The sequence below is a fragment of the Lithobates pipiens genome, unplaced genomic scaffold (assembly GCF_037356315.1).
Source record: "Lithobates pipiens isolate NorthernLeopardFrog02 unplaced genomic scaffold, aLitPip1_a1.2 Scaffold_19, whole genome shotgun sequence".
In the NCBI taxonomy this organism is placed as follows: domain Eukaryota; kingdom Metazoa; phylum Chordata; class Amphibia; order Anura; family Ranidae; genus Lithobates; species Lithobates pipiens.
Genome location: NW_027507764.1, coordinates 51,212,720 through 51,284,808, shown reverse-complemented (window position 1 = coordinate 51,284,808; position 72,089 = coordinate 51,212,720).

The window sequence follows — 72,089 nt, the reverse complement described above, 5'->3', positions numbered from 1 at the left end:
TCTATCTATATACATACACACACATACACGTATATATATATATTTATATACACACACATACACATATATATATATATTTATATACACACACATATATATACATATACATATATATATATATATATATATATATATATATATATATATATATATATATATATTATATATATTATATATATCTATGTACACACATTTTTTTTATACATATTTCTATTTTATATATTTTTATGTATTGTGTTTTTGTCTGCATTAAAATTTTAAAAAGTGTATTTATTTCGCCAAAAAAATGCGCTTAAAAAAATGCTGCGCAAATACCGTGTGATATAAAAAATTGCAAAACCCACCAATTTATTCTCTAGTTCCTCTGCTTTAAAAAAACATATAGAATATTTGGGGGTACTAAGTAACTTTCCTGCAAAAAAACAAACAAACTGATTGTTACATGTAAATAAAAGTGTCAGGAAAAGCCTGATTCTTAAGTAGTAACAAATTGGATAAAAAAAAAAGAAAAAAAAAAGAAATTCATGTTTAAATAGTAAACTTCAGCTACAGCTAACTGCCGGGGAATTGAGGCCACTGGAGAATCTATAACATTGTTTTAGGAGAGCGGAGGAAAGATATGCGTTATCAGATGACCCAAGAGGCTTGCTGAGAGCCACCATGTGGAACTGTATCAGTGGAGGATGAAGGGACACGTTTCAGTGCCTAGTGAACCGTTGTAAGCTGTTCTGCAGAAAAAAAAATGGCTGTATGCATCTAAATCTATTACATGCAATGTGTTTGTTTTTTATTTTTTATTTTTTTTAAAGAACAATTCTACACTAGAGTGATTTAAACTGTCAGTTGCGAAATGCTGCTGACCCCAGCATCTTCCCTTCGCCATGCTTGTCACGGTGTTCCATCTTTGTCAACAAAGACGGCTCATAGGGGCACTCGGCTACGAGCGTGGAAGCAGAGCTTGCAGGGAACAGAAAAGGTCTTGGCGAACAAAATTGACAAATATTGCTCAAAAACTCCCCCCCCCCCCCAAAATAGTGAAACTTTGTTTCAGCCGAGTTGCAAATGTTATAGCAATATTTAAATAATAATAATAATTAAAAAAAAAACAACAACAGCAAATGCAACCTAAAATTTCAGAAACGTATCTGATTAATATACTCGATATTACCAAAAGTATTGGGACACCTGCCTTTACACGCACATGAACTTTAACCATTTGCCGACCGTCACACACACATATACGTTGGCAGAATGGCACAGGCAGGCAAATGGGCGTACCTGTGTGTCCCTTTGAATTTTCCGCCTATTGGGCGTGCGCTCCCACTGCGCATCGCGGGAGTGTGCCCGTGGGTCTTACGAACTCAATGTTTGTTGGCGGACCGCGATTGCGCTGAGAAGAGGCAGAACGGGGAGATGTCTATGTAAACAAGGCATTTCCCTGTTCTGCCTAGCAACATGACAGGGATCTACTGCTCCCTATCATCGGGAGCAGTGATCTCTGTCACATAGGCGTGCACAAGGGGTGTGCCAGGTGTGCCACGGCACACCCTAATCCTGGGGTCCGCAACCTGTCAATGGTTGGCAGGTGACAGGTAAACCACAATCCTTCCTTGCCAACCCTCAGAACCTGGACAGGAGAGGTGGCGGGTGGAATTTAATGTATCCGATCTGTATTTTCCTCCTGCAGCAGCTGAAAGTAGGCTTCTCCTCCTCTCCCTTTTGTCAACATTCAGCTGACAAAGGAGGAAAATATAAGGGATTGGTACTTATATATGCCACCCCTCCTTTCCCTGTTCCTCTTCCTTCTGTTGCCCGGGTCCCCCATGTGCTCCCTTGCCAGTAAATATGTCAAACGCATATGTTTTTGTAGCTTTGAGGTGCACACCCTAATGCAAGAGGCTGCGCACACCTATGCTCTGTCATGTTATAGTGAGCCCATGCCCCCCACAGTTAGAATCACTCCCTAGGACACACTTAACCCCTTGATCGCCCCCCTAGTATTCAGCCCCTTCCCTGCCAGTGTCATTTATACAATAATGCTGCAAACACATGATTGGAATTTCGGCTAGCAAAAGACCGATGAGAGTTTTTTGTCGGAAAATGCGTCCATCGGTCCTTTGCTGGCGGAATTCCAGCCAGCAAAAGATTGAGAGCATGCTCTCAATTTTTCGGTCTGGAAAAGCTCCTATCTGAAAAGGTGATCATCTGTGGCAATTCCGTCGTGCAAAATTCCTAAAGATGCTCGGAAACAATTGGAAGCATGTTGGGAAGCATTGAACTTAATTTTCTCGGCTCATTGCAGTGTTGTACGTCACCGCGTTCTTGACGATCGTAATTTCAGCAAACTTTTGCATGACCGTGTGTATGAAAGGCATACTTGAGCGGAATCCTGTCCGAAAAGCCGTCATATCTTTTTCCGACGAGAAATCCGATCGTGTGTACGTGGCAATAATCAGTGGCTATTTGTAGCTCTGATCACTGTATAAATGACAATGGTCCCAAAATAGTGTCAAAAGTGTCCGATGTGTCCGCCATAATGAGGCAGTCCCAATAAAAATCGCAGATCGCTGCCATTACTAGTAAAAAAAAAAATAATAATAATAATAAAAATGCCATAAACCTATCCCCTATTATATAGACATTATAACTTTTGCGCCAAGCAATCAATATACACTAATTTTTTTTACCAAAAATATGTATAGAAGAATACATATTGGCCTTAATTGAGAAAGAAATTAGTTTTTTTATATATTTTTTGGGGATATTTATTATAGCAAAAAGAAAAAAATATTGCTTTTTTTTCAAAATTGTCTCTCTTTTTTTGTTTATAGCGTAAAAAATAAAACCCGAAGAGGTGAGCAAATACCATTAAAAGAAAGCTCTATTTGTGGGAATAAAAGGACGTAAATTTTGTTTCGGTACAACGTCGCAAGATTGCGCAATTGTCAGCTAAAGTGACGCAGTGCCGAATCTCAAAAAATGCTCTTGTCAGGAAGGGGGTAAATCCTTCCGGGGCTGAAGGGGTTAATGACATCCCAGTCTTAGTCTGTAGGGTTCAATATTGTCCATGTCTTTATGGACCTTGCTTTGTGCCCTGGTGTGCAGTCATGTTGGATAGGAAGGGGTCATCCCCAAACTCAGGGCTGTCTTTAATATTGACTGAACCCTGGGCAAAAATTTTCTTGGGCCCCCCCTCCCCCATACAATTTCACTCTCTGCCTGCTCTGAGACATACAATAAATGGCAGCTAGACTTAAAATCAGTTTACTGTATTAGATCAGGCAGTGATTGCGATTGGTTGCCAGCAGTTACAGCATATCATTACTGCTTACTGACTGGTTGCTAGAGGTTACAGCACACATTACGGTTCACTGATTAGTTGCTAGAGGTTACAGCACATCATCTCCTCACTGCAGGGGAGCATGATATACATATACTGTAAATGCCGCCTTTATTTACATATCAATGCCGCCACTATTTACATATGAATGCCGGTTATTTACATGTAAACACAGGGTCTGCAGGTGAGTCATCTGTACACAACAATACGGATGAGCTGGGCAGCATTAGTACCAGCATTTCACACTGACATATCGGGACACAGCACAGGACTAAAACTTCAAGGGATGAGGGGATTTAAATGAGGGGGGATGAGGGGATTGGCAAGTATGAGGCAGCTGCTTTGGGCCCCACAACAATGACAGGGCCCAGGGCAGCTGCCCCTTTTGCCCTGCCTTAAAGACGGCCCTGCCCAAACTGTTTCCACAAAGTTGGGAGCATGAAATTGTCCAAAATGTCTTGGTATGATGACGTCTTAAACTGGTTGTAAACCCTTTCAACCAACTTTGACCTACAGGTAAGCCTAGATTAAGACTTACCTGTGGGTCCAAGAAATATCTCCTAAACCTACACGGGTTAGGAGATATTTGCCGAAAGACAGGCATCGCTGTCTATGGTGCATGTGCCGTAGACAGCGGCGAGCAGACGCACTGAGCGCGCTGCAGTTAACGGCGATATGCCGCGAGTGGTGGCTCCCGTGCGCATGAGGGGAGTGACGTCATCGCGGTTCCAACGAATGACTCGCTTGAGCAGCGAGAACTACCAAGAAGATGGATGCTCCGGACTACAGGGGACAGCGGTGACTTCGCTGGCTCCTGTGTCAGATGCATAGTAGTCCATTATGCTTTATCTTTGCCATCAGGGTTTACTTCCTGTTTAAGAGTTCCCTTCACTGGAACTAAGGGGCCAAGCCCTGGGAGCCTTCACTTTGTTCACATGTCTTTGCTGAAGGTCAGGTAAGAGGTTTGTTGTAGCTATTTTTGCACCAACTGATTCCTTTGCAAGCAGGGAAATATATATAAATATTATAATCAGGGCTTTTTTTCTCAGAGAATAGGTGCAGGAACTCACCCACCCCACCCAACTCCCTGCCCCCAACCACGCGCAAACTCCACCCCCAGCCGCACCTTGTTTAGAGGAGAGACGGCACCTACAGCACCTAATAACTGTAATAAGTTAAGGATTAGAACTACATATCACACAAGGCACGTGACTCAGGAATGTGTATTGTGTAGTGGTGAGAAGTGTGTATCACACAAGGCACAGAAAAAAAATCAGCAAAAGGGACAGAACTTACATTCAATCCAAAGCATCCCTTGTGCTCAGGTATATGCAGCATATAGCCCTGTGTACAGAGTGCAGGGGTCAGGAATATGTAACAGAGGGTTTCCCACAGAGTGCAGTGGTAAACGTATGTTATATGCAGACCAGCATACAGAATGCAGTGCTCAGGAGTATGTAACACAAAACCCATTGTACAGAATACAGCATGCAGTAGTACCATACCGAGGCCTTTAAAATGTGATATACAGCCATGCATTACATACTCTTGTTCACTGAACTCTGCATGCATTACTGTCCCCCATCCCTGGTCTTCCCCAAGAAAAAATCCCCCTTCCCTCAAGTATCCTACTGTCAGAAACCATGAATCCGACTGAGACAGAAGTACAATTAAATCACACTTATTAATAAAAATAAGAAGGTAAATGGAAAAAACGTAGTCAAAGCATAGCCAGAGTCCAGTAACCCGGATAGAGTAGTCAGCCAGGCCAGAGTTCAATAACCAGATCGGGTAATCAGCCGGGCCAGAAGTCAAGGATCCAAGTAGAGCAACAGCAAGCAGGATAAGGAGCCAGCAGGGATGTCAGCAAGCCAGTCTTTACACGGAACCGCAGGAGATGGTTTCTTGTGATGTGACCAAGGCGAAGACATAGGTGAAGTGAGCTGGATGGCTTTAAGTAGGCAGGTCAGAAGAGCATCATCAGGAACAGCTGGTAACTGTTGAGAGAGAGGAGAGCTGGCAATTAGCCGACAGCTGAGCAGCCAGCCCAGAGAAGGAAGGGCTAAGCCAGCCCTGACACCTACCTCTGTTTCCCCTCTTCCACAGCTCATATTTGCCCCCCCCCATCAACATCTCACTTCTGCCACCACAGCTTACACCCCCAGTCCACAACTCACCTCTGCACCCCCATCCAGATTTTATCTCAGCACCCCCATCTAAAGCTCACCCTAATCCACAGCTCTCACCTTTTTCACCCCCCCATGTTTCACTTCTGTACCCCCAACTTCCCTCATGGCTCTCACTTTGCACAACCTGCCATCTGCAGCTCTCCCCTCTGCACAGAGCTCCCCCCTCCCCAGTTCTCCTCTACCTCTCTGCACAAATCCACCCCCCATCCACACTTTTCCAGTTCTCCTCTCTGCACAGATCCCCCCAGCTCTCCTCCATGTACAACCCCCCCCCCCAGATCCCTTCTCTGCACACATCCCCCCAGCTCTCCTTCATGTACAAATCCCCCCAGATCCCCTCTCTGCACACATCCCCCCAGCTTTCCTCCATGTATCAATCCCCCCAGATCCCCTCTCTGCACACATCCCCCCAGCTCTCCTACATGTACAAATCCCCCCTGACCCCCTCTCTGCACACATCCCCCCAGCTCTCCTCCATGTACGAATCCCACCCCCCAGATCCCCTGTCTGCACACATCCACCCCAGATCTCCACTCCATGTACAAATCCCCCCAGCTCTCCTCCATGTACGAATCCCCCCTCAGATCCCCTCTCTGCACACATTCCCCCAGCTCTCCTCCATGTACAAATCCCACCAGATTCCCTCTCTGCACACATCCCCCCAGTTCTCCTCCATCTTCTAATCCCCCCCCGATTCCTTCTCTGCACACATGCCCCCAGCTCTCCTCCATGTACAAATCCCCCCAGATCCCCTCTCTGCACATATCCCCTCAGCTCTCCTCCATGTACGAATCCCCCCCCAGATCCCCTCTGTGCACACATCCCCCCAGCTCTCCTCCATGTACAAACCCCCTTTAGATCCCCTCTCTGCACACATCCCCCCAGCTCTCCTCCATGTACAAATCCCACCAGATCCCCTCTCTGCACACATCCCCCCAGCTCTCCTCCATGTACAAATCCCCCCTCCCCCCAGATCTCCTCTCTGCACACATCCCCCCAGCTCTCCTCTCCATGTACAAATCCCCCCAGATCCCCTCTCTGCACACAACCCCATAGCTCTCCTCCATGTACAAATCCCACCAGATCCCCTGTCTTCACACATCCCCCCAGCTCTTCTCCATCTTCAAATCCCCCCTCCCCCCCAGATCCCTTCTCTGCACACATCCCCCCAGCTCTCCTCCATGTACAAATCCCCCCAGATCCCCTCTCTGCACATATCCCCCCAGCTCTCCTCCATGTACAACTCCCCTCAGATCCCCTCTCTGCACACAACCCCCCAGCTCTCCTTCATGTACAAATCCCCCCCCCCCCCCCAGATCCCCTCTCTGCACACATCCCCCCAGCTCTCCTCCATGTACAAATCCCCTCAGATCCCCTCTCTTCACACAACCCCCCAGCTCTCCTCCATGTACGAATCCCCCCTCCCCCAGATCCCCTCTCTGCACACATCCCCCCAGCTCTCCTCCATGTACGAATCCCCCCTCCCCCCAGATCCCCTCTCTGCACACATCCTCCCAGCTCTCCTACATGTACAAATCCCACCAGATCCCCTCTCTGCACACACCCCCCTCAGCTCTCCTCCATGTACGAATCCCCCCTACCCCCAAATCCCCTCTCTGCACACATCCCCCCAGCTCTCCTTTCTCTACAAATCCACCCCAGCTCTCCTCCATGTATGAATCCCCCCTCAGATCCCCTCTCTGCACACATCCACCCAGCTCTCCTCCATCTTCAAATCCCCCCCCCGCCCAGATCCCCTCTCTGCACACGTCCCCCAGCTCTCCTCCATGTAGAAATCCCCCCCAGATCTCCTCTCTTTGGTATGTGCAGGCTTTTTTTTTTTTAAGTTCGTAGTACAGAGAGTTCCGCCTGCTGTAGCACAGAGCCGAGGTGGAGTTTCAGAGCTCCTCGGCTCCGTGCTACAATGTCTGAGTAGCAGCAGCAAGCGGGGACAAGCTGTCTTTGGAATCACCGCAGCTGTGGCTTACAGTGCTGGGAGCAAAAGCATGCTCAAGGGCTCGAGCCTCGAGGGCAGCAGCACTGAGTGCCCAGAGCTAACACAGAAAAGCCACTAGAGCAGTGATGGCGAACCTTGGCACCCCAGATGTTTTGGAACTACATTTCCAATGATGCTCAACTACACTGCAGAGTGCATGAGCATCATGGGAAATGTAGTTCCAAAACATCTGTGGTGCCAAGGTTCACCATCACTGCACTAGAGGAAGTGAGCTGTACAGAAATCTTCCTCTACTGGCTATGTATTACATGACAGGTCGGAGCGGAGTGGGCTGCCAGAGGTTCCAGAATGCAGTTCCGGCAAGTTCCGGCTGAAAAAAAGCCCTGATTATAGTATAAAAAATCCTTAATCATTCGTTATTATACTATCTGGGATTTTTCTTTTACGTCTATTACTGACATCGAGGAGAGCATATAGGAGGCTTTATTCATCACAAGGAACCACTAGTCAGACCTACTGGAGAGGGACCCCTAGAGGACCCTCCGGAGGCTGTCTGACGTATCTGGCTTAGTACAATGCTGTTACCTTACAGCAGTAAGGTGAGAGGCTAGTGCACACTGAGGTGTCATCACATTGGATTGACTAGGCATCACCCTTTTCCTCACAGTTCCTGGTAATGGGATTCATCACTTACCCATCATTCTTCGATTGACTTATCAAATGTTACTTTTCAATTGTTATCTGTGCCTAGGGTGGCACATGGGACCTCACTGCACTGTGTTTACTTACCTGTCTTTTTTTGCACGTCGTGTTTTTCAACCATTTATTAGACATGTGCATTTGTTTTCGTCCGAACACATTTTCGTCTAAATTTCGGTTATTTTCGTTATCATTTTAACAAACGATAACGAACGTGCAGAATCTGAAAACCGAAAGATCTGACAAACAAATGCTTTATTTTTGTTTTCGTTGCGACAACAGTTTGATATAGATAGGAGATTCGACATGACACTGACAATAGCGATCTGTGTCCATCAAACCTGTGCTTGAATGTGCCTAACCTTAGCTCTATTAGCCCAAGATTATTCTACATAGAGAGAAAAGATTCAACATGAAGATTCGACAAAGCAGTCGCCGCAAGCGAACATTTATGGTCAAATGCTCCGCCCATAGGCTATAGAAAAATTCTAATGTTGGTTGACTAGTAATAATAATTAATAAATATAATCATTACTAATGTCATACAACATTAGAATTCTACTATAGCTTGTAGGCAGAACATTCGACCAGAAATGTACGATTGCGGCGTCATACAGTTTAGCTGCTCCGTCGAATCTTCTTAGAACATTCGACAAACACCATAAGCCTTCAATGAGAGATTTGACCTTAATTATTACAGATTTTCGGACGAATGCATTTTTTAACGAAACAAAATAAATAAAAACTAATTTTGGGAGTAAATGTATTTTTCAGGCAAAAACGAAATTCCGAAACAAAATATTTCAGTGTGCACATGTCTATTTATTGCACGTTTCATGTATATTGTATTTGTAATTACTTCATTGTGGGATTATTTACACACCTTTACACATCAATGCTATTTGCACTTGCACTTTAAACCAAAGATTTTTATTTATTAGTCAGTAATTATCACCAGTCATCCAAAAGCGCAGCACCACCATTTTTTTCACATTAAATTGTCCACAATGTCTTGGTATCCTGACGCCTTAAGAGTTCCCTTCACTGGAATCAAGGGCCCAAACCCAACCTCTGAAAAACAACCCCACACCATAACCCCCCCTCCACCAAATGATTTGGACCAAAGCAAAGTCCATAAAGACAAGGATGAGCGAGTGGAGTAACTTGACTGGCTTGCACAGAGTCCTGATCTCAAACTGATACACCTTTGGAATGAATTAGAGTGGAGACTGTGAGCCAGGCCTTCTCACCCAACATCAGTGCCTGACCTCACAAATGCGCTTCTGGAAGAATGGTCAAATAATCCCATAGACACACTCCTAAACCTTGTGGACAGCCTTCCCAGAAGAGTTGAAGCTGTTATAGCTGCAAAGGGTGGGCCAACTCAATATTGAACCCTACGGACTAAGACTGGGATGCCATTAAAGTTTATGTGTGTGTGTAAAGGCAGGAGAGTTCCAATACTTTTAGTAATATAGTGTAGGTTGGATTAGTATTAGGCTCCTTTCACACTAGCAGTAATGCTTACTGCCAACTTGAACTTGAACTTTTCATGCCTTTCTCTCTTTTTTTTATTGCCAAATGGCATTTGTGCATTGCAGGAACATTCTGCAACTGCGAACATGGATTCATTCACTTATATGCAGGGCTGGGACAACAGGAGGGCAGGAGGGATAGGTGCCCTGGGCACAGCAGAGCAAGAGGGCAGAGAATGGACACAGGGCAGTAAAACCCATTGCATAGCTCCCAACTGTCCCTGATTTGGAGGGACTGTCCCTGAATTGGAGCAATGTCCCTCTGTCCCTCATTCCTCCTCATTTGTCCCTCATTTTGGTCTGATCTATATAATTGTATATAAAACTTTTTATCTTTAAAAAAGTGTTTCCCAGTACTAAACTTTTCATCCAATTTCTAAATTGCTGCATTTGTACATTTTAAAAGCCAATATCAAGGAATAGGAGTGGTAAAAAAAAAAGGTCCTTGTGGATTTAATTAACCTTTTTTTTTTGGTTAATTTTCCTTTAAGGGGGTGTGGCAGGGGGCGTGTCCTATGCCTAGATACTTTGTTAGCAGGTGTCCCTCATTTCCATCTCAAAATGACGGGAGGTATGTCATTGTACTGCATGCATTAACAGTGGGGGAGGGGGTGCATTTTCGCATCCTTGCCCTGGTCGATAGACAAACCTATCCTGGTACTGCTTACATGGGAGTGTTTGGCAGGCAGTACCGGGGTTTAGTTTAAAGTAGATGTAAACCTATTGTAAGTGCGTGATATTTAGGCTTCATTCACACGGGTGGCCAGGGGTGGTAAAAACCAGCGGCTGATCCTTATTTTTCTGGCTGCTCATCTACACCTACCTAGTGAGTGCACATTGCTACAGCCATAATGCTTTGGGTGTAGCAGTTTTAACACAACATGCCAAGTCTGACAGGTGGCAGCGCCTGTCAAACTCTCTAATGGAGGTGAATGGGATCGCACTAGAGCTGCAACTAACGATTAATTTGTCTGTCGACTAATCTATCGATTATTTTTTCGATTAGTCAACGACTATCCGATTATTTTTTCTATTTTTATTTTTTAATGAATCTAGTGTTTTTTTTTTTGATGAGCTAATTATTCCTTTGGATAACCTTGAGAGTATTGTATGGGCAGAGTATTGTATGGGCAGAGTATTGGCGGGGCAGAGTATTGGCGGGCAGAGTATGGCATTGGCGGGCAGAGTATGGCATCGGCATTGCAGAGTATAGCATTGGCTTGCAGAGTATTGGCATTGCCGAGTATTGCATTGGCATTGCAGAGTATTGGCATTGCAGAGTATTGGCATTGCAGAGTATTGCATTGGCTGGCAGAGTATTGGCATTGCAGAGTATTGCATTGGCTGGCAGAGTATTTGCATTGCAGAGTATGGCATTGGCTGGCAGAGTATTGGCATTGCAGAGTATTGCATTGGCTGGCAGAGTATTGGCATTGCAGAGTATTGCATTGGCTGGCAGAGTATTGGCATTGCAGAGTATTGGCATTGCAGAGTATTGGCATTGGCTGGCAGAGTATTGGCATTGCAGAGTATTGGCATTGGCTGGCAGAGTATTGGCATTGCAGAGTATTGTATCGGGCTGGGTATGGAGGGATGGCTGCTTCCATCCGACCTCTCCCCTCTACTGCACAGATCAGTACAGAGAGGGGAGAGAGAAACTGGCGTCATGTCATGACGCCGGTTTGTTTACAAGTGATCGCTCCGTCGGAGCGATCACATTGTAAACGCCTGGGTGTAGAAAGATGGCCGCCACTTCGGAGCTAGGCTGAAGCTGCGGCCTCTCCTAAGGCCGAGACCGCGGAGCGCTCCGCGGATCGCGGCATGTGCGCTCCGCGGATCGCGGCATATGCGCTCGGATCACGGATCGGTGACGATCCGTTGCACCCCTAGGGACGGCGGCACGGACGGGGGGGGGGAGAGAGGGGGGACGGCGGCACGGAGGGGGAGAAGAGAGGGGGACGGCGGCACGGACGGGGGGGAAGAGAGGGGGGACGGCGGCACGGAGGGGGAGAAGAGAGGGGGACGGCGGCACGGAGGGCAGCGGTAGATACTAAGCACTGCCACCACTGTGACGCATCGACGCCCTGCACGCAAGTCAACGTATTTTCTTAGTTGACGTAGTCAATTACGTTGACACGTCGTGGCAGCTCTAGATCGCACAGCAACCGAGAGCCAGATATGGACATGCAAAGTCAACAGCACTCCAAATAAATACAATCAACATGTTTATTATGATGACAGATTCACATAAGGCATAAGAAACTGACATTTCAGGGCCTCACAGGGTCCCTTTCTCAAGGCAACATAGTGACCAAATGGTTGGTTTACAACTGCGGCATGGTCCTGCAATGCAAAATCCCCATTTGCCAGTAAAAAAAAAAAAAACACAGACAAAAAAAAAATACAATTATAATCATATAATAATAATAATTATTAGTAGTATTATTAATAATAATAGCATTTCATTATAATAATAATTATTAGAATAATTATTATTATATAATAGTCATAATGTTTACATTTTTTTTTATCGTATTAATCTTTTATTAAGAATTTCAAAAAATAAATTAGATCACTTTTCTATTGAAGAAATGGATTCTGGAGAGCCTCACTCCGGTAAAAGCCTTTATTGTAATGAATAGTCAATATTCATGTGAACAGAAGCAGGAAAAACACTGACGCATTTCACAACATCATTGCTGCTTAGTCATAGCATAGCACACATCACTTTTCTACATAGTCATTTTCCTTTCTGATGCTTTTTCCCAGCCTTGTACCAAATGCCGTTAGCAAAACTCCTCGCGCCCTCACTGTTTCCAACTAAAATATAAAAGTGCGGAAGCTTCTTGAAGACTATATTATATATATATATACTCTATATATATATATATATATATATATATATATATATTCTATATGTTACTATTGTACTGTCACAAAATAGTTACATATAAAATCATGCCTATTGACATTTTGTAATCTCCGTTTTAGACAGCAGGGGGAGTATTAGGCTACTTTTGACATGTTGTGCACGGAGCTAAATAGATCAAGCTGATATTTCCAGCCAGTGGGCTGCAGTGTATGTATATTGGCGCTATATATGGCCTATGAGTTGAAAACCAGGGATGTATAGACGTTACAAGGAGTACTGTGATAATTGGAAAAAGCAAATTGGGGCTTACTTTCTAATACTAAATCTGCAGTCATTTAAAGTGATTTATGTTTGAAGTATAAAATGACGTGCATTAACCAGGGAATAATTGCTCTCTGTAGGTTGCAAATTAAATAATGAAAGATGACAAGACAAATACCTCGCCATTATTAGCTTCATGGTGCCGCAGAGCCGCTCTCGTCTGCTGATATGCGCTGACTTTGTGATTAATCCACGAATGAGCTTAGTGAAGTTCATGAGAGGAGAGCGCCGACACAACTATTCCATATCTAATAATAAAAAATAAAAAATTCTAGCGTCGGGCTCTGTGTCATGTTGTGACATATGCTGTAACAACTGTTACTTCTTATCTGTCACCCAATTACACATTCTATGACTTCTGCCTATTGAAACTATATATACACATACAACTCAACATGAACGTCATTAAAGCAGAGCTGTAGGTCAGTTGCTCTTGCCATAGTTTACATTATGGCAGACTCACCTTCAAAGCTGACAGGCCAGAGCTGTCCCTTTGTCAGGAATCAGCAGCAGGAATGGCCAGATCTGCATGACTACCGAACTATAATATCTCTCTCTCTCTCTCTCTCTCTCTCTCTCTATATATATAGATAAACATAGAGATATATATATAGAGATATATAAAAATTATAAACGCAACACTTTTGTGTTTGCCCCTATTAACCACTTAAGCCCCGGACCAATTTGCAGCCAAAGGACCAAGCCCTTTTTTGCGATTCGGCACTGCGTCGCTTTAACTGACAATTGCGCGGTCGTGCGACGTGGCTCCCAAACAAAATTGGCATCCTTTTTCCCCACAAATAGAGCTTTCTTTTGGTGGTATTTGATCACCTCTGCGGTTTTTATTTTTTGCGCTATAAACAAAAATAGAGCAACAATTTTGAAAAAAATTCTATATTTTTTTACTTTTTGCTATAATAAATATCCCCAAAAAATATATAAAAAAAAATTTTTTTCTTCAGTTTAGGCCGATACGTATTCTTCTACATATTTTTGATTAAAAAAAATTGCAATTCGTGATTATTGATTGGTTTGCGCAAAAGTTATAGTGTTTACAAAATATGGGATAGTTTTATAGGATTTTTATTAATATTTTCTTTTTTACTAGTAATGGCGGCGATCAGCAATTTTTGTTGGGTCTACGACAATATGGCGGACACGTCGGACATTTTTGACACATTTTTGGGACCATTGTCATTTATACAGCAGTCAGTGCTATTTAAATGCACTGATTCCTGTGTAAATGACACTGGCAGTGAAGGATTTAACCACTAGGAGGCAGTGTAGTGTTATGTATGACGTTATGTGTTTTTTTTTAATCGTAGGGGGGCATGGCCTGGCATGTGACGTCACTGATCATCCTTCCCTATAAAAGGGAACAGGCGATCGGTGACAGCCACACAGGGAAGCACGGGGAGAGGTTTGTTTACACAGACCTCTCCTCGTTCTTCAGCTCTGTGACCCGATCGCGGGACACCAGCGGCGATCGGATCCGCTGGTCCCGCGGCCACGGTCATGGAGCTCAGGACCGGGTCGGGAGTGTGACGCCAGCGGTGCGCTCCTGACCCACGGCTGGGCAATTAAAGAGTCACGTACCGGTACGTGATTGTGCCCAGCCGTGCCATTCTGCCGAAGTATATCGGTGTGAGGTGGTCTTTAAGTGGTTAAATCCCAACTCGGGTTGCAATTTTGAAAAAAAAAACAATAATAAAAAAAAAGTCTTCATCAGTTTAGGCCAATATGTATTCTTCTGCATATTTCTTGGTAAAAAATTTTTTTGCAATGAGCGCATATGTTTTAGTATGCCCAAAAGTTATAGTGTCTACAAAATAGGGAATAGATTTATGGCATTTTTTCTATAATTTTTTTTTTTTCACAATCAATTTTTTTTCACAATTATTCATTTTTTTTTACTAGCAATGGCGGCGATCAGCGATTTTTAGCTGGACTGCAACATTGCGGCAGACAAATTTGACTCTTTTTTGGGACCAGTGACATTTATACAGCCATCAGAGCTAAAAAAATGCACTGATCACTGTATAAATGACACCGGCAGGGAAGGGGATAACACTAGGGGACGATGAAGGGGTTAAATGTGTTCCCTGGGGAGCTGTTTCTAACTGTGGAGGGATGGGACTGACAGGGAGTAGAGAGAGATCGCTGTTCCTGACCACTAGAAACAGCAGATCTCTCTCTACTCTCCTGTCAGAATGGGAGATCTGTTTGTTACGTTGACAGATCCTCGTTCTGGCTCTCTGAGGAGCGACCGCGCATCAGCTCCCCCCCCCCCCGCCGTGCAGGGGGCGTGTGCGCCTGCTATAGCTCTTAAAAGGGACCTCCGTACCGGTACGGCGATTTGCAGGAACGAGCCGACCTGCTGCAGTATAATGAGGGCGGCTGGTCAGCAAGTGGTAAAAACAGTGATGCTGTCCAAAGGAGTCTCTGTTGCTCCTTCATCCAGAGTGGGGGCACGCTAATACAGGATGTGTGTTACTGGCTAGATCACCAGGTGAAAACAGAGGGGGGGAAAAAAAACTTAAAAAAGATAACTAATGCAGTCATCACATCTAATGATTGGTAAGCTGCAATATAATACATTTTTTATTTTGGGTTTAAAACGGCTTTAATTTCTATGCAGACAAAGTAAATCATAATATAACCACTGATCTTTGCTAATGTATTCCTACCCCCCCCTCCCCCCCCATGGGTCTTGTATTACCGGGGAGTTGCCTGGTACACTTGTAATGGCACTTGTTATTCTGCAGTTTATGTTCCTTCAGTTTTTGTTGGTGAGGTGATGAATAGTATGCTAAAAGGGCACGGCTTGGCTTTTTGTGCTGGAAATATCTTCTGCAAAGGGTATAATATTTCCTCAGTCTGTTCTCCTGCAATCCATCACAATTCAACCTAAAAGATAACAGAGAGGGAGACAGAGCAAGGCTGTTCTTTGTAATGAAAGCGGGAACATCGTAAACAAGAATTATTTTCACTGCCAGAAAAAGTCACATCGGAAATGCTTACGACAGCGATAACTGACTTTACATCTAATATAACATGATATCTATCTATCTATCTATCTATCTATCTATCTATCTATCTATCTATCTATCTATCTATCTATCTATCTATCTATCTATCTATCTATCTCTAAGGGCCTTTCTTCAGCATTGAAGGTCCCAATAAGCACAGTGCCTGCCATCATCTGTAAGTAGAAGTTTGGAACCCCCAGGACTCTTCCTAGAGTAGGCCACTCTAGCCAAACTGAGCGATCGGGGGAGAAGGGCCTTAGTCAGGGAGGTGACCAAGAACCCGATGGTCACTCGGACAGAGCTCCAGCATTTCTCTGTGGAGAGAGGAGAACCTTTCAGGAAGAACAACCATCTCTGCACCACTCCACCAATCAGGCCTGTATGGAAAAGTGGCCAGATGGAAGCCACACCTCAGTAAAAGACATGTGACAGCAGACCTGGAGTATGCCAAAAGGTACCTGAAGGACTCTCTCAGACCATGAGAAACGAAATTGTCTCGTCTGATGAAACAAAGATTGAACTCTTTGGCTTGAATAGCAAGCGTTACGTCTGCAGGAAACTAGGTGTCGCTCAGCACCTTGCCAATAACATCCCTACAGTGAAGCATGATGGTGGCAGCATCATGCTGTAGGGAGACAAGTCAGGATCGAGGAAAAAAGGAAAACAGCAATGTACAAAGACATCCTTAATGAAAATCTGCTCCAGAGTGCTCTGGGTCTCAGACTGGGGCGAAGGTTTATCTTCCAACAGGACAACGACCCTAAGCACTCAGCCAAGATACCAAAGGAGTGGCTATAGGACAACTCTGTGAATGTCCTTGAGTGGTCCAGCCAGAGCCCAGACTTGAACCTGATTGAACATCTCTGGAGAGATCTGAAAATGGCTGTGCACCGACGCTCCCCATCCAACCTGATGGAGCTTGAGAGGTCCTGCAGAGAAGAATGGGAGAAACTGCCCAAAAATAGGTCCATCTATCTATCAATCTAGCTATCTATCCATCATCTATTTATCTATCTATCTATCAATCCATCTATCAATCCATCTATCTATCTATCTATCTATCTATCTATCTATCTATCTATCTATCTATCTATCTATCTATCTATCTATCTATCTATCTATCTATCTATCTATCTATCTATCTATCTCTAAGGGCCTTTCTGCAGCATGGAAAGGTCCCAATAACCACAGTGACCTCCATCATCTGTAAGTAGAAGAAGTTTGGAACCACCAGGACTCTTCTTAGAGAGTGCCACTCCAGCCAAACTGAGCGATTGGGGGAGAAGGGCCTTAGTCGGGGAGGTGACCAAGAGCCCGATGATCACTCTGACAGAGCTCCAGAATTTCTCTGTGGAGAGAGGAGAACCTTTCAGGAAGAACAACCATCCCTGCAGCACTCCACCAATTAGGCTTGTATGGTAGAGTGGCCAGATGGAAGTCACTTCTCAGTAAAAGTCACATGACAGCCTGCCTGGAGTTTGCCAAAAGGGTACCTGAAGGACTCTCAGACCATGAGAAACAAAATTTTCTGGTCTGATGAAACAATGATTGAACTCTTTGGCTTGAATAGCAAGCGTCATGTCTGGAGGAAAATAGGTGTCACTCATCACCTTGCCAATACCACCCCTACAGTGAAGCATGATGGTGGCAGCACCATGCTGTAGGGAGACTAGTCAGGATTGAGGGAAAGAGGAAAACAGCAATGTACAAAGACATCTTTATTGAAAACCGTCTCCAGAGCGCTCTGGATCTCAGACTGGGGTGAAGGTTCATCTCCCAACAGGACAATGACCCGTAAGCACACAGCCAAGATACCAAAGGAGTGGCTACAGGACAACTCTATGAATGTCCTTGAGTGGTCCAGCCACAGCCCAGACTTGGATCTATCTATCAATCTAGCTATCTATCCATCATCTATCTATCTATCTATCTATCTATCTATCTATCTATCTATCTATCTATCTATCTATCTATCTATCTATCTATCACAGGAAGTCCCTGACCAAGGACCTCCATGGCAGGATCATTGGTATTATTTGAATGAAAGCCTGAGATTTTCAAGCATTGAAATCTGATTTTGGTGATGGAACCCACATCTATTTGAAATACGTTTTTGGCCAGAATTAAAATACTAGTTTAGCTTCTCTGGTGTCTCATATAAAGTATGTATGTGTCTTTCCTCCAGTCTAGTTCTGTGGATGTGCCATGCAGACCCCCTGCTCAGATCACCCACAGTACACTTTGACTAAACTGTCTGCTTTTCTATTCTAAAAACAAAGTGGTTAAATGAATAAGTGGCGAAGTTCTTGGCTCTGTGGGGCTCCGCGCAGTAATAATACCCCACTGTGCTGAACAGCACTACACCAAAATACAATCTCAGGAATTTCAGCTCTAATAAGAGCATGTTATCTGCTCCATTCCTAGCAGAGAGCCATATGCCAATAGCTAATAGACATGTGCGGTTTGTTTTGGTATCCAAATTAATATTCAAACAAGTTTTTCATTATTCGGAGATTCGGATATATCCGAATACCCAAATTACAATATAAACAAATTTTACTGAATGCTCCGAATGACGTAACGAAAATTCAAATCAAATTTCACATTGAACTCCAGTCGAATTATAACTGCACATATTGCTGAAATCAAAGACTGTGTGTGTTATTAGAGTACCATTTGGCAACAATGCTGTTTTTGTTAAGCCAAAGTTGGTTTAACCGCTTCAGCTCCGGAAGATTTTACCCCCTTCCTGACCAGAGCACCTTTTGAGTTTCGGCACTGCATCGCTTTAACTGACAATTGTGCGGACATGCGACGTTGCACCCAAAACAAAATTGACATCAGGAGAAAATCGCAGGTGCATGTTATATGCCTCCACTGCTTTAAGCCTCTGGGCGGCTCTCAGCCACCTTCGGCCCTTCTCGGCAGCTTTCGGCCGCCTTCGGGCAAAAGCTGACGAGAACGGCCGAAGACAGCCGAAAGCTACCGAGAACGACCGAAGGCGGCCGAGAACTACCGAGCACTGCCGAGATACACAGGACATCCGGCTCTGTATCTCGGCGGCGCCATTTTTAAAAAAAAGCTGCAAATAAAACTGACAAAGCTGCATATGACACTGACAAGGCTGCAATGATGGACAAGGCTGCATATAACACTGACAAGGCTGCAAATGATGGACACTGATAAGGCTGCATTGATGGTCATTTTTAATGTAAACTTTTTTTCCTTAAACTTCCCTCCCAAACTTGGGGTGCGTGTTATACGCCGATAAATATGATATATATATATATATATATATATATGTATTTATTTTTTTAAGCAGAGGCCCTAGAAATAAAATGGTAGGTGTTGTTTATTTTTCTGCCTTGCAATTTTTGTGCAGCGGCTTTGCAAACGCAATTTTTTGAGAAAAAATTACAGACCCCCCCACCGTGGATTTACATTGCTACTTTGACGTTACATTATGTTTTTATGGCAGCAGATAGCTGCCATAACCCTGGTATTTTCTTCAGCGATGTCCGCTTTAAGATAAAAGTGATCCCCGTGGTGGATTTATTCGGTGTGAGATCACTATTAACGGCAGCGGGAAAGGCCTCTCCCGCCGCATCCCAGTGGTCACAGCTGCTTACCGGATCCGTCTTTAATGGCGGGGATAATCCAATGCTTTCCCCTGATGGCCAGGAAGTCGAGTGAGGGAAAGATAGCCCCCACTCCACTCTATGCCCTTGATGGATGGGAGCGACGTCAAACGTTACTTCTGCCCTCCAGCCTTAAAGGGATCATTTAAAAAAAAAAAAGTTTTTTTTCTTAATATTGCTTTTAAAGAGGAAGTAAACCCTGATGAGTTTACTTCCTCTTTCATTCCCTGCAAAGGTAAAGCATAATGGACTACTATGCATGGCATTGTAGTCCATTATGTTTCACTTACCTGACACAGGAGCCAGCGTTGTCACCGCTGTCCCCTGTAGTCCGGAGCATCCATCTTCTCGGTGGGTCTCACCTCTCCGCAGCTGTCATTTGGCGAAGCCGCGATGACGTCACTCCCGCGCATGCGCATGGGAGCCGCCACGCGCGGCATATCACCGTTGTCGGCGGCGCGCTCAGTGCACCTGCGCATGCGCCATAGACAGCGGTGCCTGTCTTTCAGTAAATATCTCCTAAACCGTGTAGGTTTAGGAGATATTTCTTGGACCTACAGGTAAGCCTTAATCTAGGCTTACCTGTAGGTCAAAGTGTGTTGTAAGGGTTTACAATTACTTTAAGTCTAACCATTTTTCTATCGGAAAAACCATCCAAGTTTTTTCCGATGGAAAATCCACTCGTGTGTACAGGACATTAGGGATCTTGGATTGTGAGCTCCTTGAGCGTAGAGACCAATGTCAATGTGAAATGTATATGTAAAGCACTGCATAAATTGACAGCACTATATAAGTATCTTAAATAATCCCAAAGATGTTCTATTGAATTGAGGTGCAGACCCATCAAGTTCCTCCACAACACACTCATCCATGTCTTTATGGACCTTGCTTTGCGTAATCATGTTGGAACAGGAAGGGGCTATCCCCAAAGTGTTCCACAAAATGGGAGCATAAAATTGTCCAAGAAGTCTTGATATGCTGACGCCTTATAATAATAGTATTATATATATCTAAATCTATCTATATCTATATCTATCTATATATATATATATATATATATATATATATATATATATATATATATTTATCTCTCTCTCTCTCTATATCTATATATATATATATATATATATATATATATATATATATATATATATATATATATATATATATATATTTTTTATGTTTGGGGGTTCTAGGTAATTTTCTAGCAAAAAAATACAGATTTTTACTTGTAAACAAAAAGTGCCAGAAATGACACGCACCACCCTTAGTTCTGTGTGTCCAGTGTGTGTGTGTTTTGGTACCACAAGGTTTTACTGAGTGTTACTGCAGCTCATATGTGTGATCTGGCCCTTATACATTTTAGTGTCGTATTTACCTGGATTTCAGCATTAATTAGTCAGCGGCAGGTTCCTGTTAGCCGCGGGTTTGTGGTTGGAAGCAGACCCTAAGAGAGAGAAGAGTCTGGTCTCATCCCATCATCCGGTGATAAAACCTGGAGGCCTCCTTCCCCATGACCTGCGGTGAAAGCCTCCAATCCACTGTAGCAGATGCTGGAGAAGTCTGCTTTATTCCAGCTTGCCCAGAATCTCCTTTAATGGGGAAGGTAAACATACGCTACGAGAGGCTTATTAAACTAATGTGCAGATGCTGGAAAAAAATGTTCACATCATACTGCATTCTTAAAATGTTTATTTTTTCTTAGTGGCCACAATAGGGTTTTTACACCAAAAACAATTAGTCTTTTTTATAAAGGACCGAAAGATCAATTTAGCGGATTTTGCATTAAAGTTTTCCAATGTATATTTAAAAAAAGAAGGTATGTGTTCCTCCATTGTGTTTCAATGTTTTAATTGCTGCAATATTATTAGGTGAATAGGTTTCTCCTTTTTATAACAAGGTAACATTAGAACCCAAGGAGTGGAGAGAGGAAGGGACTGTCCTCCTTCTAAATCATTCAGCAGTTTGTATAATCTGATCTCTCCTGCCATTTAAAGTGTTCCTAAACCCAGGACCCTGCATTCACTATATCTGGTCATAGGACACAGAAGTGTAAATATTTTAGTAAATATAAACTGCTAAATACCTTTTCTCATCAGCAATACATAGCAGTCTTGTGACTTCTATCAGTGTCTGGTTAAAGCTTGTAGAGGGAGTTTTCATTCTATTCTGACTCTTCCTATGAGGCTGCAGGACCCCTGACCCTCTGTCTGGACAGTGCTGATTGGCCCTGTTCCGATCACACGCACTCTCCCAAGAAAAAAAAAGAAGTCTCTCTAGCAATACACACCAAACTGAGCATGTGCAGAGTGCCTCTAAGGCTCTGTCTTATCAGGAGATGGATTGGGGACCGTGAAAGAAGAGAAGGATCAGAGAAGACAGGATCAAACAGCCTTTTTACACAATGTGGAGGATTAACCCCTGGATAACAAGCATGCTTTACGGCATATACAGACTGATTTTACTGTTGTGGGTTTATTAGCACTTTAAAGGGGTTGTAAAGTCTTTTGGCTTTACACCTTAATGCATGCTATGCATTAAGGTGAAAAACCTTCTGCGCTTCTGCTGCCCCCCAGTGCCCCTCTTTTTTTTCTTACCTGAACCCGATTGTTCCAGCGACGAGCATGAGCCGGGCGGCTCCAGCCGCTGTCTCGGGTCCTCACTGGATAGATTGATAGCAATGGGAGCCGTTGGCTCCCGCTGCTATTAATCAAATCCAGTAACATGGGAGACGGGGGGCGGGGCCGAGTTCTGCTATCTATGTCAATGGAAGCAGCAGCGGGACTCATGAGCGCGCCCGCACGGATGCCCCCAAGGAAAGCGGCTCTCCGTGGTTGGCACCCAATGAAGAGAAAGATCGGGGCTGCTCTGTGCAAAACACTTGTACAGAACAGGTAAGTATAACATGTTTGTTATTTAAAAAAAAAAAAAAAAAGAATTAACCTTTACAATCACTTTAAGTCTATGCACTATATAGATGATTCAGGAAAATTCTAACACATCAATAAATCTGCCTCCAGGAAGCAGGCAAAGTTGCTTCTGCCTTCTGCTGACTGCAAGTGGTAAATATGAAATATTAATATACAGTATTTAATCATTTATAACATAATTTTTTAAACTTATATTTTTAAACATTAATTTCCATAGCAAAATAGCATTGACCCAAAACCATGATAATTACCCTCTAAGATATCCAAAACCATTCAAAACTATACACAAAGCAATAACCTTGTCTTTGTCCTTAACCACTTTCAGACCGGACCATTTTGCTGGCTTAAGACCAGACCACTTTTTGCGATTTGGCACTGCATCGCTTTAACTGACAATTGTGCGGTCATGCTATGTGGCTCCCAAACAAAATCGTCCTTTTTTTTCCCACAAATAGAGCTTTCTTTTGGTGGTATTTGATCACCTCTGCGGTTTTTCTTTTTTGCGCTACAAACAGAAAAAGAGCGTCAATTTTGAAAAAAACGCATTATTTTTTACTTTTTGCTATAATAAATATCCCCCAAAAATATATAAAAAAACATTATTTTTCCTCAGTTTAGGCCGATACGTATTCTTCTACATATTTTTGGTAAAGAAAAATCGCAATAACCAATTATTGATTGGTTTGCACAAAATTTATTGTGTTTACAAAACAGGGGACAGTTTTATGCCATTTTTATAAATTTTTTTTTTTTTACTAGTAATGGCGGCGATCAGCGATTTTTATTGTGACTGCGACATTATGGACACATCGAACATTTTTTACACATTTTTGGGACCATTGTCATTTATACAGCAATCAGTGCTATACAAATGCACTAATTCTTGTGTAAATGACACTGGCAGTGAAGGGGTTAAACCAGGGAGTGGCAGTGTAGGGGTTAAGTGTATCTTAGGGGCGTGTTACTAACTGTGGGGGGGGGGCTGGGCTGTGTGTTAGTGAACACTGATCTCTGCTCCAATCGCAGGGAGCAGAGATTAGTGTCACTTGTTGCTAGGCAGAACGGGGAGATGCTGTTTACATCGGCATCTCCCCGTTCAGCCTCCCCATGAGACGATCACGGGTATCCCCGTGGCGATTGAGTCCGCGGGTCCGGCAACCAGACTCACGGGGTTCCCGACCGTACCTGTACGCCAGTTTGCCTGCCCGTGCCATTCTGCCGACGTACATCGTCGTGTGCCGGTCGGGAACTGGTTAAACTATGTCTTAGACCCCTGTCACACTGAGCCGCCCCGGGCGTCAGCGGTAAAGCGCCGCTTTACCGTAATTTTAGCGCGCTATTTGGCCACTAGCAGGACAGTTTTAACCCCCCCAGTGGCTGAAAAGGGGTTAAATCTGGCCGCTTTGCAGGTGGTATGACGGCGCAGCCCCATTGTTTTCAATGGGCAGGAGTGAGCGGTGGAGGAGTGGTAGAGGAACCGTGTATTCACAGCTCCGCCACCGCTGCAAAGAAGCTGCTGGCAGGACTTTTTTCGATGCCCTGCCAGCGCAGCGCCCCAGTGTGTAAGCACTTGGGCTTTCACACTGGGTTTGCAGCTGAAGTTTTTTCATGTGCTATACAGGCACTATTTTTAGCGCTGTAGTGCCTGAAAAACACCTCCAGTGTGAAAAGGGTCTAAACCCAAGGACAAAAATTTTATATATACAGTACTGTGCAAAAGTTGTGAAGGTGAAGAATGCTGTAAATTAAGAATGCTTTCAGAAATAGAGGTGTTAAAAGTTTATTTTTTTATAAATGAAAAAAATGGAAAGTACATGTAGGAAGAACATGTAGGAAGGTGCAGTCTGCTTTCTCCTCTGCAGGTGGCGCTCACCCGCAGTGGAATTGCAGTTGGAGAGGAAGCCAAGAGGAACACAATTCCTCTATGGTTTCCTGGGTCACTGGGAATCTGATTAGATGCTGCCACCCCATGTGACTTTAGCAGCCATCTTGAGTTAGGTGCCCATTTGCGAGTGGGTAGTGTAAGGACAGGTACCCCATCTGTTAGGGACAGGACTAGCAGCAGGAAAAGGTTCCAGACAAGGATGGAAAGAGTAGGGTTTGCAACTTCTCTGGATATCTCACCGATTGGGCATGAGATGGCCAGGCTGCATTCTTCCCCTTAGGCTGGTTCGGCTGAAACCTGCTCTCTACTAGGGATGGGAGAACGGTTCTTATATGCAAGCTATTGTCAAACTTGCATGATATGGAAATTAAGGGGAACCCTGCACCAAATTTTAAAAATAAAATGGCATAGGGGTCCCCCCAAAATCCATACCAGACCCTTATCTGAGGACACAGGAAAAGACAGTAGGGGCCGCAGAGTGGTCCCCCCCGCCCAAACCGTACAGGCCACATGCCCCTTCCTCCAAAGTACCTTGCTCCCATGTTGATGGGGACAAGAGCCTCATCCCCACAATCCTTGCCCAGTGGTTGTGGGGGTCTGCAGGTGGGGGGGGGCTTATCGGAATCTAGAAGTCCCTATTAACAAGGGGACCCCTAGATCCCACCCCCCCCCCGTGTGAAATGGTAACGGGTACATTGTACCCGTACCTTTTCACAAAAAAAGTGTCAACATGTTAAAAACGACAAGACACAGCATGGGGACAAGTCCCATTAAAAAATAAAAAAATAAAAATGTCTTTACGCTGAAGATAGTTCTTAATGACATTGCCTATATATTTAACCGATTCCCAACTGCCTCACGCAGATATACTGCGGCAGAAAGGCACCTACAGGCAGATTAACGTACCTGTAAGTTGCTCTTTAAGAAGTGGCTTGCAGGCCCGCCACTAGCTCTGTGACCGTGATCGCAGGTCCCGCGGACTCGAAGTCCAAGGGGATACCCGTGATCGTCTCACAGTGAGGAAGAACGGGGAAATGCTAATGTAAACAAGCATCTCCCCTTTCTGCCTAGTGACACTGTCACTGATCTCTGCTCCCTGTAATAGGGAGCGGTGATCAGTGACGTGTCACACACACAGCCCCTCCTCCCCCCACAGTTAGAATCACTCCCTAGGACACACTTAACCACTACAGTGCCACCTAGTGGTTAACTCCCTAACTGCCAGTGACATTTTCACAGTAGTCAATGCAATTTTTTGGCATTGATCGCTGTATTAATGGCAATGGTCCCAAAAAGTGTCAAAATTGTCCGATGTGTCCGCCATAATATCGTAGTCACGATAAAAATCGCTGATCGCTGATCATTACTAGTAAAAAAATGGAAAAGTATTTGGCTGTATTTCTCTGCAGTGAGGACATCACTGATCCTGACCAAATCTCCAACTCCATTTGCAGAAATGAAGCCCCAAACTTAAAGAAAAAATGGTGGTGCTGCGCTTCCAAAAAAAAAAAATGGGACCTTACACGAAAATGTTATAGAGCTAATTATTCAGATGGAGATATGTCAGATGGTATATATTCAAACTAGTATGGTAAAGTAGTAAGGGAGAACTCTTAGGCCGCGTACACACGGGCGGATTGTCCGCCCAACTAAGTTAGTCAGACAATCTGACAGACAGTCCGTTCAACTTTTGAATGAACGGACTTGACCACACACGATGAACAGACAGTCCGCTGAAAACGTGCGCGATGACGTGTACGGCACGTACGACGGGACTAGAAAAACGACGTCCAATACACTGCAATGCAACCTTCGGCCGTGTAAACCCTTTCTGAGCATGCGCCATACTTAGTCCGTCCAACTTACCTACACACGAGCGGACTGTCCGCTGAAACCAAGTTTGGACCGACAAAACCAAGTTTCAGCGGACAAAATTACGTAAATTCCGTAAGACAAAGTCCGTCGGACTGTCCGCTGAAAAAGTCCGCTGAAGCCCACACACGAGCGGATTGTCCGCTGAAACACGGTTCAGCGGACTAAGTTGGACAGACAATCCGCCCGTGTGTACGTGGCCTTATCCTAATGTAGAAATTCTTCTATCAGTAGTGCCTGCAACAGTGTGTACACAATAATAACTCACAATCCCAAGTGCAACTTATATCTCTATGATATAAAAATAGTGCTAAGTGCAAAAACACATACAGTGGTCTAACTATAAATCAGACTTCTATGACCGAAAGTGCTGAGTGCATCATAGCAAAACCAAAGTGACTGAAATATAAACAATTACTGGCTACGTAAGTGCAAACTAGTGACAATAATAAAGTGCAAAAAATGCAAAACTACAGTGCAAAAAATGCAAGCAAGCAAAAATCAAGTGCAAAAAAATGCAAGCAAAGTGCTTAGTGTAACACAAAATATTAATAAAAAACATATAATAATCGAGCTATAGAACAAAACTCCATAAACAGAAAGTGCTGAGTGCAAAACATTGGACTACATCCAGCTGTTAATGACGTGAACACAGTCCCGTGATGATGTCACATAAACATCTAAAGTGATTCTGTGCTGAGAAATGTTTTAGAGGTTCTTCCTCCACATAAGTGATTCCACGCATAAGTGTGCACACTGGGTAATTACCTTCCCGCTATATAAAATATAGCGTATATGCAGCCTTCTCTTGGATATACCAGGAGTCCCAGGAAAGGGGGTGGAAGGAGGGGGCCTCAGGGGGTCACTCTCAGATCTCCGTCACAGTATAGGTGTCCGTTTAGTAAACTGAGATAAGCTGAGATCAGGATGATCTCTGCTCATCTCAGAGCATTGCAGGTTTAATATACTGAGATCAGAAGGTGGAGAACTATTTTTCTCTTCTCATCTCAGTCCACAGAACGGCTGCATTGACTGCAATAGAAACGGCATGTTTAGTATACAGAGATGCCACTTTATCTCTGTGATTCTCTTTCAAGTTCTCCTTTCTGGCTTCTCCAGCCCAGAGGTGGAGATATCAGGAGATCTCTGAGAGAGAATAGATTCTTCCTTCGTCCATCTGCCTGCATGGTCAATACTGAAAGTAAAAAATGTCTCTACTGCAGTGGAACATCCATCAAGAGCAGGTTAGATTTACATTAACTATACAATTACCAATTACACACATATATATATATATATATATATATATACAATTTTTTATATCTGTGTGTGTATATATTTATATCTGTTGTGTCCGTATGTGTATGTATATATATATATATATATATATCCTCCGAGTCCTTCACATTTGTTTATAAGGCTGGGTTCACACTGCTGCGGGGGGAGAACCGGATGCGATTCGCACCGCAAATCACATCCGATCTCCGTAGCGATGCGAGTGCAGCCATACAGATAGTATGGCGGAATTCGCATCGCTCCCGCAGCAAACTCGCACGGGACCCTTTTTTTGGTCCGCAACAGAATCGAATCGTATGGGGGTTCACACCATGCGATCCGATTCCTGTGCGAGTCGGCAGATCGCACTGCGATATGCGGATGGAACTGGGGGTGTCATTAACATATCATTGACACTCCCAGCCGTTCGCATAGGGCAGTGGGAGTAATGCGATGCGGGAAAACGCCGCGGATTCGCGGCGTTCCCGCATCGCAGCGGTGTGAACCCGGCCTAAGGCTGGGCTCACACTGCTGCGGTTACGAGAACCGGATGTGATTCACACCGCACTGTAGTGCAAATCACATCCGATCTCCGTAGCGATGCGAGTGCAGCCATACAGATAGTATGGCGGAATTCGCATCGCTCCCGCAGCAAACTCGCACGGGACCCTTTTTTTGGTCCGCAACAGAATCGGATCGTATGGGGGTTCACACCATGCGATCCGATTCCTGTGCGAGTCGGCAGATCGCACTGCGATATGCGGATGGAACTGGGGGTGTCATTAACATATCATTGACACTCCCAGCCGTTCGCATAGGGCAGTGGGAGTAATGCGATGCGGGAAAACGCCGCGGATTCGCGGCGTTCCCGCATCGCAGCGGTGTGAACCCGGCCTAAGGCTGGGTTCACACTGCTGCGGTTACAAGAACCGGATGTGATTCACACCGCACTGTAGTGCAAATCCCATCCGATCTCTGTGCGATGCGAGTTCAGCCTTAGGCCAGGTTCACACTATAGCGATGCGGGAATGCCGCGAATCTGCGGCGTTTTACCGCATCACACACCTCCCGCCGGCAGTTCACACTGCCCTATGCGGACGGCTGGGAGTGTCAATGATATGTTAATGACACCCCCAGTTCCGTCCGCATATCGCAGTGCGATCTGCAGACTCGCACAGGAATCGGATCGCATGGTGTGAACACCCATGCGATCCGATTCTGTTGCGGACCAAAAAAAGGGTCCCGTGCGAGTTTGCTGCGGGAGCGATGCGAATTCCGCCATACTATCTGTATGGCTGAACTCGCATCGCTACGGAGATCGGATGTGATTTGCACTGCAGTGCGGTGCGAATCACATCCGGATCTCCCCCCGCAGCAGTGTGAACCCGGCCTAAATAGTATGGCTGAATTTGCATCGCACCCGCCCCAAACTCGCACAGGACCCTTTTTTTGGTCCGCAGCAGAATCGGATCGCATGGGTGTTCACACCATGCGATCTGATTCCTGTCCGAGTTTGCAGATCGCACTGCAATATGCGAACTGATCTGGGAGTGTCATTAACGTTTCACTGACACTCCCAGCAGTTCGCATAGGGCAGTGACTGTATTTTTATTTTTAATTTATATTTTTTATTTATTTAATTTATTTAATTTATTTAATTTATTTAATATTTAATTTTTAATATTTAATATTTAATTTAATTTATAATTTAACAATATTTTTATTGTTATGCTTTTTAAAATTATTTAGAACTATTTAATATATATATATTTATTGTTTTTATATGAATGGTACATGTCTGCATGATAAATAAAGTACAATCATTTCAGATTACACCATTCACATAAATGTGCACATGTGTTATGCTTATGTATTAATCATTGTAATGTTTTACAGTTATGGGGTGTCTCTTTATTGGTTAGGGAGATTATATCTTTAATATTTTATTAATATGTGCAGTGTATGTGGAATGCTTCGTATTTAACTTTGGGGTTCTGATACTGAAATCTCATGAGCTATCGTGAGATTACAGAAACAGAAGCCGTTCAGGATTCTCAGAGCGTTTGTAGATCACTTCTATTCTCAATGGGAGAAGTGATCTACATGATATATTAAGCTGCCACATGGGGGAGAACAAATATCTCCGAGAACAGCAGAGAACTCGAGAGATACAAAATATCAAAATATACTAAACGGACACCATAGTCCAGCAAGATGTTCCAATATAGCTCAGAGAATAAGTATAAGAGCAACCATAGTGTAGTATGTTTTTTAAAAATCACTACTTTATTAAAAGGTTAAAAGGGTGAAAAAGTATTTAAAAGGTGTGGCTTTTGGGAGGAGCTGAGGCTGTTTCTTATGCCCTGTACACATGGTCGAACATTCCGACGACAAAATCCATCAGATTTTTTTTTAGACGGATTTTGGGCCAAAAGTGTCTTGCATACAGACGGTCGCACAAAGTTGTTGAAAAATCCGATCATTCAGAACGAGGTGACGTTCATTGCGTACAACGGGATTAAATAGAGGCCAGTAGCCAATAGCTTTGGTCTCGTAATTTAATCTGAGCATGCGTGGCACTTTGTCCATCGGAATTCTCTACAAACGATCGGAAAAAGTCTGATCGGATTTTTTTGTGGGAAAATTTTAGATCCAGCTCTCAAATTTTTTCTGTCAGAATTTCCGACAGAAAAAGTCCAATAGAGCCCACACACGATCGGATTTTCCGACAACATAATCTGATCGGACCTTATCCCTTGGAATTTCCGACTGTGTGTACAGGGCATTACTCTCTACACACACGGAGCTGATTTGTGCGCGGCAACCAATCGTTATTTGATTACAAGGCTTTCTGGATGACCATACCCACGCCAGCGCCCTTTCAACAGTGGAATATTTTCAGCAATAGCAGGGCTCTTGGAGCGGCACTCGTTTAAGTCTCTGTATTTCTTTCAGTCTGTTTCCTTTAAAAGCTATTTTTTTGTCTGTCTTTCATATGATGTTTCTGTGTCAAAAAACTCCAGCAGGGTGGCATACCTTACATTTTTAAAAATATCTTATCTCTAAGGTGTAATTATCAAACAGCAGGTTGCAGAGAAAAGTCTAGCTCATGATCTATCGCAGTGTTGATAAATCCTCATTCCTAGGTAGAAGTGTCACCTTCACAAAGCATCTGGTGGGCTGTTAACAAGCCTCTAAGTGGAGTTCCAAAATGCGTTACAAAACATTTCTTTCCTTCCTATGCAATGTAATAATGTAGCTTTATATGACCTGAGCACACTACAAATCCACACAGCAAAAATCAGAGTAAAGCCTCGTACACACGATCGGATTGTTGGCCAACAAAACCATGGACTTTTGTCCAAAGGGCGTTGGCCCAAACTTGTCTTGCATACAAACGGCAAGGAATTGTTGGCCAACAAATACGAACGTAGTGACGTACTACGTTGTTTTTCAGCTCTTTAGCGCCACCCTTTGGGCTCCTTCTGCTAATTTCATGTTAGTAGAAGTTTGGTAAGGGTTGATTCGTGCTTTTCGTTTCACACTTTTCACTTTTAATTTTGTGCTTTTCAGTTCGCTTTTGAACGGCCGTTCGTCAACCAGCCATGTTGAGGAATCGGAGGAGATAACGTGTTATTTATTACTGGCCTTGGAGTTATTGCTTTGACATTATTTTTTTGGGTTGAATAATAATGATTTAATTTGTTATATTTTCTATATTTTTGGAGGCATAGAATGCATTTTTTGGTGAAGTTCTATTGGCAGATAGCATGTCTAATTTTATTTGTTTTCTTTTTTTAATGCACAATAAAAAAAAAATTGTAGAGAATAATACTTGGCTATGTGTTTTACTTCAAATGACTGTATGGGAGTAGGCAGTTACATAAAAAAAAAATACAATGTCAAATTGACAAGGGACACCAACATAGTTGTATCTTTGATCTTAAAAATGACGGGATAATGGTGTTGTGGTAACTTGCCCAAAAAAAAAAAAAAAAAAAAAGAAAGCATTATATATATATTATATTATTCTTGATATCACTAGAAAAAAAAAAGCCTTTGAAAATTCATTTGCAATAACTCCATCAGTATCACTAGCAAAGCAGCATCATTACTATCCCATTACAGAAGAAGAGTATGTGCGCTGCATTTGGAGATTTCATAATTTGCCTTGGGTTAGTGTGTCCTACTTTGATGGAATAGGTACATTAACTGTGGAAAGTGTGGAGGACTTCAAACCCAGTGGAGGAGGACAGGAGTACCTATTTAATCAAAGTAGGACACACCAACCCACCCGGTGGACAGGAGTCATCTTTATATACAGGCTCTTTTATCTGCTTTATCTGGTGAGTGGGGACCCAGGAGGGGAGCACAGACAGGCACTGAATTGAGTCACCGAATTCTGTTTACTATTCACTCCAGATTTGATGAACTTTATTTGCACAATATCGGCACATGAAGTCACCAATAACACATGCTATGTGTTATTATATTTTTTACATTTTGATGAACTTTGATGTTTGCACACTTTTTTATTGTTTGTAAATACTGTATGCACTTTAATTTTATTGCTTGTACATATTGTATGCACTTTATTTGCACTAGAGTAGCACTTTAGTTGGTTTCAACAGTATATGATACTATATATGTTTATGTGTGAATATAGTTATAGGCGCAGCGCTGAGTTTTAAATTTCTTTTTCATTTTTTGGGGTACTTACCCTTCACTACAGCAGCAGCATTGAGATATATATATTTCTTTGTTTATTTCCACAGCGTGGATTTGTAATTATATTTTTCACTAGACGACACTAGCTTAGGTGCAAACTGGAACTCACGCTGTTTATTGTAAATTCACACAGTATATATAGCACACAAGATCAAGTGAGCCTGGTCACATTATTATATACAATGCAAACTATAAACAAGAAAATAAGTAACATAGCTAAGGAACAGCCAATGTAAACATGAACATAAATCTAATTAACCACTTGCCTACTGGGCACTGAAACCCACCCTGTGACCAGACCAATTTTTAGCTTTCAGTGCTGTCACATTTTGAATGACAATTAGTCATGTATGAAAAAAAGGACACAAAAATTCATTTGGGTACAGTATTACAAGCAGAGCTTTCTTTTGGTGGTATTTGATCACCTCTGGGGTTCTTTATTTTTTGCCCTATAAATGAAAAAAGACTTTTTGAAAAAAACAAATTTTTCTTTGTTTCTGTGATAAAATTTTGCAAATTATTAATTTTTCTTCATAAATTTTGGCCACAATTTATACTGCTACATATCTTTGGTAAAAAATAAACCAAATTAGTGGATATTATTTGGTCTTTGTGAAAGTTAGAGAGTCTACAAGCTGTGGTCCAAATCATAAAAAATTGATCACATCTGCTACCTGAACAAGCCAGGAAAGTACGAATACCCCCCAAATGACCCCTTTTTTAAAAGTAGACATTCCAATGTATTTAGTAAGATGCATGGTGAGGTTTTTTATGTTGTCCTTTTTTTCTCACAATTCTTTGTAAAATTAAGATTTTTTTTTCCCCACAAAATTGTAATTGTAATAGGTTATTTCTCTCACATAGCATGTGTATACCACAAATGACACCCAAAATACATTTTGCTACTCCTCCTGAGTATTACAATACCAATACCACATGTGTGGGACATTTTCACAGCCTAACCAGATAGAGAGACCCACCATGCAGGGAGCACCATCAGGTGTTCTAGGAGCATAAATTACACATCGAACTTGTTGACTACCTATTACACGTTTGAAGGCCCTGGAGCACCAGGACAATGACATGTGACACTGATGTGGCACTGATGACAGATAGCACTAATACGTGGCACTCATGACACTGATGACAGATGGCACTAATATGTGGCACCTATGACACGTGACACTGATGTGTCACTGATGACAGATGGAACTAATACGTGGCACTGATGACAGCTTGCACTGATGACACATGACACTGACAGGTGGCGCTGGGGACAGAAGGCACTGACAGGTGGCACTGGGGACAGGTGACACTGGGACAGAAGACACTGACAGGTGGCACTGGGGACAGAAGGCACTGACAGGTGGCACTGGGGACAGATGGCACTGACAGGTGGCACTGGCAGGTACTGTGGGCACTGTATTTTTTTTGTGTACACTCACAAGTTGAAGGTGTCTAGGGATGCCCTCCTGGCAATTGGGCACCGCGCTGTAGCCATCTTTCAGCTATAGTGCAGACACCTAGTAGTTAAACAACTAGTCACTTAAACAAACCTACGTGCCCAGACCGTTCGGAGCCAAGCCCACAACCTGGATACTCAAAGTGCATTACACATTATAATATGCATAAACACATAAACAGCCCACAGTGGTTGCATAACAAGGTAAAGTGGACACAATATTAATCACATCTCCAAGAGATGAGCAGACAAACAGAGACATTAGGTGACTCAATTAACAATGGGAATTTACACCTAGGAAGTACATAATGGGGCTATGACACTTAACACATAACACCTTAAACAGACTATAGCAGGGGACCCTAGTATCAGGTTGGTTTGAGCTGATTATATTAACATCTGCTCTGAGTCTTGCAGTCTAAAGCAGTAATTGTTGATTTGGGCATAGAGGCCCCAAATATGTGTCCAGGTCCTGGATTCCCAGAGTCTGTGTGTTTTGGGGAGACATGGAATTTAATCTGAAGCAAGACCACTCCGAGGGTCCCTAGACACACACCTCCCAAGAATAAAGCCCCCCTCAAAAGCCCCTGTCCTGGTTGGGTCTGTCACAGGCAAAAATAAAAATGCTTTCCTGGCATCAATTTGAAGGCAGGCATGTGGTAATATGCATGTGGTAATATGCTGCCATGTATTGGTGCCAAGAAAGGAAAATAATGGTATTTGATACAATTTTCTGTTTTCCTGACTATAACATGCCAGCAAACTACAACATATATGCTGCCACTTATTGGTACTAGGAAAGGAAAATGATGGTAAGTATTTAATATACCTGGTCACTTGAATAACAATAAGTGAACAGCAGTGCTAAAGTATGAAAAACACAATTAACATACTAAATAATGAGATGAACTGATAACAAACATATTAAATATAAAAAAACGTAAAGATGTCAAAAATAAAATCTTATAAATAAACACAATGTAATAGTGTAGAGAATGGGAAAAAAAACAGTTGGTATAAGTCTATAAGAAAAAAAAATCACACAATGAAATGCAAAAGATGCCAAAATGCATAGAAGCAATCCTTCAATGGGGGATACGATGTTCACACAACACCGTGAGTGTATCAAACACCTCTCCCCATCAGTAATAGACTCACCAGAGATAATTGCCCCACACATGCGTGTTTGGCAGCAAAGCAGTTACCCTCATAGGGTTAATAACTTTAAGACTCCACTCTCCACTTGAAACAGTCAAGGTATAGCACGCTCATATGAAAGGGGAGATAAAAGAAAGCTCCACTAGTACAATATGTCTGAAACCATAATCCATGTATTGAATATAATCTTCAAACACTGCACATATAACACGAGCATTGAAAATCATAAACCCAGAGCATTGTGGCAATAGTAATCAGCAAAGCGGCAGGTAATATCTCACCACACTGCAAACCTTGCCAGAGCGTCTTTTCCCGATACCCAAACGTTCTTTCTAGTTGCTGTACTGACGTGTTTCGTCATCACGACTTCGTCCTGGGATTGGCTGTACGGCAGCACGGCAACCTTCCTGATATAATGCGAGGTATGTAAATGATTACCATCCACACGCCAATCTTCTGAACACTACGAGTTACATTACCAAAGTGCCCTGCACAGCACAAATACATGTACTGTACTGCAGATAAAAAAGTGGCATTTGTAATAACATATATAGAATTGAGTCATCCAAGTATTTGATATACTGTATTTATCGACGTATAACAATTACTTTTTCCCCCCTTAAAATCAGGGAAAAATCTTGGGTGTGTGCTATACGCAGATCCCTGCTGTCTCTGAGGGAAGAGGAGCGAGCGGCGCTGATTTACATAGAACTGCGATCTCCTGTGTACCTGACACTCCGTCACTCACAGCCACGTCTCCTGGCCCCGCATTGGGCCACTGTTCTTTCTATCATATGAGCAGGGCCAGGAGGAGTGGCTGTAAGCGACGGAGCGCCGGGTGCACAAGAGATCGAGGCGTGTAATTCAGCGGCACTCGCTCCTCCTCTTTCCTCTGAGACAGCAGGGATAATCCAACACTGGCGAGGCTGCAATGATGGGAAAGGTGAGCATGAAGATGGGCACTGAACAGGCTGCATTTTAGGCCAATTTAATGGCTGCAGATGGGCACTGAGCAGGGTGAATTGATGAGCTGTGATCCAAATTTTTCTTCAAAGTTCTTTATTTAAAATGAAAGTTTTTTTTCCTTAAACTTCCCTCCTAAAATTGGGGTGCTTGTTATACAGTGGTGTGAAAAAGTGTTTGCCCCCTTCCTCATTTCCTGTTCCTTTGCATGTTTGTCACACTTAAGTGTTTCGGAACATCAAACCAATTTAAACAATAGTCAAGGACAACACAAGTAAACACAAAATGCAATTTGTAAATGAAGGTGTTTATTATTAAAGGTGAAAAAAAATCCAAACCATCATGGCCCTGTGTGAAAAAGTGATTGCCCCCTAAACCTAATAACTGGTTGGGCCACCCTTAGCAGCAACAACTGCAACCAAGCGTTTGCAAAAACGTGCAATGAGGCTTTTACAGCGTCCTGGAGGAATTTTGGCCCACTCATCTTTGCAGAATTGTCCTAATTCAGTTACATTAGAGGGTTTTCGAGCATGAACGGCCTTTTTAAGGTCATACCACAACATCTCAATAGGATTCAGGTCAGGACTTTGGCTAGGCCACTCCAAAGTCTTCATTTTGTTTTTCTTCAGCCATTCGGTGGTGGACTTGCTGGTGTGTTTAGGATCATTGTCCTGCTGCAGAACCCAAGTTCGTTTCAGCTTGAGTACACAAACAGATGGTCGGACATTCTCCTTCAGGATCTCTTGGTAGACAGCAGAATTCATAGTTCCTTTTATCACGGCAAGTCTTCCAGGTCCTGAAGCAGCAAAACAGCCCCAGACCATCACACTACCACCACCATATTTTACTGTTGGTATAATGTTCTTTTTATGAAATGCAGTGTTCCTTCTACGCCAGATATACTTGGACACACACCTTCCAAAGAGTTCCACTTTTGTCTCATCGGTCCACAGAATGTTGTCCCAAAAGTCTTGGGGATCATCAAGATGTGTTGTGGAGAAATTGAGACGAGCTTTGATGTTCTTTTTGCTCAGCAGTGGTTTTCTCCTTGGAACTCTGCCATGCAGGCCATTTTTGCCCAGTCTTTTCCTGATGGTGGAGGCATGAACGCTGACCTTAACTGAGGCAAGTGAGGCCTGCAGTTCCTTGGACGTTGTTGTGGGGTCTTTTGTGACCTCTTGGATGAGTCTTCGCTGCGCTCTTGGGGTAATTTTGGGCGGCCGGCCACTCCTGGGAAGGTTCACCACTGTTCCATGTCTTCGCCATTTGTGGATAATGGCTCTCACTGTGATTCGCTGGATTCCCAAAGCTTTGGAAATGGCTTTATAACCCTTTCCAGACTGATAGATCTCAATTACTTTCTTTCTCAATTGTTCCTGAATTTCTTTGGGTCTCGGCATGATGTGTAGCTTTTAAGGATCTTCTGGTGGACCTTACTGTGTCAAGCAGCTCCTATTTAAGTGATGCCTTGATTGTGAACAGGTGTGGCAATAATCAGGCCTGGGTGTGGCTAGAGAAATTGAACTCAGGTGTGGACAACCACAGTTATAGTATGTTTTAACAAGGGGGGCAATCACTTTTTCACACAGGGCCATGATGGTTTGGATTTTTTTCACCTTTAATAATAAACACCTTCATTTACAAATTGCATTTTGTGTTTACTTGTGTTGTCCTTGACTATTGTTTAAATTGGTTTGATGTTCCGAAACACTTAAGTGTGACAAACATGCAAAGGAACAGGAAATGAGGAAGGGGGCAAACACTTTTTCACACCACTGTATACCGATTAATACAGTCATTTTCCTGGTGCCAACATAGAAGCATGCTGCCACATGTATGCTGCTGCCTATTGGCGTAAGAAAACAAAAATTACAATTTTCCATTTTTCTTTAGTAGAGTAGAGAAAGGCTAGAACCCCTTTCAGATTTTTATTTCTAAGATAGGTGCGTTAATAAGAGCGCTAGCTCCAAAACAGGAGGAATAGCATTAGATGCTGATAGTAAATATGGAGAATACTGGATAATAAATGATAAAACAAAGATAAAATATTGCTTGTTTGGGTCAATCAACTGTCACACTACCCTATGTCCCAGTTGCAGATTTCCCTGGGTTGGGAATCTCTCTATGTTCTATGTTCTATGTGCTATGTTCACAATTCGGCATTGCGGTGGCAAAATCATGCACTTTCCCGCAATGAGTTGCCCTTTTACAGACGTGTGGCAGTTCCATACATTTAGACCCCTTTCACACCAGGGTGTTTTGCAGGCGCTATAGCGTTAGAAATAGCGCCTGCAATCCGCCCTAAAAAATCTGCACCATTGTTTGCAGTGTGAAAGTCTGAGGGTGTGCTGGCAGGACGTCAGGGAAAAGTCCTGCCTGCAGCTTCTTTGGAGCGGTGAAGGAGCGGTGTGTTTACCGCTCCTCCACCGCTGCTCCCCATTGAAATCAATGGGGCAGCACTGTAATACCGCCGGCAAATCGGCGCTATTGCGGCATATTACCGGCGGTTTTAACCCTTTCTCTGCCGCTAGCGGGGGTAAAAGCGCCCTGCTAGCGGCCGAAATGCGCTGCAAATCTGGCGGTAAAACGCCTCTAAAAATAGCAGCGTTTTACCGCCCGCGCTATGGGCGGTGTGGTGTGAAAGGGGTCTTAGGTGCAGCGTGATTTCTGAAAAGGGTCAGGGACTTTTTTTTTTTTTTTTTTTTTTTTTAGCATTTCTCATGTGTAGGGCAGCCCATTTATTTCAATGCATTGAATAACAAGAGTGTGAGCTGAGCCTAATGGAGCCTCAGATAGAAGTAAAAACCTGATAGGAACTCTTTTTTTCTTTTTTTTTAGAAATATTTATTGTATTTTTTTGTATCAGAAACCCCCCCCCCCCAGAAACACAGCTCTAATCCTTCCCCTCAAAATCTAAAAGAAAAAAAAAAATGCTTTTGGATTGACCTACACAGAGTAAGAATCTGCCTGGTACTTCCAGGTTTAGAGGAACATGTGACCTTCTTCCCTTTTTCTTATGTGACATCACAGTGTTGGGCTTAGTGATTGGCCCGGTGCTTTCTTTGTCAGTGGACAAACGTACAAAATCAGCAGGGGATGAAATACTTTTTTCCCCTCACTGTATGTCTCTCATTTTCTGTTCCTGTGATATTTCTCTATGATTGTACATTTATGTAGTTGTTGATCCTAAAGCCTCATACACATAATCGGACTTTCCGACGGGAAAGCTGTGATGACAGACTGTTGGCGGAAAATCCGACCGTGTGTACGCTTCATCGGACAATTGTTGTCGGATTTTCCGCGGACAAATGTTGGGTAGCAGGTTTTAAAATTTTCCACGGACAAATGTCTGTTGTCAGATTTTCCGATCGCATGTACACAAGTCCGTCGGACAAAAGTCCAAAGTACAAACACGCATGCTCAGAAGCAAGGACGAGCCGGAAACGGTCGGTCTTGTAAACTAGCGTTTGGTATGGAAAATTAACATTTGTGATGCGGCAAATTATGAAATCTCGAAATGCAGCGCACAATTCTCTTCTTCTTTAATGGGATAATAATGAAGCTGTTTTGCTGGTGATACTGATGGAGTTATTGCAAACACATTTTCAAAGGCTTTTTTTTTCTAGTGATATCAAGAATAATATTATTATGCTTGTTATTTTTTTTATTTGTGTAAGTTACCACAGCACAATTATCCCGTAGTTTATAAGAAAAAAGATACAACTATGTTGGTGTCCCTTGTCAATTTTACATTGTATTTTTTTAGATGTAACTGCCTACTCCCAAACTGTCATTTGAAGAAAAAAACACATAGCCAAGTATTATTCTACACTATTTTTTTTTATTGTGCATTAAAAAAAGAAAACAAAGAAAATTAGACATGCTATCTGCCAATAGAACTTAACCAAAAAGTGCATTCTATGCATCAGGGCTGGACTGGGACAGAAATTGGGCCCTGGAGTTCACCCAGACTGGCCCACTTTATTTTTGCAAGCATGCACCAAAACATTATATAAAACTATATGCAATTGCTGAATATGGATACCTAATGAGTTTGGGGTGGATCTGAGGGAAGCGGTGCGGCCTCTGTATGGGGAATCAGAGCGGCCGGGGGAAAATTGCCCCCTTGCCCCCTGGTAGGGTGATCACATTCCCAGACTGCCATTCAGGGACAATTTTGCCAAGGACCAGGGGGGATGTAGTCTCAGGGTTCACAGGGAATTTAGTGATGGGGTGAAACATCTGGACAACATGCTTAATATGGTGTCAGGATGATCAAATCTAATTATTTCTATTACTACATTGTACTATATAATTGCAGTGTGTCATTTGCCACCGTTGCTTGCCACCAGATGCAGCATGTCACATGCCACCAGATGCAGCGTGTCACATGCGACTGTCACCTGCCACCAGATGCCATGTGTCACATGCCACCGTCAACTGCCACCAGATGCAGTGTGCCACTTGTCACTATCACCTCCTGCCAGAGAAAGGGCAGGGAGAGAGAGAGGGAGGGGAGAGGGAGAGAGATAGAGAGAGGGGAAGAGAGAGGGGGGAGAGAGGGGAAGAGAGAGAGGGGGGAGAGAGGGGAAGAGAGAGAGGGGGGGGAGAGGGGAAGAGAGAGAGGGGGAGATGGGGAAGAGAGAGAGGGGGGAGAGAGGGGAAGAGAGAGGGAAAGAGAGAGGGGGAGAGAGGGAAAGAGAGAGGGGGAGAGAGGGAAAGAGAGGGGGGAGAGAGGGAAAGAGAGGGGGAGAGAGGAAGAGAGAAAGAGAGGGTGGAGAAAGAGAAGGGAGATGAGAGAGGGGCAGAGAGAGAGAGAGAGAGGCAGAGAGAGAGAGAGGCAGAGAGAGAGAGAGGCAGAGAGAGAGAGAGAGAGGGGGGTTGAGAGAGGCAGAGAGAGAGAGAGAGAGAGAGGGGGGTTGAGAGGGGCAAAGAGAGATTGAGGCAGAGAAAGAGGGGGGCAGAGAGAGGCATAAAGAGAAGGAGCAAAGAGAGAAGGGGCAGAGAGAGAGAGAAGGGGGAGATAGAGAGAGGGGCAGAGAGAAGGGGACAAAGAAAGAAGGGGGCAAAGAGAGTGGGGCAGAGAGAGAGAGAGGGGGGCAGAGAGAGAGGGGCAGAGAGAGAGAGAGGCAGAGAGGGAGAAAGAGAGAGGCAGAAAGAGAAAGAGTGGCAGAGAGAAGGCGTCAAAGAAAGAATGGAGCAAAGAGAGAAGGGGCAGAGAGAGAAGGGGCAAAGAGAGAAGGGGCAAAGAGAGAAGGGGTAGAAAGAGAAGGGGTAGAGAGAGAGAGGGGGCAGAGAGAGAAGGGGCAAAGAGAGAAGGGGCAGGGAGAGAAAGAGAGGCAGAGAGAGAAGGGGGCAGAAAGAGAGGGGCAAAGAGAGAAGGGGGCAGAGAGAGAGAAGGGGCAGAGAGGCAGAGAGAGAGGGGGAGAGAGAAGGGGGCAGAGAGGCAGAGAGAGCGAGAAGGGGCAGAGAGAGAGAGAGCAAGAAGGAGGCAGAGAGAGAGGGGGGGAGAGAGAAGGTGGCAGAGAGAGAGCGAGAAGGGGACAGAGAGAGCGAGAGGCAGAAAGAAGGGGACAGTGAGAGAGAGGGGCAGAGAGAAGGGGGCAGAGAGAAAGAGAGAGGGGGGCAGAGAGAAGAGGGCAGAGATGCAGAGAGAGAGAAGGGGCAGAGAGAGGCAGAGAGAGAGAAGGGGCAGAGAGAGAGAAGGGGGCAGAAAGGCAGAGAGAGAGAAGGAGGCAGAGAGAGAAGGGGCAGAGAGAGAGGTTGGAGCAGAGAGAGAGAAGCAGAGAGAGAAGGGGGCAAAGAGGCAGAGAGAGAATGGGCAGAGAGAGAGAGGAGGGTAGAGAGGCAGAGAGAGAGAGAGAGAGGGGGACAGAGAGTGAGAAGGTGGCACAGGGGCGGATCCAGAGTCTAATCTCGGGAGGGGCACTGCTATAAAATATGTTTTTTGGGGGGCAATTTATATGGGAAATGGCTGGTATTGGCGCTTCAATCATTACGGCACCATGGTTGTTATGGTGTCAGGATGATTGAAGCGCATTATTTCTATTAATACATTGTAATATAAAATTAAATGGTTCAACTCACCATATTGCAGAATCAGTGGGAGCCCTGAGGATGTCACTTGCCATGTCGCCTGCCACCAAATGTGGATTGTCACTTGTCACCAAATGCGGATTGTTACTTGCCACGTCACCTGCCACACATTGCGGATTGTCACTTGCCACGTAGCCTGCCACACATTGCAGATTGCCACTTGCCACGTCACCTGCCACACATTGCGGATTGTGACTTGCCACGTCACCTGCCACACATTGCGGATTGTCACTTGCCACGTCGCCTGCCACCAGATGCGGATTGCCACGTAGCCTGCCACACATTGCGGATTGCCACTTGCCACGTCACCTGCCACACATTGCGGATTGTCACTTGCCACGTTGCCTGACCCACATTGCGGATTGCCACTTGCCACGTCACCTGCCACACATTGGGGATTGTCACTTGCCACGTCACCTGCCACACATTGCGGATTGTCACTTGCCACGTTGCCTGCCACACATTGCGGATTGCCACTTGCCACCTCACCTGCCACACATTGCGGATTGTCACTTGCCACGTTGCCTGCCACACATTGCGGATTGCCACTTGCCACGTAGTCTGCCACACATTGCGGATTGTCACTTGCCACGTCACCTGCCACACATTGCGGATTGTCACTTGCCACGTCACCTGCCACACATTGCGGATTGCCACGTCACCTGCCACACATTGCGGATTGTCACTTGCCACGTCACCTGCCACACATTGCGGATTGTCACTTGCCACGTCACCTGCGACACATTGCGGATTGCCACTTGCCATGTAGTGTGCCACACATTGTGGATTGCCACTTGCCACGTAGTCTGCCACACATTGCGGATTGCCACTTGCCACGTAGTCTGCCACACATTGCGGATTGCCACTTGCCACGTAGCCTGCCACACACTGCGGATTGTCACCTACTGGTGGTCTTTTGTTGGGTCCCAGAGTGAAGATAGGCAGCAGAGAGATGATGCAATCTCTCTGCTGCACACAGCTTCCTACACAGTGAGGGTGGAACTGGAAGGATGCAGGGCAGTGAGAGATGATGTCATCTCCCTGCTCCCCTGCCTGCTGGCTTCCTGATTGGCCAGCAGCCCTCCTAAGCCGCCCAGCTGCCCCCCCCTCACCCGTCCACTCAGCGATTGGACCCGCGGAACCGGCCGCGGGTACCCTCGGAACCGGCCGCGATTGGACCCGCGGAACCGGCCCGCGGGTACCCGCGGAACCGGCCGCGATTGGACCCGCGGAACCGGCCCGCGGAACCGGCCGCGATTGGACCCGCGGAACCGGCCGCGGGTACCCGCGGAACCGGCCGCGATTGGACCCACGGAACCGGCCCGCGGGTACCCGCGGAACCGCTCCGCGATTGGACCCGCGGAACCGGCCGTGCTGTCATTAGCTGGCGGTATTCTCGGAGGGGGCAATTGACCCGTTGCCCCCCCCCTGGATCCGCCCCTGAGGTGGCAGAGAGAGAACGGGCCAGAGAGAGGCAGAAAGAGAGAGAAGGAGGCAGAGAGGCAGAGAGAGAGAAGCGGAGAGAGAAGGGGGCAAAGAGGCAGACAGAGGAGGGAGAGAGGGTCTGGGTCTGGTCAATGCTCAGCTCACTCACTTGAATGGTGGCTGTCGGCTGCTTGTTTAATCTTCCTGCCCCCTTTTGCTCTTCATAGATGCAACGCATGGGAAGGTAGAGAGGGGCGGGAGAAGTAGTGTGTGTCACAATCTGGCTGAGGAGCAGTATGCAAATCCCCTCCTCTAGGGCTTCTGCACCAAGCCGTCTGTCACCTGCTGCCCACACACTGACATCAGGGATGATCCGGAGGATGGAGCAGCAGTGGTCATCGGAGGACTTCCCCGCCCACCAAAGTGACCTTTCAATAATCTATCGCAGCAAAGGAAGTGCTCTGTGCTACAGGTGGTGGGCGAGCCGGTGTCTTGTCAAATAACGTCCTCCCTCCGGACACTATACCGCAGAACACCAGCAGTGAAACACTAAAGCACTCAGCAAGCTCCCACCATCCCGGCCCAGTCCACCCCTGAACTGCTGCCTTGGCCGCATAGTAGAGCCCGCAGTACAGCAGTGATCAAATTAATGGCTGCACAGGCAGTGCATACATTATTTTGACAGGCTGTCTGTCACTGAAACAGGCCCACTGAGCCATCGGCCCACCGGGAAACTCCCGGTAGTCCCGATGGCCAGTACATGCCTGCTATGCATCCAAAAATATAAAAAATATACCAAATCAAATCATTAATCAACCAAAAAAATAATGTCAAAGCAATAACTCCAAGGCCGATAATAAATAACACTTTATCTCCTCCAATTCCGCAACATGTCTGGTTGACAAACGGCCGTTCAGAAATGAACTGAAAAGCGCAAAATGAAAAACGCAAATCAACCCTCACCAAACTTCTAGTAACATGAAATTCGCAGAAGGAGCCCAAAGGGTGGCGCCAAAGAGCTGAAAAACAACGTAGTATATTACTACGTTTGTATTTGTTGGCCAACAATTCTGTGGCCGTGTGTATACAAGACAAGTTTAGGCCAACGGCCTTTGGACAAAATTCCACGGATTTGTTGGCCAACAATCCGGTCGTGTGTATGAGGCTTTAGTGGCTGCTTTGCCATTTGCGACACTTAAAAATCTTTGTTCTCCAAGAACACGTTCTACAACAGAACGCCATCTTTTTTTATTGTAGAGCTGTGTTCAATATGTACATAAGTTTTAATAAAGTGAAACAAATCTATTGCGGAGAGCATATGAAAGACCTGATTATGTTGTATTGATTTCAGATGAATTGCTACTACCTCTTGGAATAATTATCAAGGACTGTTGTAAAACAGTGGTCCGTTCTGAATATTGTAACAGGGAATAAAATACAAGTAAAAATAACATTCTACTCTCAGTAGACTATGCACATGGTTTCAATCATAGTAGTAAAGTTAAAGTGGTTGTAAAGGTTGAAGGTTTTTTTACCTTCATGCATTCTATACATGAAGGTAAAAAAAAACTTTAGTGTGCAGCTTCACCCTTAGCCCCCTAATACTTCTCTTCATGCTTTTCTGGGGTTTTTTCACCTTCCTCTGGATCAACTGTGGGTATAGGATCGGGTATATGGGATTGTATAATAAAAGGGATAGGGTTGCGCTATGGAGAAAATTGAGTGATAATTGACAAAGGGGCTGCCGCTACCAAATATTACCAGCCTGATGGGTTGGAATAAAATGATAAAACAATGGTGGTAGCTGTGGCGCTCTACCTAAAACAATATTTCGTTTTTTTTTGTTTTGTTTTTTCCATCAATCTGTGTCACATTACTCTATACCACCTACAATTTTTTGTTTTAGGTAGAGCGCCACAGCTACCACCATTCTTTTATATGGGATTGTATGAAATCTTTTTTTCAATTTTTTTTATTTATTTATTTACTTATTTTTATTGTTGAACTAGATCAGGCATGTCCAATCGCGGCCCGCTGTCTGGTTTTGAACTGCCCGCCTGGTTATCCCTCTCTCAACCAGTGTGCCGGTGTCCAGTCAAATACTGTCCCCTGTTGGATAGTGTCCGCAATGCTGAGTACCCATGATAAGTAGATTCCGAAAATAGCCGAAGATGAATGGCGCCTGCGCCGTGAGTCCAGGTTCTAGCCCCACCATCCAAGTGGATATAGAGTTATAATATAAAAGAGCCGAGCGCAGCGAGGCCGAGCCCAAAGTGTGGCGAGCGAAGCGAGCCCGTGAGGGGCCCTCTACCTATGTGCAGCCCTATGTCCACTTGGATGGTGGGGCTTGCACCTGGACTCATGGCGCGGGAGCCGTTCATCTTCGGAGATTTTCTGAATCTCCTTGTGCTCCGTACTGCGCAAGCGATCTCTGGGTCTTGCGGACGCAGAGTCAGCACGGGAGCGAGCACGCATGAGTGCCCCTACAGCTTGCTATGGGGACACTCGGCAAAGGGGAGAGCTCTGGTGGGGGGACCCCAGAAGAGGAGGATCAGGGCTGCTCTGTGCAAAACACAGAGCAGGTAAGTATAACACGTTTTTTTTTTTAGAAAAATGTTACCTTTACAATCACTTTCACCTATTAAAAATGACCAGTGTAGAAGGTGTAATGGGTATGTTGCATAGTTACATAGTGGAGTTTAATTACTAAGTGAAAATAGACTATGCACATTGCAAGTGCAGTTGCACTCTTCAGAGACATTTGCTCCAGGGATTAGTAAAGGAGGTAAAGCTTCACTTTACAAAGAATGCCCAATCAATAAGTTCTGGAGCAAGTGCCCTTGCAAAGTGCACAGTCTATTTGCCTTTTATAAATCAACCCCTCTTGGTCAGGTTGAAAAAAGTCTGCTGAGAGTGAGTCTTGGATTCATTCTCTGAATAGAGACAATAAAACGTCCCTTATGAAATGGATTAAAAGGTGTAATATTAATCTTGTACAGGTGAATGGTCAGGGGGAATATGGTGGCCCTCAGGGGCGGACTGACCATTCGGCCACACGGGCACTGCCGGGCCACTAGGGGGCCCCATCAGGGTTGCCAGCCTCAGTAAAACCAGGGACACTATGTAAAAATCTGTGTTTTTTTTTACATCTGTCTCTGAAATGTCCTTTACTGACATCCTTTTGGTCTAAAAATCCTGAGATTATAGCTGCCTCACCTCTCCAGTACCTTCTCAGCCAATAGAAACATGTCTGTGCATACTGTGTGTACATGTATGTGTATACTGTGTGATTGTATACTGTGTGGCCCCATAATCTCCTATTGCCCGGGGGCCCCATGAATTGTCAGTCTGCCTCTGGTGGTCCCCCTGCAGACTGGGTTGTAGAAGCCCGTCCACTTGTGGCAGAAATACTTATCAACAATTTCCCTCAACGAAATCTATGAAGATAAATCAATTCCATTTGTTCAGACTGATGGGACATTGTATGAGTTTTGTCTTATGATGACTTGTCTAGTGGACTGATTACACAAGTGAAAGCTGGTTAATAAGATTTGGACAGCCCTGGGTCTACTTTCTGAGGAACTGGTGCTGAACTGCTGGGGTGGGCACTGACCTGAGTCACCTAGGCTTGTCTAGATGACTAGTTGTTAATTAGCTTACTGTTTAATTAGATCACTGTTGCTGGTCATTAGATGTACTGATGATATTATTGTTTACAGTTTGCATTGTTTAGGATAATATGATCAAGCTATTACCTGATTTTGTTTGGTATATATTCTGTGTGAACTTACAATAAAGGCAGTTCCAGTTTGCACCCAAGCTAGTGTCCTCTAGTTCAGTGGACATCAACTCTGTCCTCAGGGCCCACTAACAGGCCAGGTTTTATGTATTACCTTGGGGAGATGCAGACTAGAATACGGCAATCACTGAGCAGCAAATTATATCTCCTGTGATGTATTTCAGTTATCTTGCAAACCTGGCCTGTTAGTGGGCCCCGAGGACAGGGTTGATGACCACTGCTCTAGTTCTTGGGTGCAATGCTCAGCTATAATAGCTGGTTCCTAGTTCCAGAGTGGAGGATGCGATATCTTGGTGAAGGTGCCAGGTGATCCGTCACTATGCCTATGCATTAAAGTCAAACTCCAGGCAGATATAGAAGACACACATGAATAAAGCTCTGCACCCGCTTAAGACCCCGGACCATTTGGCTGAGCAAAGACCAGATCGCTTTTTGCGATTCGGCACTGCATCGCTTTAACTGACAATTGCACGGTCCTGCGAAGTGTCTCCCAAACAAAATTGACGTCCTTTTTTTCCCACAAACAGAGTTTTCTTTTGGTGGTATTTGATCACCTCTGCGGTTTTTATTTTTTGATCTATAAACAAAAAAAAGAGCAACAATTTTGAAAAAACTCATCATTTTTTCCTTTTGCTATAATAAATATCCCCAAAAAATATATAAAAAAACATTTTTTTCCATCAGTTTTTGACACTATAACCAAAGAGAGAAACAATTTTACAAAAAAACGCATTATTTTTTACTTTTTGCTATAATAAATATCCCCCAAAAATATGCTTAGGTTAGGCTGATATGTATTGTTCTACATATTTTTGGTAAAAAAAATCGCAATAAGCGTTTATTGATTGGTTTGCGCAAAAGTTATAGCGTCTACAAAATATGGGATAGTTTTATGGCATTTTTATTAATTATTTTTTTTTTTTTACAAGTAATGGCGGCGATCAGCATTTTTTATCATGACTGCGACATTATGGCGGACACATCGGACAATTTTGACACATTTATGGGACCAATGGCTTTAATACAGTGATCAGCGTGATTAAAATTGAATTGATTACTGTAAAAATTTCACTGGCAGTGAAGGGGTTAACACCAGGGGGCAGTGAAGGGGTTAATGTGTGTCCTAGTACATGTTCTAACTGAAGGGGGGGGGATGGAACTGTGCAGGGAAACTAACAGATAGCTGTTCATACTCTGTATGAACAGACGATCTGTCAGCTCACTCCTCAGAGAACCGGAAAGTGTGTGTTTACACTCACAGCTGCCGGATTCTCCGTGTGCCCCGAGCGATCGTGGGAGCCCGGCGGTGATTGAGACTGCCAGGCACTCGCATCGGCTCGGGAGTGAGCAGGGGGGCGCGCAAGCGCCTCCTAGTCGCCGTTTTTGTTACCGACGTAACATAACGCCAATACGCACAGCCGAGGCATGTTGCAGCAGTACAACTGCGGCGGCTGGTCGGCAAGCAGTTAATACGTCAAAAATTTATTTTAAATGTAATGTAATGCCTGAAAATATATATTAAATCATTTAATATATGTGTGTATACAGTGTATATATATATATATACACACACGTTTTATATATATATATATATATATATATATATATATATATATATATATATATACACACACACACACACACATGTTTTTTTATATATATATACATATATATATATATATATATATATATACACATATATATATATATGTGTATATGGTATATATATTTATATGGTATATATTTATCTCTCTCTCTCTCTCTATATATATATATATATAGTATATAGTATATACTGTATATATTTTTTTCCCATCTGTGCATTTAGATGTTTGCATTGGGTTCGTCATTAACATTTCTACAAAACAAAGTAAATAATAATAGTGATAATACCAACAGTATCATGATAAAACTACAGAAACAACAATAATAATAAAAACAACAACAAAAATAAAATAACAATGCAATAAATAAGTAATAACAGGGAAAATTCCATACTGCTCATTACCATGGCTGACAATAATTGAAATGAAGTATTGGGTCACATGCACAATCATTTATTTTTTTGAGCAGTTTGACATTTTTCCTGTTATAATTAAGATCCTGGAAATCCCATTTGTTCCATCACCCGGCTAGCACAACAAATGATATTTTCCCTTATGACTGATGTCCTGGGAAATGTTTATCCCGCATCATGTCTTATCCGATTTGTTTCACTGAATAATAGAAGTGATCGCTCCCCCAGGTCCTCGAGGTGAGATAGTCTTGTGTAAGAACATCGACAGTGCAATGCCAATAAAATGATACTCGATCTTTATAGCATCATCCTTTATTTTTGATATGCATTTGTTTTTGATTTATATTATTCAAAAATAAAATTATCAGCAGTATTTGGGACCTTATATCCTTAAAATAAATGATATAAAAAAAAAAAAAAAAAAAAAAAAAAGGTTCCGTCTAAATTGATACAAAATTTAAAATAGGTCGTTCCTAGATGCCCAGGGTGAATTTAGATGTATTAGCATGCATCACCTAATTTAACAATAACTCTATGACTAACCTAAAAAAAAATGTTTATACATATTTCTAAGGACATTTAGGATACATTTACACTAGGAGCGGTGGGGCAACATTGGGTGGCTGTTCCAGTGCAGTCCCACCGCATGACAAAGCAAAATGCCTTGTCCTCCTTATGTGCTCTGTTCACACCACTGCATTGCAGTAGTGTGCGGTGCGTTGTGCACTGTATGCTGTGTTTTTTTTAGTGCAGCGCATTTTGAGGCAATCCACTGCCTTGCACCATGTGTCGACCAATTGAACTTTACGAATTGTCCGAGTGATATTTCAATAAAGTTTGTTTCTAAAAAACAAACAAAAAAAAAAACAAAAAAACAATGCAATGCACTAAGATTGGTGCATTAGCAATGCGTGATCTGGCCAGATCGCACTGCACAGCAGCCACTGGGTTGTAACAGAGCGGCTGGTGTAAATCAGCCCTGAAAGTTTTTATTTGGTGCACTGTTTAGTTTATAAAAAAAAGTAACTGCTGTGTTTGTATTATAGGCTGACAACTTTTTTTCTATTTTTCTAATTTATTCATTTCAAAAATATTTTTTGGGAAAAAAAATATTATATTATTATAATCTTGTTAATATTATTTAAATATTATAGTATTTATTATTATTATTATTATTATTACTATGAGAGGGTCTTTAAAAAGTTTCTGCACTTTTATATTTTTGTTGGAAGTGGTGAGGGCGGGAGGAGTAGTATGTAGCACTAACCCCCGAAGGAGCTACTGGTTTGATTGGGCTTACCGCTACCTTCTTCTCCTCGATTTATGTCTAGGGGTGTCCCGTGGTAGATGGCCCAGAAACTTTAGAGACTGATGACAGATCTGCATAAAGGGATTTTTATTTGCAAAAACATAGTAACGAACAGTCTCTTAAAATAGAGTCAGAGGGTTAGGAGGAAAGTTCAGGTACTCTTAGTGTCAAAGTCAATAATAAAGAACTCTCTTACTTTGACTAAATCCAGAGAATAGCCATTCACAGCTGGATGTTCACTCAAGTTGGATAGTCCCTCTCTCACAAGGCCTAGCAGCCAACAAGGTGCTTAAAGAGGAAGTAAACCCTGATGAGTTTACTTCCTCTTTCATTCCCTGCAAAGGCAAAGCATAATGGACTACTATGCATCGCCCATTATGTGTCACTTACCTGACACAGGAGCCAGCGAAGTCGCCGCTGTCCCCTGTAGTCCGGCGCATCCATCTTGTTGGTGGGGTCTCGCAGCTCCGCCGCTGTCATTCGGCAAAGCCGCGATGACGTCACTCCCGCGCATGCGCACGGGAGCCGACACGCGCGGCAGCTCCATCGATGAGAATGCCGCGCTCAGTGCGCCTGCGCGCCGCTGTCTACGGCGCATGCACCGTAGACAGCGGTGCCCATTTTCGGGCAAATATCTCCTAAAACATATAGGTTTAGGAGATATTGCTTGGACCTACAGGTAAGCCTTAATCTAGGCTTACCTGTAGGTCAAAGTGGTTTGTAAGGGTTTACAACCACTTTAACTCAGGAACAAGTCTTTGCCACAGACGTTCTTGTAGAAAATGTAGGAATAAGTCTCTGCCACAGACGTTGTTGTAGAACATGTAGGAAACTAGAACTTGTAGAACACTTGTGTAATACCTGGATCTTTCAGCCGGTTTGGCGATACCCACGAGATTGGATTCACTTAGGTCCCTCAGCCTCACCAGGCTCTTGCTAAGAAGCCAACCCGTACCTGACCTTCTTCTGAAGAGCCCTGCCATGGATATTGCTGGGCCTCTCCACAACCGGAGACAGCACCGGACCACCTCGGAATCCTTCTTTTATTTTCCTTGCCTCGGGCCAGCCAGCCCTGAGACATAAAGTCTGGTGGATCCGCACCCCAGGCCATAGCCTTCCTGGGGGCTGGTCAGAAGGACCAGGACCATGGAGTCAGAACATACTTCTGGACCGGAACCCCAAACCACGTGACATCCGCATCTTAAGTACCCTCTCCCAGAAAGCACAGCAAGAGTGACACTCCCACTGGGTGGGCTCCGAGAGAAAGGATCCTTAAAGCACCCAACCAGACTGTGGTTCCATGCCTGCCAAAAGAGACAGTGCCTCCTGTGGCCAGGCGGAACACCCTATAGTCCAATCAGACTGATGCTGAGGTCAAAATTTGGAACAATTTTACCCAAACCAAACTGCAGTTCAGGTGTAGCATTAACTTTCAAAGCATATAGCTCGTGCTCTTCAGGAGCCGGCGCTACAAGTAATTGCTTGTTTACGAGAGTGTCATGTGACAAGTCTGTCTGGCAAGCCAGTGTCCTATCATATAAGGTCCCCCATCCGATAGTGTCTGCTGTGTACTGCGCATGCGCAGTACACAGCAACACAGATTCCGAAAATTGCAGAGGATGAACGGCGCCTGCGCCGTGAGTCCAGGTTCTATCCCCACTATCCAAGTGGACATAGAGTAGATATATAAAAGAGCCGAGCGCAGCGAGGCCGAGCCCGAAGCGTGGCGAGCAAAGCTCGCCCGCGAGGGGCCCTCTAATATTCACAACCCTGTGTCCGCTTGGATGGTGGAGCTACCACCTCCACTCACGGCGCAGGTGCTGTTCAGCTTCGGAGATTTTCCGAAGCTTCGTCTGCTCCGTACTGCGCATGCGCAGTACACAGCGGACGCTATATGATGGCAGGACACTATCTGCCAGAACACCGGCTGACCCTGCTGTTTAGTCCAACTATTTTTATTAAATTATTATATAGACAAAACCTTACATATTATTCCAAAAACATATATACAACTCATTCAAAAACACAAGAATGGATTGCTCCTAGGATATATTTTCTTCAAAGCTTTTAAAGTTCTTCATATAAAAAGAAAAAGAAAAACGGCCAATATTCCCTTAACTTATTCCATTAATCAATCTCCCTCCCTCAAGCCCCCCCCCCATGCAAAATTACCTCTCCCCATTGCAAACTCTGAAAAACCAAAAAAATTATATTTGTGTATAGTGAATCTTTATCTTTTCCCCTCTTTTCCCTTCCTTATTCTTCCCTTTTATTTTTTAGGGGGGGGGGGGCAATCAAGACCCTCTACCCCCACCCCTTATTCTCTCCCAGGTAACTGTGTACCCCTACCAAATAATTCTGTTCCCTTACTCCCTTAATAAACCGTGAAATACAATGTGTGTCGAAAAGTTTAATTAAAATTATTTATTTTTATTAAATTTTAGGAGGGTGAATCTAGGATAAGACCTTGCTGTTTAGTATAATGCCCTGTAAACACGGTCGGACTTTCCAACTGAAAATTTGCGATCGGATCTTGTTGTCGGAAAATTCCGATCGCGTGTGGGCTCCATCTGACTTTTTCCATTGGAATTTCCGACACACACACACAGTTTCAGAGCTGGATCTAAAATTGTACGACAACAAAATCCGATTGTTTAAATTCGGATCGTGTGTAGACCAATCCGACCCACAAAGTGCCACGCATACTCAGAATAAATTACCAGACAAAAGCTATTGGCTACTGGCCCATTTATAGTCCCATTGTACATGTTGTACATCACCTCGTTCTGAACGATCAGATTTTCCGACAACTTTGTGCAACCGTGTGTATGCAAGACAAGTTTGGGCCAAAATCCGTTGGAAAAAATCTGCCGGATTTTGTCGTTGAAATGTCCATCCGTGTGTATGGGGCATTAGAGTTGTCACGCTGTGGTGAAGATGGCTGCGAAACGTATAAAGTGCAGAAACTTTTTGAAAAACCCTTGTTTTATTATTATTATTATTTTATAATATCTATAATATATAATTATTGCTATTACATATTTAATCAATAATATTAAATATTTTATTTGACATGATTTATTATTTTTTAATAGTCTAACTGTATCCAACAAGTGTCCATTTTTAAAGGATTTGCACGTTGAATATTTGCTGGACATCAGTCTGTCTTTATTTTATAGAATTCGCCCTATTCGCCTTGATTTACAAAGGAGACTCCTCCATCATTTTCAGAGGATCCCCCTATCATTTCCAAAGAGGCATTACGTTATTAATTCATTTTTAATTTTTTCTATTTTATTTTTTATTTTCTATTTTTCTTATTTTTAATTTTTTTTGATTTATTCTATGATTATGCTCCTGATGAGCGACTGTCGTGCCACGAAATGCATCAAGCCTTTATTACATTTTTTATCTTCACTTTAAAGATGGAGCAGTAAGATATCATTTGATTTTATTTATATTTTATTTATATTTAATATAATTTTTTTCATGACCCATGTATTATATTTATTAATTGCCAATAAGATATCATTTGATTTTATTTATATTTAATATAATTTTTTCATGACCCATGTATTATATGTATTAATTAATTGCCATTGTTGTTTCTTTCAAATATTAAGGTCTATTGGATTGTGGTATTTTATATATTGTATGCTGATCCAAGATTTACTATGTAGAGGCTTATTGCCCAAAATGTTTTTAGAAGCTTGATGCCCAAAATGTTTTATGGTGGATTATGGATTATAAAATATCAATAAATATAATTTTCTAGTCGCTTGACCAACTTTTTTACTTGCGGTGTGCTTCATTTAAAGTCCCACTTCCCTCCCCCCCCCCCCCTTCTTTTTATATTTATCAATTTTTTTTTTTTTTTAAAGAGGATTCACCCATCAGAATAAAAAGTGATACTGGGATTTCAATTGTAAAACAAGATTCCCCATCAATTTTAAATTCAAACAACATTTTTCTATTAGTATAAAACATTATAGAGCAATTCTATTTGCCTTTCTCTGGATCAACTATGGGTATAGGCTACATAGTATACATGGGGGTTTTCTATTTGTGTTTTTTTTTTTTTTTAATTGGTTGAACTAGATGTCCTTTTTTCCAACCTAACTGCTATGTAACTCCAATGAATTACAAGATTCAACCATCACATTGAAATTCAAACAAAATTACCCTATCAGCCACTATACACACAGTGCAAATCCACTTTGAAAATGATAGCCAATGCTGTAAAATACAAATTAACACATTTACAGCACGTGAATGATGATTTACTAAAGCTGGAGAGTGCAAAATCTGGTGCAGTTCTGCATAGAAATCAACCAGCTTCCAGTTTTTTTTTGTTTTTTTTTGTAAAAAGCTTAATTGAACAAGCTGATGTTAGAAGTTGATTGGCTACCATGCACAACTGCACAAGATTTTGCACTCTCCAGTTTTAGTAAATCAACCCCATTGTGTTAATCACACAGCAAATCCCTTGTAAATGGACACTTAGGCCGGGTTCACCCTGGAGCGATGCGGGAACGCCGCAAATCCGCGGCGTTTTCCCGCATCGCATGCCTCCCGCCGGCAGTTCACACTGCCCTATGCGGACTGCTGGGAGTGTCAGTGAAATGTTAATGACACCCCCAGATCAGTTCGCATATCGCAGTGCGATCTGCAAACTCGGACAGGAATCGGATCGCATGGTGTGAACACCCATGCGATCCGATTCTGCTGCGGACCAAAAAAAGGGTCCCGTGCGAGTTTGCAGCGGGTGCGATGCGAATTCAGCCATACTATCTGTATGGCTGAACTCGCATCGCACAGAGATCGGATGTGATTTGCACTGCAGTGCAGTGCGGTGCGAATCACATCGGGTTCTTGCTGCCGCAGCGGTGTGGACCCAGCCTTAAAGTGAAACTAATTTGAATCTGATCACCGCAAATTGACAAACCGAAAACACTATTTAATTCATTTTAACCACTTCAGCCCCGGACCATTTGGCTGGCCAAAGACCAAGGCACTTTTTTTGCGATTCTGCACTGCATCGCTTTAACTAACAATTGCGCGGTCGTGCGACGTGGCTCCCAAACAAAATTGACATCCTTTTTTCCCCACAAATAGAGCTTTATTTGATGGGATTTGATCACTTCTGCGGTTTTTATTTTTTGTGCTATAAAAAAAAGCATCAAATTAAAAAAAAAACACGTATTTTTTACTTTTTGCTATAATTAATATCCCCCAAAAATATATAAAAAAACGTTTTTTTCCTCAGTTTAGGCTGATATGTATTTTTCTACATATTTTTGGTAAAAAAAAAATCACAATCAGCGTTTTTTGCTTGGTTTGCGCAAAAGTTATTGGTTACAAAATAGGAGATAGTTTTATGGCATTTTTATTAATAGTTTTTTTTTATTTGTAATGGTGGCAATCAGTGATTTTTATCATGACTGCGACATTAGATCGGACACTTTTGGCGCGATTTTGGTACCATTCACATTTATACAGCGATCAGTGCGATTAAAAATGCATTGATTACTGTGTAAATGTGACTGGCAGGGAAGTGACTAGGGGGCGCTGTAGGGGGTTAAGTGTGTCCTAGGGAGGGATTCTAACTGTGCGAGCATGTTTGACACGACACTGATCTTTTGCGCTATAAACAAAAAAAAGTGACACATTAAAAAAAACGCAAAAACATTTATTTTTTACTTTTTGCTATAATAAATATCCCCAAAAAATATATAAAAATTTTTTTTTCCTTAGTTTAGGCCGATATTTATTTTTCTACATATTTTTGGTAAAAAAAAAAATCATAATAAGCGTTTATTGCTTGGTTTGCACAAAAGTTATAGGTTACAAAATAGGAGATATTTTTATGGCATTTTTAGTAATAGTTTTTTTATTTGTAATGGTGGTGATCACCTCCATTTTTTACATTTTCTACAGTCTGAAGTCGCCAAGTGGACATCTTTTTACACCCACCGAAATCTTGCATTTCACACTTATTTTTACCACTAAACTGAGCTTATATAGTGAAATACAGGATTTAGACGTCCGTGACACTGTTCTGATGTTGAATTTTAACCACTTCGCGCCCGCCCTATAGCCAAAAGACGGCTACAGAGCGGACGCTAACTGCCGGGAGGGCGTCCCTGGACGTCCTCCTGTTTACTTCCCCAATGTGCACCGCCATGGGCACGCATCGGGGAAGTTCTGTGTTGGCCGTGTCCCTCGGACACAGCCAATCATAGATCATGCTAAATGGCCAATCACAGCGGTCATTTAGCACTCGATCGGCCTGTCCAATGAGCGGTGATCTCATATGTAAACATATGAGATCATCTCTCATCGCCGGCTCCCCTCCTCACACAGATAGCGTGTGAGGAGGGAGAGCTTCCGTGCTGCAGCTGCAGCGTCAGTGACAGTGAGTACACACACAGTAAAACACACACACACACACACACACACACATACACAGTAAAACACACACACACACACACACACACACACACAGTAAAACACACACAGTAATACACACACACACATGCCCACCTGTCCCCAGTGCCACCTATCAGTGCCATCTGTCCCCAGTGCCACCTGTCCGTGCCATGTGTCCCCAGTGCCACCTGTCCATGCCATGTGTCCCCAGTGCCACCTATCAATGCCACCTGCCCCCAGTGCCATCTAACGGTGTCATCTGTCCCCAGTACCACCTGTCCCCAGTGCCACCTGTCAGTGTCACGTGTCATCAGTGCCAACCGTCAGTGTCACGTGTCATCAGTGCCACATATTGGTGCCATGTCATCAGTGTCAGGTGTCATCAGTGCCACATATTAGTGCCATCTGTCAGTACCACGTATTCGTGCTATCTGTCATCAGTGCCACGTATTAGTGCCATCTGTCATCAGTGTCACATCAGTGTCACGTGTCATCTGTGCCACGTATCAGTGCCATCTGCCATCAATGCCACGTCAGTGTCACTTGTCATTGTCCTGGTGCTCCAGGGCCTTCAAAAGTGTAATAGATAGTCAACAAGTTAGATGTGTAAATTATGCTCCTAGAACACGTGACGGTGCTCCCTGCATGTTGGGCCTCTCTATTGTCCAGGCTGTGAAAAAGTCCCACACATGTGGTATTGTAATACTCAGGAGGAGTAGCAAAATTTATTTTGGGGCATTATTTGTGGTATACACATGCCACGTGAGAGAAATAACCTATTACAATGACAATTTTGTGGGAAAAAAAAATAAAAAACAAAAAAATCTTCATTTTGCAAAGAATTGTGGGAAAAAATTACAACACCAAAAACCTCACTATGCCTCTTACTAAATACCTTGGAATGTCTACTTTCCAAAAAGGGGTCATTTGGGGGGTATTTGTACTTTCCTGGCTTGTTCGGGTCACAAGAAATGAGATAGGCCACCAGTACATCAGGTGTGATCAATTTTTTATGATTTGCACCACAGCTTGTAGACTCTCTAAAGCCCCATACACACTATCAGATTTTCTGCTGAGTTTTTCCTTCAGATTTACCAAAACCATATAATATGAGGTCAAACCTTAGGAGTTTCAATGTGTATGCAATCAGACAGGCCCTTTTACTACATGGTTTTGGTAAATCTGAAGGAAAAACTCAGCAGAAAATCTGATAGTGTGTATGGGGCTTAACTTTCACAAAGACCAAATAATATCCACTAATTTGGGTTATTTTTTTTACCAAAGACATGTAGCAGTATAAATTGTGGCCAAAATTTATGAAGAAAAATTAATAATTTGCATAATTTTATCACAGAAACAAAGAAAATGCTTTTTTTTTCAAAATTTTCGGTCTTTTTTCATTTATAGCGCAAAAAATAAAAACCCCAGAGGTGATCAAATACCACCAAAAGAAAGCTCTATTTGTGGAAAAAAAATGACAAAAAATTCATTTGGGTACAGTGTTGCATGACTGAGTAATTGTCATTCAAAGTGTGAGAGCACTGAAAGCTGAAAATTGGTCTGAGCAGGAGGGGTGTGTAAGTGCCCAGTAGGCAAGTGGTTAAAAGCAGCGGAGTTCTGTGGGATCAGCAATTCTGTGAGATCAGCAGGCTTGCCGCTGCTTTTAAAATCCAACATCAAAATAGTGTCACAGACTTCTAAATCCTGTATTTCACCATATAAGCTCAGTTTAGTGGTAAAAATACATGGGAAATGCAAGACTTCGTGGGTGTAAAAAGATGTCCGCTTGGCGACTTCAGACTGTAGAAAATGTAAAAAATGGAGGTGGGATTTACATGAAGCATGTCATTGTGATTGATAAAAAAATGTATATAAATTTAAAAATAATTCATTTTAGTTTGATTTAATGTCATGATCCCCTGTGGGTAGTCCATGATGTTTATAATCACAATGAATGAATAAATGATATATATAATCATGAAAAATTATTAACATGATATTAGTAATAATAATAATAGGTTTATTGGACATACATGGGCATAGTTGATACAACAAATACAGACAAAATAGAAATCAAGTTACATAGATTACATATTAGATATACAGACAATTTCTTAAAATTCATGATTGAAGTGGAAATATCTGAGCACCATAAGTTGTCAACCCAACGCGTTTCCTGGCTTTATGCTGCCAATCATCAGGGGTAAGATGCATGTACCGTGTTTCCCCGAAAATAAGACCTACCCTGAAAGTAAGCCCTACTGTCATTTTCAGTGAAGGATTCAATATAAGCCCTACCCCAAAAATAAGCCCTAGTTTGGAAGGGTTGTGTTGTGTGGTCTACACTGTGTATGTTTCTGTGGTGAATACCTTAGTTTCTGTGCTGCTCAGCTGATCCCCGCTGCTCTCCTCCTGTTCTGTCAGCGCGGGATATCCCTCTGTAGTGCTCGGAGTAGGAAAAGACCATACAGGCGGTACATGGAAGCGGCGCTGAGCTGATCTCGGTCCCCTTCTCCTTCTGCAGTGCTCGGAACGGGAAAAGACCATTCAGATGGTACATGGAAGCGCCGAGTGTCGCTCAGCTGATTCCCTGCTGCTCTCCTTCTGCCAGCTGTCAGCGGGGAATCTCGGGGCCCCCTCCCTCTGTAGTGCTCAGAGCATGGAAGACCGATCAGGTGGGTCATGGAAGCACCGAGGAAGGTGCTGTAGTAAGGTATGGTGCACACTTTACATTGTATAGGGGCTGTAATACAGTAAATTTTTTTGATTTTACAGGCACTTTTAACTCCGTTCCAGGAGATGGGGAGAGAAGACAGCACATGACAAGCCCTACCCCGAAAATAAGCCCTACTGGGTCTTTTGTTGAAAAAATATAAGACCCGGGCTTATTTTCGGGGGAAACACGGTATGTACTAAAAAGTCTAAATAAATAAAGTAACTATTAATAAACACAGCCCTCAAATGGAAAGAATGTAACAACACACACACACGCCTAAGCACTTGAGTTATTTTTTGCTATACACAATACTAGTATTATATATATATATATATATATATATATATACTTGCATCAGTTGCATGTAATCCCAAATGTGCAAATATGCAAATAAGGTGCAAACATAAAGAAGTGCATCCAAATTTTGTGCAAATATGTAAATAAAGTGCAATTATGCATTTGTGCTTACAATTACATAGTAAGCACAAGCACACGCTATTTGCACTTGATATTCATGGTGGAAAAGTGACCGTTATACATCAATAAATACAGTAATTACTAGGTCTTCCTGACCAATAAAAACAAACTACAGACAATTGCATGAATTTATCCCCCCATGGTGCTGAGAACACTGCGATGTGGAAGGATAAATCCCAACAGTGAAGGATATTCCACTCATATGGTTACATCACTCATCTAGAGTTATACCACCCATCCAGTTGTCTCTCTATTATAACACGCAGATCAAGGCCATATTGCGTTCAGCCCTGTGCAGCCCTCCATCCAAACACTTCCACCCCTTGCTCAAAGTGCCTCAAAACATGTTGCAGTGAAGACGCTGTGGATAGAGTAAGCCCTTGTACACACGGTCGGAGATTCTGACAACCAAATCCGTCTGAGTAATTCCGACGGATTAATTCCGGAAGAGGTCCGGAAGTGATGTTGCATACACACGGTCGGACTAAGTTGTCGGAAAATCCGATTGTACATAACGTCATGACGTTATTTCGTTACGAAGGGACTATGTTCAGGCTAGTAGCCAATAGCTTTGGTCTAGTAATTTGATCTGAGCATGCGTGGCACTTTGTCCGTCAGAGTAGGTTACACATGTTCGGAGTATGTCCGATAGGAGCAATTTTCCCGGCAAGTTGGAAAACTTGGTCCGTCGGATATTCCGACGAAAACAGTCCGATGCAGACCACACACAGTCGGAATATCCGACAAAACGGTCCAATAGGAAACATTCCGTCGGAATCTCCGACCGTGTGTACAAGGGCTTAGAGATGGTTGGAACCCCTGCCAGGTTTTTTTGTCCTCTGTGCCCCTTAAACAAAACCGGAAGTAGAGGAAATCACTCCAAAGCCTTGTCACCAGAACGAGTGTCCCCTTTAAAACATTTCCTCTCTGTTCTTATTCTGGTGACAACCCATCATTTGTGCTTCTCTTTCACTTTAGGACAAATAGAGAGGGCGAGTCTCCCCAATGGGGGCACAGATAGCGATAAAAACCTGAAAGGTGTTCAAATCTCTCCTTATACCATCCAAAACTAAAAAAAGTTTTGCTTTTAGTTATACTTTAATTACAGAATTTTATGTTTTCTTCCCTGATTATTTTTTTTTAAAAGATCATCACGTTTGATGTTAGGGTTTTTAGATAATACAATTAGAATTGCAAAAGAGTTATTTGCATTCCAAAGTCGTGCAGCCTCAGATTTCCCACCTATATGCCTCTTGGTATTTTAAACCTACAGATGCAAATAAGTAGCAGTTCTTTAACCCCTTCTGATCTGCAATCTGCATGTTAAACTTCCCTGATATGATGCCCCAAGCCAAGGAGATATTTATAAACATTCTGCCCTATGAAAGCCAAAAGCCAGGGCTTGGGCAAGGAAGGGGGTGGGAGTAGGGGCAGGAGAACAGGTCCAGCACCATTTATGCAAGGAGGCTGTCAAGCATATGCTCCAGATCAGTGGAGGGCAACCAGCGGGCTGCAAGCTTTACAGCGGAGCTTGAGGCCCCCCCCCCAAAAAAAATGAAAAGTCAGAAGCTACAAATACTGTAGCTGCTGACTTTTAATATAAGGTCACTTACCTGTCCAGGGATCCATCGATTTCATCACCCAAACCAATTTTTCAATCAGCTTTTAGGTGCAGGCGTCGGCATCTTCACTAAGGGAAATCTGCAGTGAAGCCTTGCGGCTCTTACAGTCGGTTTCCTACTCGCTCTGCTCTTTGTAAATGGTCCTGTTGTCTTCTGGGACCTGTGAACGGTCATGTAGTCTTTAGGATCTGTGAATGGTCTCGTAGTCTTTGGGACTTGTGAATAGTCTTATAGTCTTTAAGACTTGTGAATGGTCCCGTAATCTTTAGGACCTGTGAATGGTCCCGTAGTCTTTGGGACCTGTGAATGGTCCCATATTCTTCTGGGACCTGTGAATGGTCCCGTAGTCTTTGGAACCTGCGAATGGTCCCGTAGTCTTTGAAGCCTGTAAATGATCCTGTATTCTTCTGGAACCTGTGAATGGTCCCGTAGTCTTTAGAACTTGTGAATGGTCCCGTAGTCTTTAGAACTTGTGAATGGTCCCGTAGTCTTTAGAACTTGTGAATGGTCCCATTGTCTTTAAGACCTGTTAATGGTCCCATAGTGTTCTGGGACCTGTGAATGGTCCCATAGTCTTCTGGGACCTGTGAATGGTCCATAGTCTTTGGGACCTGTGAATGGTCTCATATTCTTCTGGGACCTGTCAATGGTCCCATAGTCTTTAGGATCTGTGAATGGTCTCATAGTCTTTGGGACTTGTGAATGGTCCTGTAGTCTTTGGGACTTGTGAATGGTCTCGTAGTCTTTAGGACCTGTGAATGGTTCCATAGTCTTTAGGACCTGTGAATGGTCCCGTAGTCTTTTGGATCTGTGAATGCCCCTTATTCTGCTGGGACCTGTGAATCGTCCGTAGTCTTTGGGACCTGTAAATGGTCCCGTATTCTTCTGGGACTTGTGAATGGTCCTGTAGTCTTTAGGACCTGTGAATGGTCCCATTGTCTTTACTACCTGTGAATGGTTCCATAGTCTTCTGGGACCTGTGAATGGTCCCATAGTCTTTGGGATCTGTAAATGGTCCTGTAGTCTTTAGGACCTGTGAATGGTCCCATTGTCTTTGAGACATGTGAATGGTCCTGTAGTCTTTGGGACTTGTGAATGGTCCTGTAGTCTCTGGGACCTGTGACGTGTCCCAGAAGGCTGTGGGGGAAGGGGTGTGGGCCAAATTTCTGGCTCAGATTGCCGCAGTGCATCTGATCAGAAGTGGAAGCAGGTACCTGTCAACACCAGGTACCTGCTCCCCCCTCTCCTCCAAAAAGTGTGGCAGTGCGGGGGGGGGGGGGGGGGTGTAAACAAGTAGAACTTCCCCTTTTGGGTGAAGTTCCACTTTAACGGCTACTATTATGTGCAACCACCTCCCAGCTGTTAGAATACAAGTAATTTGCCGCATTTGTGCAGTACACACTCTACCCCAACCATGGACAGCAGGAGCGCAGAGACGAAAAAGGGGCACAGAGCAGTACATCCATTCTATATCATGCATTTGCAGTGGGGTTGGGGGGGTTAGCAGCCAACACATGCATCTGCTGGCTCTTAATCCCTGATGACAGTGACAGTGATTTGCTGTATTAGTCAGCATGAACTCCCGTCCCAGTATACTTACTGGGGGTATTCCTAAACAGCTTAAACCTTCTGTGTGCACGCTTTACATAATTACAGGCACATACTAATGTACAGCCGCATCTTGAAACTGATGTCAATGGGGGGGGCTGTATGCAGCAGCTTTGGGCCCTTAGGAAGTTTTTATAGAGCAGTGGTCTCCAAACTGTGGCCAAGGGACCAGATCTGGCCCTTTATTCAGCCCTTGGGGCACTGTTTCTCTTACTGATACAAGACACTATATCTTCCACTGACACTTACTATGGATCACTATTCTTCCCACTGACACCAATGATGGGGCTCTATTGTTCCCACTGACACCAATGATGGGGCACTATTCTTCAAACTGAAACCAATGAAGGGGCACTATTCTTCCCACTGACGCCAATGACAGGGCACTATTCTTCCCACTGACACCAATGATGGGACACTATTCTTCCTACTGACACCAATGATGGGGCACTATTCTTCCCACTGACACCAATGACAGGGCACTATTCTTCCCACTGACACCAATGATGGAACACTATTCTTCCCACTGACACCAATGATGGGGCACTGTTCTTCCCACTGACACCAATGACAGGGCACTATTCTTCCCACTGACACCAATGATGGAACACTATTCTTCCCACTGACACCAATGATGGGGCTCTATTCTTCCCACTGACACCAATGTTGGGGCTCTATTCTTCCTACTGACCTCGGTGATGGAGACTCCTATTATAGAGGTTCTGGATGTTCATTTGCACTGTACAGCCCTATTGTGGCAATGGGCATGAGCTCTTAAAGAGCAACATCAGGCAAAAATCAACCAATCAATGAAGGTGTTATGTTGTCTAGCAAAGAATGCCGTTCTGTGAAATTCAGAAAGTTTATTTTAAAGTGCATCTGAAGCCAAGAACAACATTTTAAAGTGGAAGCGGACTTAAAAATAAATAAATAAATCAATAAACGTCCCCCTGCAGGTTAATGCCTTCTTTCCACCTGCTTTAACCCTGCACTAGCGTACTAGTACACCACAGCAGTGTGCTTTGCCCCATGGTTGTAGTGCTCTTGTAGAGCAGCGCTATTCACTTCAATGGGTCACAGCCTTAGCATTTTGCCAAAAATATTATTTGATATTTTGAGAGAGGGGTGCCGGTAGGCTGTACGGAGCACCTGTGATTTCCAACAGCAGCCCTACATCTGCTAATTAACTCATCGACTTAAGCTGATGCCGGTATTTGCTAAACGGCGCAAGTTTGTGCCATTTTAAAAACGCCTATGGATAAGACTTTTTATAGTCTACCTGAGGGGTAAAGTCAACTTTTACACTTTACTTCTGTACTTCTGCTTTACCCCCTTCATGACCAGGCCATTTTTTGCGATACGGCACTGCGCTACTTTAACTGACAATCGCACGGTCGCTCGACACTGTACCCAAATAACATTTGTGTCCTATTTTTACCACAAATAGAACTTTTGTACTGTCAGAACAGCGATCTGCCATGTTTACATGGCCAGGTTGCCATTCTGCCTGTGTGATGAAGGATCGGCGGGAGCCGGCGGACATCGAGTCTGCGGTACCCGCTGATTGGCCACTATTGTGCATAATTATTATTATTATTATTATTATACAGGATTTACAAAGCGCCAACAGTTTGCGCAGCGCTTTACAACATGAGGGCAGACAGTACACTTACAATACAAATCAATACAGGAGGGACTAGAGGGCCCTGCTCGTTAGAGCTTACAATCTAGAAGGTAGGGTCAAGTTGAAACAAAAGGTAATAACTGTGTGGGATGAGCTGATGGAGAAAATGAAAATACAGTTTTACACCCTATACACCCTATGAGTGCCCGTCAGTGCCACCTATCAATGCTGCCTGTCAGTGCTCATCAGTGCCATCTTATCGGTGCAGCTTATCAGTGCTCATCAGTGAAGGAGAAACTTACTTATTTACAAAAATTTTATAACAAAAACAAAGAAAAACTTTATTTTTTTTCAAAATTTTCCGTCTTTTTTTATTCGTTTAGCAAACAATAAAAACTGCAGAGGTGATCAAATACCACCAAAAGAAATCTCTATTTGTGGGAATAAAATGATAAAAACTTAGTTTGGGTACAGCTTAGCATGACCGCGCAATTGTCATTTAAAAAGTGACAGAGCTGAAAGCTGAAAATTGGCCTGGGCAGGATGGGTCGAAAGTGCCGGTATTGAAGTGGTTAAGGAATGTCAAACCTGAGATTATAGAAGTTTAACCACTTAAGGACCGCCTCACGCCGATATACGTCGGCAGAATGGCACCACCACCACGCTCACGACCTGGTCCTAAGCTCTGTGACCGCACCCGCGGGACTTGATCACCACCGGTGTCCCGCGATCGGGTTACAGAGCTGATGAATGGGGAGAGATAAGTGTCAACAAACCTCTCCCCGTGCTTCCTAGTTGCCTGCCACTGATCGTCTGTTCCCTGAACAGACGATCAGTGATGTCACACGCCAAGCCACGTCCCCCTACAGTAAGAAACACACAATAGGTCACACTTAACTCCTTCACTGCCCCCTAGTGTTAACCCCGTCACTGCCAGTGACATTTTTACAGTAATCAATGCATTTTTAATCGCACTGATCGCTGTATTAATTGCCAATGGTTCCAAAAATTTGACAAAATTGTCCGATGTGTCCGCCATAATGTCACAGTCAAAATAAAAATTGCTGAACGCCGAAATTGCTAGTAAAAAAAAAAGTATTAATAAAAATGCCATAAAACTATCCCCTATTTTGTAAACGCTAAAACTTTTGTGCAAACCAATCAATAACCGCTTATTGTGATTTTTTTTTAATCAAAAATATGTCAAAGAATACGCATCGGCCTAAACTGAGGAAAAAAAATGTTTTTCTATATATTTTTTTTGGGGATATTTATTATAGCAAAAAGTAAAAAATATTGAATTTTTTTCAAAATTGTCGCTCTATTTTTGTTTATAGCGCAAAAAATAAAACCCACAGAGGTGATCAAATACCACCAAAAGAAAGCTCTATTTGTGGGAAAAAAAAGGTCGTCAATTTTGTTTGGGAGCCACGTCGCACGACCGCGCAATTGTCAGTTAAACTAATGCAGTGCCGAATCGCAAAAAGGGGCCTGGTCCTTTAGCTGCAAAATGGTCCGGGCTTAAGCGGTTAAAGAAAAAACAAATATACTCAAGCGCAAAAATGGATAAAAAATGAATAATAAAAGATAAGGCTGGAAATGAAAGAAAACAGCTGCAAACACTCTCAATAGGTCAGCCAACCAAAATAAAATTAATATAATAAATAGTGTTGAGCTATCTTCAAACAAAGTGCCAAGTGCTTAATAGAAAAGGATGTATGAGAATCCAAATAATTGCATATATTTAATTATCCCAAAAAAGCCAAGGATAATAATAAACTTTCTATAGTATGACCACACCAACAAGGTGTCACGTGCTAAAACCAAAGTGCTAAAAAGTGGCAAGTGCTAAAAAAAGTGCTACATATTATAACCTTATAAATAAAGGATATCATGAGGAAAAAAACATACAAATGTATCCCAGGATTACTCCAATCCTCTTGTGATCAACTAATATTGAATATAAAGGTGTCAAAGTGAATTTTTTTTTATATTATATATACCTATATATACATACAATAGAATATATATATATATATATATATATATATATATACACAAATATACATTAAATAAAAATATAGAAATATGTCTGCACCTAAAAACCTACCATGAATTCATTCTCCAGAATATATAATACAAGCTAAAAAAATAATAATAATAACCCAAAAATGCGATATTAAAAAAAATCACCAAGTGAATATTAAATTAATAATTAAATTAAAGATTAAAGATGTTATATGCAAAGGTAAATTCTTGGATAAGTACAGCCAATTTACCTTTGCATATAACATCTTTATGTTCATGTGAAACTTTTTTTCCGGATGATTAGTATTTATCACAATTATTTAATTAATTAATTTTTTATTTGAACACCTATCTTGTATACTTGTTGAAGGAATTTCATCAGTTCTATTTTTAATTTAAGTATTAATTGAATTTCCATCTTTAATTTAATCATTAATTTAATATTCACTTGGTGATTTTGTTTTAATATCACATTTTTGGGTTATTATTTATTATTATTTTTTTTTAGCTTTTATTATATATTCTGGAGAATGAATGCATGGTAGTTTTTTAGGTGCAGATATGCATATATTGTGTGCATATCTGCACATATATCTGCATATATTTTTATTTAATTAATTTATGTATATATATATATATATATATATATATAATATATATATATATATATATATATATAATATATATATATATATATATAATATATATATATTGTATGTATATATAGGTATATATAATAAAAACATTTTTTTTTCTGCACTTTGGCACCTTTATATTCAATATTAGTTGATCACAAGAGGATTGGAGTAATCCTGGGATACATTTGTGTTTTTTTTCCTCTTGATATTCTTTATTTATAAGGTTATAATATGTAGCACTTTTTTTTAGCACTTGGCACTTTTTAGCACTTTGGTTTTAGCACGTGACACCTTGTTGGTGTGGTCATACTATAGAAAGTTTATTATTATCCTTGGTTTTTTGGGATTATTGAATATATGCAATTATTTGGATAATCTCATACATCCTTTTCTATTAAACACTTGGCACTTTGTTTGAAGATAGCGCAACACTATTTATTATATTAAGTGGTTAAAGACTCTCCAACATGACCAAAGCCCCGTACCTTTCTTATACATTTACTAACATGACTCACTTGATAGAATAAAAAAAAACTCTGCTTTAAGGCCTTGTATACTTTTTGAATAAAAATGACCAACAGTTTAATAATCAACATAGAATAAAATAGAAGAAAGGAAAAAGGGGGAGTTGTGGGACTTTAAATGAGGAATGGATATGTATTTAGAATAAGAATAGGATACCTAGAAATAAATTCATTGTCACAATCCCTATATGGGAAGATCTGTGTAGCCATAGCCATTGCTAATCAATCCGGTAAATTCAATTCAATTCAATTCATGAGTATTTTGTAATGTATCATAATATATAATACATAAATCATGCGTAACATAGCATAACAAAAAATAATAATAATCATGTTTGATATATTTAATATTTATAATAGAAAATACATAATGTTGGGGTCTAAACAGGTCACATGCTGTTTGTCATAGAATAAAATAAATTTGCTGAGCAGAAAATGTTGAACTTTGGCTGGACCCTTAGGCTGGATTCACACCTATGCATTTTTAGTGCTTTTTGCATTTTGCAGATTGGCACTACAGAACGTATTCCATAGGAAACCATGGTAAATGGACTGCAGTGCAGATCTGCAAAATGCAAACAGCACTAAAAATGCATAGGTGTGAATCCAGCCTAAGGCCTGATTCACATCTATGCATTTTTTGTGCTTTTTGCATTTTGCAGATTTGCACTACAGCCCATTTAACATGGTTTCTTATGGAACACGTTCTGTAGAGTAAATCTGCAAAAAGCACTAAAAATGCCATAGGTGTGAATCAAGCCTTAGCCCAGGGTTGGCTGACAATCATTGACCAACTGACATGATCTAATACAGAGGCCACTAATACATTCAAACACTAGGTGGCAGTGCAACACTACAAGGCTTTGTATGTATGCAGTTGTTTTAGATGTTAACAAGGGTGTCTTATGTCTATCAAACAATGTGACATGACCAGAAATACAGTCAACATATATATAGACTAAGTGTAAATACTCAAGAATTAATCCAAAAAGGCCGGTGCACTTCATTCGCCCAATTCCTGCATAGTGCTGAGAGGTAATGTAGGAGAGTGCGGTGGATACATTGTAGCAGGGCAGCTATCAGGGCCTGTGAAGGTTAACATCTACCAGACCATGAATTGTAGAGACGTGACTTCCAGGTACAGATTACACTGGATCCTGAACCTTCCACAGACGCAGTGCAGCCAAGCCCGCTCCTCCATTACCGTCTGCGGCTTCCCATTATGAACCGCCGTGCCTCCATTGCATTGTGTTTTCTAATCTAAAGTTAATTAAGTAGCTTGCATTAAGACAACTCAAGTAGAACCACAGAAGCTTCTGTGTGCATTATGCAAAACGTGAGCCTAAAGGGCTTTTCTCTGCTTTCTTTTTTTACACGCTATAAACTTGCTAGGGAAAAAAAAAAAACTACATTACAACGGAGCAACGTAATAAACAATTACATGTGATGAACACATAAATAAAGACAACATCAAGAGTCAAGCCTCGTACACACAATCGGATTTTCCAACAGGAAATGTGAGACGACAGGCTGTTGGTAAATCCGACCATCTGTACGCTCCATCAGACAATTGTCATTGGACTTTCCGTCGACAAATGTTGGATGACAGGTTTTTAAAATTTTCCGCAGACAAATGTCTGTTATTGGATTTTCCGAGCGTGTGTACACAAGTCTGTCGGACAAAAGTCCAAAGTACAAACACGCATTCTCGGAAGCAAGGACGAGCCGGAAGCGGTCGGTCTTGTAAACTAGCGCTCGTAATGGAGAATGAACATTTGTGATGCAGCAAATTATGAAATCTCAAAATGCGGCACACAATTCTCTTCTTCTTTAACCACTTTCAGACCGGACCATTTTGCTGGTCAATGACCAGAGGTCTTTTTACAATTTGGCACTGCGCTGCTTTAACTGGTAATTGCGCGGTCATGCAATGTTGTACCCAAACAAAATTTGCGTCCTTTTTTTCCCACAAATAGAGCTTTCTTTTAAAGGTATTTGACTGACTCTGCGATTTTTATTTTTTTGCGATATAAACGTAAAAAGACCGCAAATTTTGAAAAAAAATGATATTTTCTACTTTTTGTTATTAGAAAAATCCAATAAACTCAATTTTAGTCATACATTTAGGCCAAAATGTATTCAGCCACATGTCTTTGGTAAAAAAAAAAGTCAATAACTGTATATTTATTGGTTTGCGCAAAAGTTGTCACATCTACAAACTAAGGTACGTTTTCTGGAATTTACGCAGCTTTTAGTTTACGACTGCCTATCTCATTTCTTGAGGTGCTAAAATGGCAGGGCAGTACAAAACCCCCCCCAAATGACCCCATTTTGGAAAGTAGACACCCTAAGGAAATTGATAAGAGGCATGTTGAGCCCATTGAATATTTTATTTTTTTGCCTCAAGCGATTGAATAATGACAAAAAAAAATATTTTTTTTTTTTTTTACACAAAGTTGTCACTAAATGATATATTGCTCACACATGCCATGGTTATATGTGGAATTGTACCCCAAAATACATTCTGTTGCTTCTCCTGAGTACAGGGATACCACATGTGGTTGACTTTATGGAAGCCTAGCCGCGTACGGGGCCCGGAAAACCAAGCACCGCCTTCAGGATTTCTAAGGGCATACATTTGTAATTTCACTCCTCACTACCTATCATAGTTTTGAAGGCCATAAAATGCCAAGATGGCACAAAACACCCACAAATGACCCCATTTTAGAAAGTAGACACCCCAAGCTATTTGCTGAGAGGCATGTTGAGTCCATGGAATATTTTATATTTTGCCACAAGTTGCGGGAAAATTACAAACTTTTATTTATTTATTTATTTTTTTTCACAAAGTTGTCACTAAATGATATATTGCTCACACATGCTATGGGCATATGTGAAATGACACCCCAAAATAAATTCTGCTGCTTCTCCTGAGTACGGGAATACAACATGTGTGGGATTTTTTGGGAGCCTAGCCGTGTACGGGGCCCCGAAACCCAAGAACCACCTTCAGGCTTTCTAAGGGCGTAAATTTTTGATTTCACTCCTCACCACCTATTACAGTTTTGAAGGCCATAAAATGCCAAGATGGCACACAACCCCCCCAAATGACCCCATTTTAGAAAGTAGACACCCCAAGCTATTTGCTGAGAGGCATGTTGAGTCCATGGAATATTTTATATTTTGCCACAAGTTGCGGGAATATTACAAACTTTTTTTTTTTTTTCACAAAGTTGTCACTAAATGATATATTGCTCACACATGCCATGGGCATATGTGAAATGACACCCCAAAATAAATTCTGCTGCTTCTCCTGAGTACGGGGATACCACATGTGTGGGACTTTTTGGGAGCCTAGCCGCGTACGGGGACCCGAAAACCAAGCACCGCCTTCAGGATTTCTAAGGGTGTAAATTTTTGATTTCACTCCTCACTACCTATTATAGTTTTGAAGGCCATAAAATGCCAAGATGGCACAAAACCCCCCCAAATGACCCCATTTTAGAAAGTAGACACCCCAAGCTATTTGCTGAAAGGCATGTTGAGTCCATGGAATATTTTATATTTTGCCACAAGTTGCGGGAATATTACAAACTTTTTTTTTTTTTTTTCACAAAGTTGTCACTAAATGATAGATTGCTCACACATGCCATGGGCATATGTGAAATGACACCCCAAAATAAATTCTGCTGCTTTTCCTGAGTACGGGGATACCACATGTGTGGGACTTTTTGGGAGCCTAGCCGCGTACAGGGCCCCGAAAACCAAGCACCGCCTTCAGGATTTCTAAGGGTGTAAATTTTTGATTTCACTCCTCACTACCTATTATAGTTTTGAAGGCCATAAAATGCCAAGATGACACAAAACCCCCCCAAATGACCTCATTTTAGAAAGTAGACACCCCAAGCTATTTACTGAGAGGCA